Here is a 72,089-nt window from a genome sequence, read left to right on the forward strand (position 1 = left end):
AGTTCACTTATCCTGTCTCTAAAAATGGCAAAATCTCTGCTATAAAATAATTTGGATTTAATTGACATTCCCCAAGGCAAGAAAGCTGGTAGTATAATAATCCTTTTGAAAGCAAACACCCTTTGATGACTACAAAATTCAAGTATGATCAGAGAAATTTTTTTTGGTCATTTTACTAGAGTCTATGTGACCTATGACACAAAACTCCTTAGATATAAGCTCTGTCTTCCTACAGTAACAACGTATCTCTTTCCATATTACCAATAATTGTATTTTCAGATCTACTGCCAGACAGTAGGCTACCCAATAATATTAGAATAGCCTTGCAGGAAAAGATCATGTCTTACATTTTTGTTCTGCTCTATAAAACCCAGCCCAGGGTTAGTCATGTAAAAGTCAACAAACACTTCATGATTCATAATAACTATTTGCCAAGTATAGTTAGCAGGTAAGAAATTAAACTGCTAAACAAGAGAAGGTAAGAATTATTGATACTGTAAAAGTAATTGTTACTGGAAAATCAATTCATAGCAATAGTAGTCATTCTTCGTCATAAAGATTTCAACCTAAAGAAAACAGTGCCACAAACCAGTTCTTTGGTTCGAGTGAAAGTGCTATGTGGGTATGACATTTCCTAAAATTATTCACCAAATTAATTTTTCAATATTGTTTTTTTTCTGTCTCTATTTTCATTATTGAGAACATGCATATCTTCCTCCTTTTTTACTAAAACAAGTTCAATACTTTATTCAGTATATGTAAAATTTAATAATGACCATTCTCTATGACTAACCCTACTCCATAATGATCTATTACTTAAAATTGAAGTATTGAATTTTTACTTTCGATACATGGTCTATACCACATTGACTGTCATCTATCCATGTATGTTATTTAGATATATATGCATGCCCCATGTCCACAAGAATATTGTCTTTTATGCTAATGAGCATATTTCTAATAGAGCATGAAGAACTTTCCCAGACAGAGTAGGAGCTGAGAAAAGTTTCCTACATTTGGTTAAAGTTTGAGCTCACCATTCTATGTCTTGCCTTTGAAATCATTTGAAAACTTTGATGCTCATTACATGTAAATAAGATTTGTGATAGACATAAATGATTATTGCATCACATTTAAGCAAATCTATGGTAATAGATAAAATAGGTTAAGAAACTGAACTAGAGTGGATTTTTCAGGTGATATGTGTACAAGTCCCAGGTGATATATTTATATCCCAACGAAACCAAAATTATTGACAATCATCATCATTATTTACCACTACTCTACCAGTACAACCAAACATGCTAGATTACTAAGTCCTTGGGAACTGAAGCCATACATTATTCATTTTTCTATCCTTAAGTAAATGGCACATAGTAGTACTCAATAAATATTTATTGGGAGATAAACAAAAATCTACATTGATTTCCCTTCGTAAACTGACCTAGTCATATCTGAGTCAACACTAATCATGTAATTTTCCTTCTTCCACAAATTTTACCAGAAATTATGTGACAATAACAATTACCTTTCCAGAGTTGTGAGCCCTACACAGGAAATCTGTTCCCTGGTTGCAAGGCGACACAGATCACTTTGCTCATTCTTTTCAAGGGAAACTAAGCAGGAGGATATTGCTGGCTTTTCTTTTCAATCATCACTGTAAGAAAAAAAAATAATTTGTCATCTTCATTTATGAAAATATTACATTAAGCAAAAACAGGAACAAATGACATTATTTAGGAAAAAAAGGATAAATATGGCACTCTGGAAAATGAATGGATGAGGAGAAAAAAATAAAATGAAGATGCAAAATTTAAAGCTTGTGAAGAGAAGACAAAAAGTCCTCAGCAGTGCCAACAAGTGCTTAGAAAATGGCTACAGTTCAGAAAATAAGACATTGTCATAGCTTTTTAAAACTTAGATTATCTTTTGAAATGTGATTATGTATATCTTCAAGTTTAAACTACAGAAGCATGTGGAATAGAGATTACTAAGGCTTGTAATCATATTCCGATTATACTAAAATAAAGTCATTGAAAGAAAGAGATAGTTTTATCCTTATTTCCAGTTCAAAACAAGATAATCTTCCATAGCCTTGCCATCGGGTGGATTCTGGGAGATAATTATCTTGCATGTGCAGTTCAGGTTCTTGATTTCAGTGCTGGAGGTTACTACAGGCTTTAGAGTCCAAGAGAGCCAAGATACATAAACTTTATTGTTATTGTTGCCCATTTGACAAGGTAGTATCCCAAATGAATGGACATTGGCCATTCAGATGGAAAACAAAAGGCTGTTTATCAGCTGGTTAATTGCACTCAAATATGAAATAAGATTCCCAGCAGTGAAGCTCCCTCACATTTCTATTTCTCACCTAAATTATAAACCACCTTTGAACAGAACCATTTCCAGCATCTAGGTGTTTATCATAATAAAGCACATCTGCCACAGATGACAGCTGACCTTTCAACTTTGGTCAGCACTTTGGCAGCTGGCACAGCCATAGGAAAGGGGGGTGGATACAAGTTTCCTGGCCCTGTCATCTTCCCTTTATTTGTATGGTTTAACTCCGAAATGAGGACATAACTAAGTAATGCCGCAGAACACTGAAAATATTCCTTGCACAAAATGAGTCTGGTGAATGCATTTACTTTCCATCAAAGTTTCCGAATTTTGAAAAGGCTGGGATTTTTGTTGCTGTTAACTCCTTTTGTTACTTTTTTTTTTTCAAATTTAGCAGCTGGTAAGGATTATTCATTGTATAATTTTTTTAAAAAGTGGTTACTAAAACATAATTTAGTCTGTTTAAATTCTTCATCATAAAGATTTCAACCTAAAGAAAATAGCTCCAGGTCCTGGCCTAGTAGCTCAGTTGGTTAGAACATCCTCCAAATACCCCCAAGGTTGGGGGTTCAATCCCCAGTTGGGACACATACAAGAATCAACCAATGAATGCATAAACAACAAATCGATGTTTCTCTCTCTCTTTCTAAAAATAAACACATAAATATTTTTAAAAAAGAAAATAGTTCCATAAGCCAATTCTTTGGCTGTAGTGAAAACCAAACACTTAGAATAGCTAAGAATCACCAAAGACTCTTATCTTAACAATGGAAAGAGATTTAAACATAAGGCTTTATCTTTCCTCTGTGAAGTTTTTGGACAAAGCTGGATGATAAATAAAGGGCAAGTAAAAAAGGCAAATGTAAAACACCCTCTGCTCTAGTGGAGAAGCCTGAACTCTAATTGGAGCGGAGAAACCACTGCTAATTGACTAAACACCTTCAATAGATACCGCACTCAAAGCATTATCATATACATTCTCTGTTCATGTGTGGGCTTCCCAGTTTGTGCACAACCCTCAGTGCACAGGGATCACACGTTTTAGAGAATAGCCTTCTAGATGGGTCTGCATACCTGGTTTTGACTCATGTGAGCATCAGAATAATGACTGCTTTCATGGACACATCTAGCCCAGCTATACAATTTAAATAGCTATTAATATCATCTCAAAAATATTAATATATTTTTCTTTCTATTAGCACATATATGACCACCTATTGTCCAAGCATTCTTTTAACAGATGAAGTAGTATAAGGCTAATCATCTGCTTAGAGTTTAGTAAATAGATGGCTGTTCAGCATTCATGCTTCTTTCTAGTGATCCTTCAGTTTCCTTTTTGGAAATCTCCTCCCTCTTCATGCGTGTAAATTCAATACCACTGATTGCTCCCTCCCTTCTAGACTCCTCATAGAGAGTACTTGTGCCCAATCCCACCTGACCATGCCTGTTCCAGCTATTGGAAAGTTATTGTGGTTCCTACTTCCTAAATCTTATCCTTCCTGAATTCTCTTGGATCATGATCGGCAGCCTGCTGTACAAGCTTCCTGTTAATTATGTGAGCCTCCATCTCCACCAGACTATTGCTTATATGAAAGAACCTTTACTGATATGTAATGCATGTCATCATGAAAGTTTGTAATGCAAGATGTCCTGTGATATTGGAAATGGAACTGACAAAAACCCCATTGTGTTTAAAGAAAGAGGAATTGGTGGTGCCTCAGCTAACCAAAAGAGGATAATAAAAATAGTGACACTTAGGGAAGAAACGGATTTTAATAAATGTAATAGGATAGACAGCAACCAATGGGCAGGGAGAAGGGGCAGAATGTACTCAGGGGACAATGAATAGAACAACTTAGATGGAGTAGGGATTGTCCTTAGAGTGTTCTTCCTGCCACAAACATTGGTTTAGTATCTTCTACTGTTGGGCACTGCTAGGACACAGAGACCATTAAGATCAGAGACTTGCTGTTGGGGAGCACAAGGGCCAGTCATCTCAAGTAGAGAGGGATACTCTTGAAATCCTATATAATAAAAACCTAATATGCAAATTTTCCCTTCAACCAGGAGTTGGAACGCTGGCTATGACATGCGCTGACCACCAGGGGGTGGCACAGAATATGGCGGGTGTCAGCGATGCACTGCAACCTCTCTCCAGCTACCTGGGGTTGCGGGTGAGGGGGCGGAGGTGTGGTGAGAATGCGGGGTGTCCACCGAGCTTGCTTTCACGCCCCCTGGCACCCTTCCCCCAGATGCCAGGGCTCACATGCCAGGGAAGCCCCTCACACTCAGGTGCCGGACACCCACAAGAAGCCCACAAGGCATCTTCTGGGTGAGCTGGGCCACAGCTACCGGGACCACAGGGGCTGGTAGGGCTCCCCGTGAATTTGCTCAGGAACCAGTCTGCAAGGCCTGCTGGGAGAGAGTGTGCTGCCTGCCCATCTTCTGTGCAGCACCGCTGGGTGGCCCAGAGGCCCACGCTGCCCCCCAAGCCTGCAGCATCTGGCCATGCTCACAGCATTTCCATGTGGGGACTCAGGCACCGTGACTCAGGTGGAGGGGGGAGCACAGGGGCCCAGGGCCCAGAGTTTAGCTGGGACCTGCCCTTCCACACCAGATGCTTACGCTTCAATCACCTGCCAGGCCTAGGCACTGCACCTGTGCACAAATTTCATGCACCAGGCCTCTAGTGGGTTAATAAAAGATTTTTGACTACTGCTCCAAAGCTATTCTGTGACAAAACAGCATCTTCTCCAAAGCAAATGTATGATGTTACCAACGCATTATTTACATGTAGAAAAGGGAAAATAAATGCTAGATTTGAATAAGTGCATTTAAAACTGTAATGAGCAGACATTTGAAACCTTCAAAGGTAGAAAGAACTCCATAAAAAGTGTAAGAATTTCTAGCTTCGATTGCTTCTCACTTTAACACTTGGAGTTAAGTGTAAAAGCATTCATAAAAAATATATAGCCTATATGTGAAGAAATTTTAATTTTACAATTGTGGCTGCTTTATGTAATTCTCTGAGTCATCAAAGACTGCTTCTTTCTTAGCTAGTTTCTTAATCATTTTTTTTTTCTTTAGGGCACAGGTAAAGCAAAGATGATTTCTGTGGGCCATCTTATTTATATCTTCTTTTTACATCTTGCTATACTATGGTATTTAAAGTACCATTACATGTAAAGAGTAACTTTCTACTTGGTAATCAAACTGAACCTTCCCACTGGAGGCACATGGGTGGCAAACAGTCATATCAGCTTAGTGGAACAGCTTCCCTGTCTCACATAGTTGAGGAGATGAACATATTTAAGCATTTCATGAAGTATGAGGTATAGACTACCCACATAGAGTACCTGTGCCCAATCCCAAGGGGTGCTAATCAAGAATAACGCTCCACTTGACCTTAACTTAGAACAATTGTCAATAGTGATGATTTTTCATGGTTGGAATTAAGCAATAATAGCCATATGGATATAACCTAATTTACTTAATCAATCTTTTACAGTTCACATTTAGGTTGATTCCATTTTAATTACCTGGATTACCCGATTATTTATTTTGGATAGATTCCAAGCAGTAGAATCATTAGTATGTACACATTTTCTTTTCTTTTTTTTATTTTACTCTTGGGGCATTTGTTTGCTTTTTTCTGAAGAAAAATTATACCAATTTATATTAAAAACTGCACTGCATAAGTCACTGATACATTGCCTTTTTAATTCAAGTTTAAGAAGAGAAAGGACATGGATGGGTCACTCCAGTTGTTGCATGAATGTCTAATCAAAATTCCATTCTCAGTCAGAAAAGTGGTAAAATAAAGTTTACATTGCCAGGTTATCAAATCCCACCCCGTCTCTATTTCTCAGTGTTTGTTATATTAAGACTAGAAGCCCGGTGCACGAATTCGTGCACCAGTGGGGCCCCTGTGCCTGGCCTGTGGGATCAGGCCGAAACCAGCTCTCTGACATCTCCTGAGGGGTCCTGGATTGCAAGAGGGCACAGGCCAGGCCAAGGGACCCCACTGGTGCATGATCAGGGCGGGCGAGGGATGTGGGAGTTTGGCCAGCCGGAGAAGGACCGTAGGAGGGTTCCAGGGTGTGTCCAGCCCATCTCACTCAGTCCCGATTGGCTGGACCCCAGCAGCAAGCTCACCTACCAGTCGGAGCATCTTCCCCCCTGGTGGTCAGTGCACGTCATAGAGAGCACTTGAGCGGCTTTAGCATATCATTAGCATATTATGCTTTGATTGGTTGAGTGGCCGATCAGATGACTGGACACTTAGCATATTAGGCTTTTATTATATAGGATAAAATTTCTCCTTCATGAATTTTAAAAATAATATAAATAGAAAGTAATAAATTTTCCTAAAATATCATCAAAGTATTTTGCTTCTCAACATGAGGTTCTCCATTCAGCATCTGTGTATTTATTGACCTATCTATTTATCTATCTAATTATCTGTCATTAATGCATGTATGTGTGTAGATATGTATCTATGTATACAAAGGGAAAGTCAAGGCTTGGACATTTTCCATCTATATCCATCCTCACCCCTGTGTCTTTGCTCATTTTGCTCCTTTTGCAGCATGGTTCTTTCTCCTCTTCCAGAGCTATTCTAAATGCTTTCTTCAATCTAGAGTATATACCCCACTCTGCCAGCCGCTTCCCGGGCTACCTGGCTTATAGCGATCCTTTGTTCCACTCCTCAGCCCTGACACTATATCATTAAAATCTAGATCAATATTGACTAAAATACAGATACTACTATAATTTGGATGAATAGATTTCATAAGGAAAGCATTTATCACCTACTATTTATAAATGATTGTAGGCTGGGAATTTTATCTCTTCTCTTGACCACTTTGCTCTTTGTCATTAGGGGGGAAAAATAAAAGTATACATAGAAATAAATAGTTCAGAAAATAATTACCTTATTCATAAAATATATTAATATTTCTGTTATTTCAGGATGGGGATGATCAAAATAGATTCTATAGTTTTAAGATCCTGAGTTTTTTTCTTGAACTCTCACCAAGAATTGTCAAGATATGACTGACCCCATAGGTGATTATTTTTTTAAAATAATTGGAATTCCTCTATTGTAGAGTAAATATCTTGTTAAATATAAATGAAAACAAATTTAGTATCTTCATTTTTAAAAGCTTCTAGTATGAAACAGTTACTATTCAAACATAATTATTCCTACTTTCTCACTATTATTATACACACACATATATACACACATACACACTCACACAATCCACAAATAAACTTCTGGTTTAAAATAATAATTACTCTATTAGCATTAAGAAAATATTTTTATGGAACACCTAAGTAGTAATCTTTAATTTGTAGTCATTTGAGCCCTTCTTCCCCCCCAAAAAGAAGAAATTATTTTTTTAAATGTGCATACATTTCATTTTGTTTGTTAAAAGTTGAAATTTGGCCTCCTATTTTCACTCAAGTTAAATCTTTATACAATGTGACTTCCATAACTATGTATTGCTAATAACTAAAACCAATATAGACTAATCATGAATATTAAAATAATTTTATCTGTGACTTTCAAATTTAATAGCTATAAACCTGTCAATATCTATTATGACAAGACGATTTTTAAAGTTATTATTTTCCTTAGGAGTTTTTTTCATGTAGATCAACATGAGAAAAGTAGCAAAATAAAACAACTACAAATAAGGACTCTCTCTCTATGAAACATACCAAATATTGAATGTAACATATCTGTTTGGACTTCTGAAATAAGTACTCAAATGTTGCAGTTGAAGTTATAGCCACTGTGCGTGAAAAATAAAAACATAATTCAGCAATCTTGCTCACTTATTTGTGCAAATATATATTTCATATGCAATCAAGGAAAAATTTCATATCATCAGTTTGTTAAATATTCTGCAAATCAATTTCTTGAAGATTAGGTTGAGTCTACATGACTGTTTCCTGTCAGGTACTTTCAACTTCCAAATTTTAAGACAAATTATTATCCATATTTGATAATAAAATGCAGGGCATTCTTTCATGTCCACCCTTTTAAGATTTTTTTTGTTCTTTGCAGCAGCCAGAAACAAATAAACAAAAGGTATAATCAGGAAATTAACTTCCTCCTGTTTTTCTTGTTTTATTTCAGTTCTGCTCTCTCCCTTCTTTCTTCATTTCTCTCCAAAGATTTAGAATGTGTAGTTAACACCTGCTGGGGTGGTAACAGCAGTTGAGCTTTGCCTTAAAGGTGCCCTGTGAGTGCTTAGAGTGACACAGATCATGGTCTCTACACTCCTTCTGCTGTTCATTGCCTGGTTACACTTGGCATGAGAAGGCTGGCCACAATGAACTATCTTCATGCCCACCATGGCCAGACCTAGAAATGTGGGGCTCTGGGCCACTGTGTCCCTTCCCCAGCCCAGCGGAACTGAGAATAGAATCTTTGTCCTCCCACTACAGATGGTCAACAGACTGGAGTGTGCCAGTAATCTGAGAAGAGGCCAGACTAATTTTAATTACAAATTGCTCCGTCACTTCACGTTTGTTATCTCGCTGTACCTGTAGTTCATGCAACAGACAACTTAATATACATTCTTTAAATAATCATCAAAACCTTTCCTGCTTCAGCACTTTCCACCTTTCCCTGGAAAGCCTGTGCGTTTGTAGGGATTTACAACTGCAAGTGCCTGAAGTCAAGTTTCAGTGCCAGCAAGTGTGGGGTAGATGGGACTTTAAAACAAACTGATCAGGCATTGGAATAACAAAGACAGGAGGATTAAGGCTGTCTGTGAAGATGAAAGTGTAAAGAGATCTTGGGGGAAAATAGCTTGAGAGGAGCCTTTTAAAAATCAAACAGAAAAACTCCCATCACTTGTCTCTTAGTTCTTTTTAAACATTTTAGCAACATGTGCAAGGAGTTTTATTTATCAAGTCAAATCTTCCATTCTTTACATGTTTTAAAAGGAAGTCAGAAAAAAGCAAGTTCATAACCCTTCAGCAATTTACCCAGTTATGTAGCATTGTTGTCACTAGAAAAAACACTAAATAACTTGATAATGTTTTCAGCAAAAAATGCATGGGACTGGCAGGAAACCTATGTGCCCATATGGAAATGCTTAGTTGCTTCTTCTATATTGAACTCGTCTGTGCATTCATAGAGAACTTATGACATATTTCCTTGTTATGTATACATTTTTTTTTTGTTTAACAATGCCAAAAAGTGATAACTTGGAGACTGAAAATTATCCTGACAGTCACCTGTCATTCATTGTCCTTTATTCTGACAACCTCAGGCATTCAGGCATGGATTTATGGGTTTTCCCCTCTTGTGCTTTATTTTTAAAGGAGTTGGGGGATGGGGAAAAATATCAGAGGATTCAGTCCTGAATAGACTTTTGTTTTGCTCTTTCTTTTACCTCTTGACTGTGTCAAATGCAGTGTGTCTCTCATGCAGTTTCTCTCTTTAGAGAGCCTCGGCTGGGCCAGCTAGTTAGTATTCAGACACAAGGCAAAGAGGATAAAATTCTCTCTGCTTGCTGAGACTGCAAATCAGCAATTAGACTAAAAGCAATGTATTGGAGAAAGAGGGCCATCACAGACATCATTGTTGACTGGAACCTGCCAATGTAACTTTAAAATTGTAAAAACTTCATAGCAGGGAGGAATAGTCACTTAGAGGCATATAAGTTGGTTAAGACACTAAGGCAGTATTCACTACAGACATTTCTGCTGTGTAATGTACTCTGTGAACTGTAAGATTTTCCATTAATCTTGTTTACTTATTGTAATGAGAAGCAAATGGGTGAAATTAGTAATGGTGATAGAAAATTCGGCTTTTTATTGTATTGCATGTTATGAAAACATTTTCTAGATTGGCATGTTACTCCCATTTTCATTTGAGCTCACTTTAAAGGATTGTAATGGAGGGCTGAAGGTTACAAACTGTTTTATGTTTGACCAAGCAATATCATGTAGCTCTGCTGAATAGTTATATGAGATGCTTAAACAGTATATGCAGCCATTTCCTGGGTATTAATGATGGTATGTGAGGTAATTCTTAAGACTCTTCTTCCTCCTTTTAATATAGAGACTCTTATGCTGCGTTTTAGCAACTGACACATTTCTTGTGCAAATGCTCAAGAGCAGTTACTCTATTAAACTCTTATTATCTAATTCTGTTTTGTGATAGACCAATTTCCAGTGAGCCTTCAAGACTGTCTAATTGATGGGAGGTAGCAGGCAGACCTTCCTGATTTCATATATTTAATTCTTCCTTCCACCCCCATTCTTCCAAACCATGTTTCCTAAAAGTGGATAAATGCTGGTCTGATGAATTTATTTTTACATATTCTAAAGAAAAAGAAAGGAATCTAGATTATTGACATTCTTTACCGGAACTACAGTAGACTAGAGTTAGCAGAAAAAACTGCTAATCACCACAGTTTTCGTGGTGGAAGCAATTTGTCTATAATTAGTAAGTTGATAAATACCAACAAAATGGGTGCTAAAATGAACAACTCTTGTGCTGAGAGACATTTGACTCTACATTGCACTTTGCATTTTGATATATGCAGCATTACATTTTGTTACAAAGAGCGACAACTTTAATGGCAGCTAAAGACTCTAATCTGTCTTCTGAAGGAGAGCACACATACATCTTAATAGAACAGCTTCTTTTATAAAACGTATCTTTTTTTTTTTTTCAAGGAGTGAGCAATGTAAGGATAAGAAATAAAGGCTGGTCTTTTATTTATTGTATATAAAATGGTGGCAAAAGATGGAAGATTTGTTTTGCTAGATAATGAAACACCATAGCAAGTAAGATTAAACAATACCACCGATTTAGGGTAGATTCTTCATTGGAAATACCAAATTCACATTTGTTTGTAGACATTTGCTTTCTACGTTTCATATGAAGTGCTTATTATACTAAATGTTTCAACCCCATATATAATCACACTCATGACCATTTTGGTCAATTCAAACAAGGAAGCTTGTGTGGTGTACTAAAGTGTGAGACAAATATTTAATTCAAATAAATAAGATACAGCATATTATATCTTTGAAACCAAAAAATTATGTCTGAAATGTTTTAATAAAACACTAGCTTTGTAAGAGTCTAAATCCCACTAGGTACATTATACAATAAAGGGACGTGATAGTTTATAAGTGATTTGCTGAAATTCTCACTCTCATAAGAAAAAAATAAATATCAAAATAAGTTTAACCTGCATGATCTGCTAGAACAAAAGAGATTATCCTAAGAAAGCAACTGTGATGGTATAAATAAAAATTATTTATGTTAATGTGGTTGGAAAAATACATCTTTCTAAATGCTTTTTAAAATGGTTAACGTGTTTGCCTGGCTGGTGTGGCTCAGTGGTTGAGTGTCGACCCATGAACCAAGAGGTCACATGTTTGATGCTTGGTCAGGTCACATGCTCGGGTTATGGGCCCAATTCCTAGTAGGAAGCATGCAGGAGGCAGACAATTGATGTTTCTGTCTCTCTATCCCTCTCCCTCCCTCTCTCTCTAAAGTCAATGAAAATATATACTAAAAAAATAATAAAATGGTAACATGTTTATAGACATAAATTTAGGAGCCACTTATCTACAGTCACTTCATAGATAACTTGATTAGCACATGTGTTTATTACAGATCTCAGAGATAGAGATCTTGAACTGTCTTCATATTACAAACCATGTGGTAAATGGACTTATTGCTAATGATCAAGTATCTTCTAATAGAACCTTTAAAATATATTCTTGCATTTCAATACATTTGACTAACTTTGTTTCTTTCATTCCCCTTAAACCATGTGCTTTTGGTATTCTTAAATATTGAATGAGAGGTTAAAAAAATGACCACCAACGAAATAACTGCATATGTTGTTGTTGTTTTTCCTCTTCTGAATGTTGTATAGTGGGTGTTAGAATATTTAAGACATTTCAAAGGCATGTAAACTATCCCAAATATGTCAGGGGAAGAAGAAGCTGCAATTCATTATTTTTCTGCAATGAATCAACATGAAAGAGAACATTTTAAAGGCCCGAGTAGCTTTGTTTTTATTTACAGTTCGTATCAATAATTTTATACTATGAGAATTTTCCTTATTTGATATATAGTATATATTTGATCAGTAACAGATTGATGATTATGAAATAAAAAGGCAAAGATTTTGAGAAAGTTTATGTTGCAGTTATTTGTGAAGTAGGTGTTCCATCTGATTTATTATTGTTGTTGTTGTCATTGTTTTTCTTCATATTTATCCAGGTGGAAACCTGGGCTTCATTTCATTGGGCACATAAACCTTTAGAGATTACTTATTTATAGGATGGGATCAAAATTCATATTTGTACATGTAAATTTTTCATGGCATACTATTAGATAAAAACAAAGTAAATATTTTAATATTTAAATTTAATTTTGTGCCCCGGCTGGTATGACTCTGTTGGTTGGCTACACACCAAAAAGTTGGGAGTTTGGCACGTACCCACATACCCAGGGCACATGCCTAAGTTGGGGGTTTGATCTCCAGTCAGGGTGCATGAGGGAGGCAAGTGATCGATGTTTCTCACATCAATATTTCTCTCTTCCTCCCTCCCTCCTTCCCTCTCTCTAAAGACAATTAAAAGGGAAAAAAAGAAAGAACAAAGTTTAATTTTGTAACTCCTTTTGAAAGCCTTATTTTTATTTACTTTTCGAAATCAAGAACAACACATTGAAAGAGAAGAGTTAAGCAACTTGGATCTGATCAAATCTGCTGCCATTCTTTTCATCAATATGATTTAATATCGTGTTGGTCATTTTCTTTCAACGTATTACTTCATTTAAGAGGTAGCAATAGTTTGCAAGTGGGGTATAACCTATCTTCATGGAATATCTATCGCTTTCTAAAACAAAGTTACATACAGTGAGTTACAAGAGTCTTTCTTTGTGCTTGGTTTATTCCCAACCTTTTTTTTTTTTTTTTGCCATTCAAAAACAATGCTGACACATGCATACAATGACAAACAGCATTAGTGGAATAAAGGAGTTAAACCAAACCCAGTCATATATTAAATTGTTTTTAAAAGTACTGACCTAAGCACCTCTATGAGACGTTATTAGTAAAATCTGAAGAAGAGGAAAACAGACATTTGGAAGTGAGATGTGCTCTCCTTTGCAGCCCGTAGGATTGCTGACTTGCCATCATGTTTGCATGCAATGCTTTTGTCAGATATTATTTCATGTCTCTTTGTCAAAGGAGAGGTTTTGAAGCCCTTTTCTGCATCTGGGTGACAGCTATCAGGGCTCAGACCAAGCTTCCCTGGGCTATAGATACATGACCAAAATGCTTTTTGGGGGAAAAAATAAAAACACCTTTTGAGCAGCCCCTCATTTCCACTCACCAGGTCAACGCATACGTTTTTACATTTCAACATCCGCTTCAAACACCGTAACTGTAACTTAGTGACAATTTTTCATCAAGACCGAGTGTTGAACTCTTGCCCACTCCCATACAGACTAAAATCTAATGCAACCGTTATGTCATCTTTCCTGGTAAGTGGTGATTTTCTAGAATTCCATGATTTATAAAACTCTTCTAAAAATAGTTGGCATTTCTAAGTAGAGGCTTCCTGACACTTAGTCCACACAGAGTAAGATGGAGTTAAAAGAAGTTTAACTTTCATCCATTTACGTCTTCCTGAGAAGTTAAGTTAAGAAGTTATGGTAACGCTTTTCATATCAGCCACCAAAAACAGGAAGAGAAATAATTGTAAAACATACAATAATAGAACTATTTTCTGCAAAGATCCAACTATGTGGAGAACTACTCAGTTAGGCCTTATAGTTACTTTTAATGAGGGTTGTTGTGGAATAAGTGGAAACATCTGTTACCCATGAACCACCATAATGGCTACACAAGAAAAAACAGTTCTCTCTTCCACTGATTGAGACTGGTCTTCACGGAACATTCTTATTAATATGCTTAGAACAATCATGCAAATTTCTAAGCCAGATTAATTATTCTTGGCATTCCCAGGAGATAATCCTACAGTCATTTTTTACCAAAGGCAGGGAACAGGGAACCCTTTCTCTGTACATATTTTATTATGGTAGGCAATGCCTAATTGTCCTACTGTATGTCACCCTATTTTACCAGCTACAGTCTGAATTCATTCCCATCCTCAACTTAAAAGTTTGAAACCCCCTAGTGACAGGAATATTAATGTGCCAACACTGTCATATCTATTTCAGCTCATACATATGCAATGTCTTTGTTTTCAAAGATTTATGTCAGACTTTGCTGAAGTGAGGTATTCTACCATTTTAGATAATAGCATGCCAAAGTGATGTTATCAGCCACATTCAGCACTCACTCAAGCAAACGGGAGGAGCATCCTTTCCTTCATGGCTTAAACTCATAGAAACTGTTATTTATCCTTATTTGATGAGAAAAATCTTTCAGGGGGAAATGTTGTATTTTTAGGAGAAGATTATGGCCATCCTGTGGATTATCTTTTAATTAAGAATGGATGATTTGTGCCCACTCTGCTGTAGCAAACGTCTTGCTGCTAATGAAGTTTAAAAAGACTTACTTTATTTAATTACGGCTAATCACCAGGGTAAAATGTGGAATGTTCTTTGATCCTACATGTATTGTGGCAATCCCTTTGGCAGATAGCATCTCCTCAAAATATTTTGAGTTTTTTTGGTCAGTCACATCTTGGCAAAAGGTACAACCACCTTACACAAAAGAATGTCTTTCATCCCCTCTGTAGTTGCCTATCCTGGCATAAAAATTACATGGACTCTTTTGAGGTGATACTTTAGACAGAATATTGAAGTTTTCAGATATTTGAACTTTTACCTTATCCAATATTCAGAATAGAGTTCTTTGCTATTGTTCAATGATTCAAGTCAACCAGCATTATTGGGCATGGCGATGTACCAGGCTCTGCGCTGGGCACTAGGAGTAGAAATATGAAGAGAACACAGGCCCACAACAAACCAAACTTCAGAGATGAATGACCTGTGTTCACTTTCTACTACATCCAGTCCACGTGGATATAAATAGGTAAATGTGCTTTAAACCGAGGGGCTGCTTTGACTTTGGTTTAAAACCAGGAACTGCTTTGTCTTTGGTTAGGTTTGTTTCTAATCACCAAATTAGGATTACTTGGCATGCTCTAGGCTTCTAAGATAAAGCAAGGCTATCCTTTTTGTTTTACTTCCCTCTTGTCTCTTCCCTTTGGAATCAAGTGCAATATATTAAACCCCATTTTTGGGATTTATTCCTTCCTGATAATAATCCATGTAAGAATACTGATAATATACATTATATTTATTTTAAGTACTACTTTTGTGGTTGGTTTTATTCTCAAAGAGATTATTTTTAAGAATGCATACTAAGCCAGTCCTAATTCCAGGTAATATCTGTCTCTTATTTTTTTACCTTTATAAATACCAGACATAATAATATCCAGATGAATCTAATTCTTTACTTGGCAGGTGTGCTCAGTGGTTGAGCATTGACCTATGAATCAGAGGGTCGTGGTTTGCTTCCCAGTCAGGACACATGCCCAGGTTGTGGGCTCGATCCCCAGTGGGGTGTGTGCAGGAGGTGGCCCCTCAATGATTCTCTCTCAGTATTGACGTTTCTATCTCTCTCCCTCTCCCCTCCGTTCCCAAATCAATAAAAATATATATTAAAAAATAAAGATGAATTTATTCTTTAATATGCTTCATAATATTTACTATTTTGAATTTAATTACATTTTTCTGAAGCACAAGCCCATCTAATAATTAGTGGGGTTTGTGTTTTTAATTTCATAGAAGTCATCTGTTTTTTCAAAAAATTACCTTTCATTCCTTTTCCTATGATTTGTTCTGTAGTCTTCAGTACATGTGATTCAACAATGTAGGCTTATTTGATGTAAGGCCCTCCAGGGCAAGGTCCTATGGGTTCCCTGAGAAAGAAAAAAAAACTGAGTAAGTAGCAGAGGAGGGCAAGACCTGTGCCCGGCAGAAGAGGGCACCAGCCAACTGACCTATTCCACCCCAACTGCAGACACCACTTAGAGACGGGGTCAAAACAGCAACTGAACAGAGTAGATGGGCTGCTTTTATTTGGAAAACAAAACTATTTTAGAAAATGACTACATTTAAACTACTCAAAATGAAAGAAATATAGGTTTATGACTTTACAGTCAGCTAGTTTCAATAACACAAAAATAAAAGACCAGCAGTTCCTGAAAAAAATAATTCTCACCAAGGCAAATAATTCCTTTGAAACTATATAACCTATTAAATAATTACTCTATCATTTTTAACTTAAAAAAAGGTAAACAAATCATCTGAGCAGAAATACTTACTTCACATCTCCAAATGTTTTCTACTTTGTTTAACAAATCTGAGTTTCTTTTTGTTTGTCAGGACTTTGAACAGATTTAAAGATTTGTTGTCAAATCAGTGCACAGGTCTCTACCTCACACGTAGGGTTCCATTATCACACAACAATGAGAACTCTCTTTCCACCACCTTACACAAATGCTTAAACATATCTCTCCCTCCTTCGTTCACAGGGCCCCATACCCAGGTAGTATGTAATCTGCCACTTTACCTACAGCTCCCTGCATCTTAGTAGTAAGCAGTTAGACTTACAAAGTGATTAAGGTTGGAGGAAGTTCTTCAAAAATGCAATTGCCATGTCTCTACAAAAATTAAACATTATAAAGTAGGAGAAGCAAAACAGATTTTGCAGTTAGTTCCTGTAATATATTAAACATCTGCAGTTTTGTCTCTCCATCGGGATGTGGGGTTGTGCTGAAGTCACATCCTGATAACATCTGCACAGTACTGATAGCTCTTGCTTTATTCTTTATGGTCTGCTGATGAGAGATTCTTTAACATCCCTTTAGTCATCAAGACCCCAGTTGGATTTCTTTGCCTGTGACAGACTTAAAGGTGGTCTCATTTACACTTGAGAAAATTTCACAATATAGGAGGATATTTTCAGTTTGATGTTTCATCCCTTCCTTTTTTTATCCAGATGCTACATTTAGCTTTTCAAATGAATGTCGATCTCAAAATAGATTTTTCATGAAATATATTTTGTCTGATTTTTGAAACACTATGTCTACAGCAGATGATTTCCCGCCCCGCCCGCGCCCCCCCCCCCCAAAAAAAAAAATTCAGCAAGAAATGGCACCTCTGCTTCTACTTGCACTGCAAGAACAGCTATGATACCTGGTAGGGGATAGGTGATTTGATATCCAGTACACAGAAGGTATCCACTATTTTAAAGGACAGGATCTGAGCTGCTTTTGCTTTGCTAATGACCCCAGTTATATTGGAGCTGAGTCAATAAACAATGGCATTAACATATGTATAAAAAGTGTTTGTTTTACATTTCCAAGACTTGGCAAATCCCTCTCCTGTTCCAGGAAGACTGAAATCTTAGAAGTTTTTTAAAGATAGAACCATGAAAAGTAATATAGGGTATCTATGTCAACAATTTTAGGATATCTGAAAGAATTATTGCTATTGCTGAATATACCTTTATTGATGCAGCCAGTATTTAACAGCAATATATGATAACTTTAAAGAACCTGATTACACATAAATTTCAAAGGTTTATTTGGTTTTGGTATTAATTTTTTGACCAATTCAGTGGAAATTTTTCTTTTCCCACCTGAAATTCATAGAGTTGAATAAGTTGTTTTACTGACATTCTTTTAAGAGTTGAAAGCAGAAAGCATATCTTTTTTCATTTTAAAATATTTGGAGATTTTTTATATGTCATTGATTTCTCATGTATTTCTTTTGTGGTTAAAGAACATGCTCTATAAGATTTCCTTCTGTTTTTTACTGTTGATACTTTTTGGCCTATCCTGTTGTCTACCTTGGTGCACTCCCCATATATACTAGAAAAAGAATGGCTATTCTGCAGTTTTTGGTGGAGTGTTCTAAAATGCAATTTAGGCCAAGAGTGTCAATTATGCTGTTCACATTTTGTATATCTTTATTGATATTTTTGTCTATATATTCTATCAATTATTAAGCATGGAATATTAAAAATACCCAATTATGATTGTGGATTTGACTATATTTTCTCTGCTTCAAAGATTTTGACCCTCCTTTATTAAGTGAATAAACATTTAAGATATGTCTTCCTGATGAATTGACCCTTTTATCATTATGAAATGCCCTATTTATTTCTAGCAATACTCCTTGTCTTAAGGTCCACTTTGTCTGATATTAATATAACCACACAGCTAGGAAACACAGATTTCATTTTTAAATGTCTGGCTATTTTTGTGGGTCAAATGTTTAGAAAGAGTTCATCAGCTTACCTGTCACCTTGCATTCCCAACAAGCTCCACTGCAGGGGAGAGCTTACGCTTTCTCATGAGTAAGTCCCAGCCTTCTGACACAGGACCAACTGGGGACAGAGGAATTAAACTATATGAAAAAGGAGTGAGGATGTGATATAATATAAATCAGAATATAATCTTTATTACTTAGAAAATGAATTATTTTAATATTTTCTGAAATTTTGAACTCATTTATGAGCTGTTATGAAGTTGAATAGTATCTCCCTAAAACTTATGTCCACTGAGAACTTCAGAAGTATCTGAATATATACATGTTCAGATACTACTGTATGTAAAATACAATAGTATCTGATTTTCCCCACCCCTGTAGATAATACTCTTCCTGCCTTTGAACTCACATGGAAAAAGATTTTTTTAAAAAGTACTATTATGTAGAATTTATATAGTCTTATAGTAATTCCACTTTAAATTTGGTCAAATAAATATATTAAATATATTATTTTACATATCAAGTAACTTTGATAAGTGAAGAGGAGAAAGCATAAAATAATATTAGCAAAAATATTAATAAAATGCAAGTCAATCTAGAGAGCTAATTTTGTAGGGAAAATCTCTTCAGAGTAGATTAGCAAGGTAGTATTTCCAAAATACATAAAGCACAAGTTCCCAAATTTCACCTTGCCCCAGTTTCCCAGTCTCTAGAATACTGGTTCTTTATGTGTAAGAGCGAGACATAGAAAATTTCCAGGTATAACTTTGTCCTGTCATATTTTAGTTGTATCTAGAGAGAAATCAAAGGCAAGAGTTGATCCATTAATACTGCCACAGTGTTGATTTTTGCTGTTCTGCCTGAAAGATGAGAGAGCTGGCAGAGCCTACTGCCCGTTTCTTCCCCAATGCACTTTCTGTCACAGCACTTATCAAATAAAGCTTCTGCTTTAGTTACAAGTATTTGTCTGTGTTAGGTATGCAGTCCACATGCCTTTCTCCTTGTAAACACTTGGATTAACTTCTGGATTTTGTTATCATGTGAATAGAGATCAGCTAATTCCAGAAGTTGCCAACTACTATAACATTTCCTGGAATTGATTTTGCATTATTTGGCATGCAAATTCTTTCAAGGATTCTTCCATTCTCAGAATTTATGGTCTACATTTGTGATTCTTTCAAGACATTCTAAATGTAAACCTCTAAAATATGATTAGGGATTGGTAGTACTGGCCAAACCTACAATATTCTGGAAGGTAAAATAAACACCTGATTCTTTTTTGAGAACAATTACATCATATGCTCTATCTTTTACTGTGATCTGTCATGACCTATGCCACTCTAAATACTATGTAGATGGCAGGTTTCAAACAAAATACTCAAAGATTGCAACTTCTCCATCTCTATTGATAAGACCCTATTTGACATTTTCTCTTTACCAGGTTTCTTGGACCCCTATAGTTTCCCAACTCTCTTCCTACTTCTCTAATTCCATCACTACATGCTCCTTTTTCCCTTACCCTAAGGTTAGGTTTCCTCTCAAAGATCTTTCTAGGATGTTTTTTCTCTTTTATACTTTTTAAAAGACTTTGAAAATATTCCCTTATATATCATAGACATGCAATAAAAATGTATTGCATACAAGGTAGAAAATGAGGGCTGTAAATGAGGCACACATGACGTGTTAAATGAGAGGGAACAAAGGGAAAAGTTATTTCCAGCCAGATAAAAAGAGAAAAACATTTCAGACAGAATTTAAATTTTTAAATGATCTTGTAGTATGCAGTATATAGAATTTGGGAATGCAGGAATGGAGAGAAAGAAATCCAAGACAAAAAATTCAGCATAAGAATATAAAAAGTGCCCTCGCTGGTTTGGCTCAGTGGATAGAGCATCAGCCTGCGGACTGAAGGCTCCGGGTTCGATTCTGGTCAAGGGCACATGCCCGGATTGCAGGCTTGATCCCCAGGTTGGGGGCATGCAGGAGGCAGCCGATCAATGATTCTCTCTCATCATTGATGTTTCTATCTCTTCCTCTTCCTTCCTCTCTGAAATTAATAAAAAATATATTTTTAAAAAAAGAATATAAAAAGTATGTTGTAAACAGTAAGAATTTAAGTGAGATTAGGGTCAATTATAACATGAAGTTGAGTGGTGAGAAATATTTGGAAGGTCCAGATCTGGATTCCTTAAGGACAATCACTATAAAGTTCAGACTTTATTCTCTTAATAATGGGAAATATTCTGAGTGTGTGAATAGGAGTCCTGCATCCACATGTAGTCTGAAACTATATCTGAGATGGCTTCATAGAATGGGAAAACAAGGGTCAACTTAGGAAATCATCACACAGGCTAGGTGAATGACAAGCCATGCTGGCCTGGAGTCAGTCTGCACTGGCTCCTGAGAGCCAAATGCTAAATTTTCAGGATTTTTGTGAGTCAGTTTTTACATACAATCATTATTAAAAATTAAATTATTTATGTTTATAATTAAAGGATTTATACTTTAAATAGAGGTAATAAATACTCAAAACTACTCACTGAATACTTATTTTACTATTATCTATGCCTTTGAGGTTATATGTATCTGTAAGATGCAAATAATAAGAAATGGTGTACTGTTGTACACCTCTTCCCAACTCAGTGTTTAGTGACTTTATGGTAGTAGCTTGAAATCAGTCAGGATTGGAATATTTACACTACAGCAATTGACAAATGCTAAAATCACAATCATGATTATTTGTTTTGTTGATTTTCTAGATTTAAGAAAATAATGGAGAAAATTATGATAAGGTAAATTCAACTTAAAAGTATGTCATACCTTTAGTTATTCCACTGTGAATAGCACAAAACTTTATACACTATAATTCTAATAAAAATCATCCAGAAGTTGTTCATGTCATTATTGAATAAGTAAAGTTCCAACTTATGTCTTTACTTTTTCAGAAGGTTTATGTCAGAATCACAGTTGTCATTAGTTGCAACCATAAGTTGGTTGGCTATGGGTACAAAAGTTTAGCAAATATCAACAAAGCATTCTGTGAGGATCAATTAGATCTATGGAATTTACAGTAAAGAGCATAATGCATTTTATTATAATTTTAAATTGGTGCTACATATGCTTTATATAGATAAAATTTATAATAAACATGTATATTTTTGTGTGCGCATAAATATATACACATTTTGGGAGGAGGGGATGTCATTACACACTGCTGGCAGTATTACCTTAGCAGTAGAAATGGGGAGGAAGGCATACTTTCAAAAAATATTTGAAGGTGATAATACAATGAAAACTAATTAAATGTAAGGGGATGAGTAGTGATTCAGAGATGTGTGAAGTTCTGAGGGTACTGACATGTAGTTTGGGTAAATATGAAGCAGAGGTAGAAAAGATTTGTGAGGAATACTAGTTCAGCTTTTGACTGCTGTATAGATTTGGGAGTCATCGGCATTGAAAATAGTGCCGATGACTCCCAAAGGAAACCCTCCCGTTCTAATAAAACACAGTTAAGAGAGGAAGACAGCAAATCCATGATTATAGTGCAGTATGTAAAGTGCTACGGTAAAGGAATGCACCTTATGCTAAGAGAGCCAAGCCAAAAAAAGAGGTGAAAAGAATTATAAGAGGCTGAGCAAATTCCATGTCCTGCCTCATGTCCTGAAGGAAGATAGTGTATTTGATGCATAGATATAGCCAAAGAGTATCTGGAGGAAAGAGTACACAGACGAAAGAAAAAAGGTATGGAGGAGAGGCAAAAATCCATCTATGCCAAAAAGCTTTAACTTTATTTTGTAGAAAATTGATAACTTTCAAAGGATTTTATGCAACTATCACTTTGACAGCACTGTGGACGATGGATTAAAAGGATAAAAGTTTGGGAATAAGACCAGACAGAAGTCTTTCAAAGCAATTTTGGAGAGAAATGCTAAAGCTTTGAACTCAGGTAGTGATAGAGAAGTGGAAACTTAGTTAAAATCATAATTACTTAGTAACTGGATGTTTAAGTAAAAAGGGTCAAATGACCTCCAGGTATATGTTTTGGTTCAATGGATGGGTAGTAATGCCTTTTAAATAGGTAGCATAATTATATAATTGATCATATAAACCAGGACAGATTTGGGAGCTAAAATTAATGGACATTATAGAATTTTAAAATTATCTTGCATTGACTAAAAATCATTTTTATATTATAGGTGGAACTATATACTAGCTCTACTCAATAATGAATTTCAAAAATAAAATTATTTCTAAAAAACTGTCACTTTTATTTTTATGACAAGAATATATCAGTTTGTTTACACATAGCTATGACTTATCTGTGTACCATGATCAATTCTATTCCATATATGTCTACTCCATATGTCTGCTCCATAATTTTTATAATTTGTTAAGAACAGTGTTTTTACTATGATGCTGAATTCTCCACAATTTGTTTGAAAACTAAATGATGCAATCCAAGTAGCTTTTCATAGCACATTACTTTGTTCAAAAAATGTTACCTATTATTATTTTTATTACTATGAAATTTGTTTGCCCTAAGATTTGGAGTAAAGATAAAAGCAGATAATGATGTGTGAAGGTATCTATTCTAAGAGCAGCTGCAAGATCCTCAGATACCATGGTCACCACAGATACCCTCAGACACCACACAACATAGAACTCTGCTTCACATCTGTTCAAATATAAACTGAAGGTATCTATTTTCTCTTTTCTACAGAATTTGTGAGTGATATTTTGTTTTTCAAACATAATCACATTATTGGTTAATCATCTGTAGATTATGCCCTTTGAATCCCGTGTCCTAAGAGTAGAATCAAATTGGAACTGAATTTCACATGCAACCTGGTGAAGAGAAGGTGAATGAACCCGTGAAGTTTTTTCATTGTCTTCTAGATCCCCAACCTTCCATTTATATTCCTCCTTACCCCCTCTCAATGGTAATTCCACCCACATATGCAGAAACATTGAATTTCTAAGTTACTTTCTACCATCTCCTCCACCCCCATCCCCCCACACACACTCTCATCAAAAAAGGAAGAGATTTAATATCTGCCATTTATAGATGTTAACTGATTGATTGACTAATGGCACTTGAGTGTGAATGAGTTTCTGTAAATGCCTAACCATAGTCAGGCCTATGTATTTTGATCCTTTTGTCTCTAATTAGAAATGAAAAAACTGTATCCCTGTTAAAGCAATTTCAAGCATCTGAGAGAAGAAAGGCAAGAATGGTTCCGAGAGGTAAGGCCCACACTAAAGGTAAATCTGCTTGACTCCTTTTAGGATAATTGCGTGTGTGTTTTGAAGGGACAAAAGGCTTCTCCTTGAAATGGCCTCTTAATCACTGAAGGAGACAGGTGAGGCTGTTAGAGACCTGTTCCTCAGTGTGTGGCTGCTGCTGTTTCCTGACCTCTGCACTGGCCTGGTGCCCTGCTACCCAGGACAACTATGTTTCTTGTGGTTTCTTTTACAGAAGCTTCACTTGATTCCAGATCAGATCATACAATGGGGCTGGAAGGCAATCCCACTAATGTAGGGTAGATTGTCAGATGAAGGAGCTGCAGGTAGACTATGGTGTGAGTTAAGACCAGCAGTCAGATTCATGGTTGTGCTCAAAGATGCTAAGTAGAGAATCCAGCTCTCTGGATTAATAAGATGCTCAAGGAGCCTGGACCAGACATCAGGAAGAAATCCAGGTCACCAGTAGGAGAAAGTGAAGGCATAATCTTCAAGATCAGGGTCCCAGGCAAACCTGTGGTATTTGAGAAGAACACAGAATAAAAGTACTGATTTGGAAACCAAGACTAGATGAATCATTGAGACTGTAGTCCCTGGAAACAGCTGCCACCTTGGGGTGAGGCAAGAAGGTTCCATATTCTGTGCAAGAATTCTTTTGGGGTCCTCCTCTAGTCATGCTACTTCATGAACAAGGAATATACTATGCTAAGGAGCTTGTGCCCAGAATCTAGACTCTTGCTCGAATGACCCTGAGCCTGCTTCTGGAGCCTGAACATGACCTTTCCTTGTCCATTCTTTAAGTAACTGACAGCCCCACCTGTGTGGGCACCATTAGTGCTGAACTGAGGCTATGAGGTGACTTTTAGGGAAAGAGTAAAGATAGACAGAGCTAGCATTTGGACAGGTAGTTCTAATTTCTACTCACTTGCACAGAAGACCCATCAAGGTGCAAAATGAAGCCGGAACTGGGAAGAGAAGGATGTATGGCCAAGGGGCTCTCATTTGTGTTCTTGGGCCTGGTGCTCCGTAAACTTCCCTGACCAAAGGAAAAAACTGACTCCAAAGCTTGAGATCTTCTTGAACTTCCAGGTAAGAATTAAGATGTTAGAGGACAGCCCGGCCTGTGTGACTCAGTAGTTGAGTGAGCATTGACTCATGAACCAGAAAATCAGGGTTGGTTTTGATTCCCTGTCAGGGCACATGACCAAGTTGTGGGCTTGATCCCCAGTAAGGGATAAGCGGGAAGCAACGATTCTCTCTCATCGTTGACATTTCTATCTTTCTCCTCTTCCTCTCTGAAATCAATAAAAATACTTTTTAATAAATGATGTTATAGGACACAAGGTTTCTAAATCACAGCCCTTTCTCAAAAGAATTACCAGAATTTTCAAGTGTACAGGGTTTTACTTGCTTAATTAGTGCTTAATATTTTTTAAAAACTCCAGTTTGGGGATTGTGAAACAAATACCTGGGGCTCAGGAGTGGGAAGAGTCTGTGGTAGCTTCAGGATACAAGAATCTCCCAATGGCATTTACATTGAAGAAAAAAAAGTTAAGTGAATTGGAAGAATTTAGATCCACTAGTCTGCCATCTTTAAATAAAACTTCCTTTCCTTATTGACTTCCTAGAATATATCCCTATGCTTTCTTTGGTATTTCTGGAAATGAAGTTTCTGTTAAAAAAAAAAAGTGTGTTATTAGAATATACATGTTTATTAATTTGCATAATGTGTTATTTGTGTTCGTAGTTTACTTTGCTTGTCATTACTAAATGTACTAGAAGAAAAAATATATGTTTAATACTAATGTTGTTCATAATCCTATGTCTATCTGTGAGATACTATGATATATATGTCCAGAATTTGTCTGGTTAAAACACACACAAATCCTTGCTTTGATGTAAGTGGTTTTTCCCACAAGTGCATAAACATTTTGAAATCATACAAGAGATGTTTAATGTATAAGATTGGTCACTTAGCAAGTTGATTCTTAGAGAAAATATGAAGGATACAATTATTAAATAATATAACCAAAATTTAATCAACCAAACAAGAATAAATACCATAAAATTAGTGTTGTCAATTTCAAATTAGTCACTTCAGGAGGACAGACATTTAATCCACTACTCAGAATATTTTTGGAAGTTCTCTTTTGGGAATTTTGGGTACCTTTGGTACAAATCCTTTGAAATATCCTAAGTGATGTGAATCTTCATCAATTGAGGTCAGATTTTATTTTTAGAGAGAGCAAGAAGCCAATCAAAGCCAAGGCTGCTAGATTAGACACATGATCAAGCTGAGTTGTTCCACTTCTGATCAAAATGAAAGCATACTTACAAATCCTAGAATGGTGTGTTTATGTGGCTTTATACATTTCTACTGCATTGAAGACAATTTTAGATAAAAGTTAAAAAAAATATGTTCTGAGTATCATTAGAATATGTGATTAGCTTCCTAAGGTTATGATTTTAAAGAAAAATTACATTTGGGTATATAGCTTTTAATATACATTTTTTAAGTAGAAAGCTTTTATTCCCACCAAAATGAATTCTAGGTGAATTAAAAATATTTTTTAAAGTAAGCTATAAGATTTTAGAAGAAATTACAGGTGATTAGCTGACATCATAACAAAGTGAGAACCTTTAAAGAACAATTGAGCCCTGGCAGCTGTGCCTCAGTGGTTAGAGTGTCAACCTGTGCACTGAAGGGTCACAGGTTCGATTCCTAGGCAAGGACAGGTACCTGGGTTGCAGTTTCTATCCCTGGTCCTGGTCAGAGTGTGTGTAGGAGGTATCCAATTGATGTGTCTCTCTCATCTCTCTCTCTCTCTCTCTCTCTCTCTCTCTCTCTCTCTCTCTCTCTCCTCCCTCTCTCTCTCTCCCCCCTCAGTTCTACTCTCTTCTACTCTCTCTAAATATTAATGGGAAAAATATCCTCAGGTAAGGATTAATAAAACAAAAGAACATATTGATATAATCAATGGTTAAAAAAATAAAACATCAGAAAAGATGCATTTAGAAAATGAAAACAAATGGATAAAGAGGTTTAATAAAGCCACATTTCTTTTAAGTAAAAAACCCTTAGACCTAACCAGTTTGGCTCAGTGGATAGAGCGTGGGCTTGTGGACTGAAGGATCTCAGGTTCCAGCCAAGGGCACATGCCCAGGTTGTGGGCTTGATCCCCAGTAGGGGGCGTGCAGGAGGCAGCCGATCAATAATTCTCTCATCATTGATGTTTCTATCTCTCTCTCCCTCTCTCTTCCTCTCTGAAATCAATAAAACTATATTTTAAAATAAACAACCTTAAATTCTTATACTCAGTGAAAGTAAAGAAACACTCTCCTAGGCTATGGGAGTATAAATTGTCATGACTTTCCTCTTGAGCAAATTGGTGGTGATATGTAAGAAATGACTGGAAAACATGTTATATTCTTTGACCTAGTAAGTTAAGTCATAAGAATGCATTTTAAGAAAGTTATTATAAATGCATGCAAAGATTGATATTCAAGTAACGTTTTTGTCCTAGTGAAAGAAAAGAAAATAATCTGATGTCCAACTATAGGGGATTAAATTAGTAAACTTCGGTATTTCCATATATAACAGAATAATTAATGACAGGAAAAAGTTGATAATATACAGGTTTTCTAACAATAACACAACTACAACCATTTTACTTCTATAGACAGACTAATCTATTTTCAAATACTCCTAATTCAGTCATTTAACGAGGAACAGACCTGTGTGGGTGTGTATTATATATCCGTACTTTGGAAACACTCCCATGAGGCTATGCTGCACACTCCCTTCCTTTCTGGATACAGTGTGATTTCTAGTCATGGACGTTTTCTCACTGGCAATGCCATAGACTTTAACCCAGCCTGAATGAGGGCAGGAACCTCGCTGCCACCCGCACAGAGCTGCCTTCTTTGGTGGGCACATTGTACTGCTTTACATTTTCATCCTGAGCAAAGAGGTTTCTACTTCCTGAGACATTCAGAGTAGGTGATTTAAAGCTTATGATTATCACTTCAAGACTGTGTCTGTTTTTAATGACAATTTAAATCATAGAGAACAACATTGCCCAATCTACCGATACCTTTTCTACACCAGATGACCACTTAAACCCTATCTTTCTGCAGATCTTTGCACCCTCTCACATGTGTTTTCTTTTAGTTAATACTAAGAATACGATTTTGATTATGCATTTATTTTAGTGTGCTAAAGCTTGAGCTCCTTCATCATATTTCAGTTTTGTTTAATAGTTTATAGGGGTTAAAATATCTCCAATGAAATAACCAAGCTGCATTCAACTACATAACAGAGGGTATTTTCTTAGTACTTGAGAAGAAAATATCCAAAAGGGGACCTTTTAGGAATGATGGAAATGTCTCAAATGGAAAAAAAGGGATTTTTTAAGCTAAAAAGTAGTTCTTGAGAAAAGGATAATACTGAAATATTGGAGATTTTTAAAGTTTGATTAAAAATCACATCTTTATGTGGCATTTCAAAAATATCGATGAAATAATTTTAATCATCGGGTTTATATTGTAAACTAAAGAGGTAAAATAAGTTGTACATTTGATATAGCATAAAGCTCTAGAAAATTAAAAATGTTTTTAAAACTTTTATTAATATAAATAATCTTCTGTCTAAACTATAGGTCTGATGCAGTTATGTTTCTCACCTGGGCATAAGGAGCAGTGTAGAACAGGAGTTAAGATCATGGACTTCAGAGTCAATCATAACCCATCTGAGCTGTGGTTCTACCACCCACTCCCTGTGTTACCTCAGGAAAACTTCTATTTCCTTCCAGGTACAAAAGGCATAATAATCCGTACCTTGAAAGTTCGTTAAAAGATAAATGAAATAATACATAAAGACCTTTGTAGAGTTCTTGGCTCATAATAAGCACTAAATAAGTGGTGGTTGCCATTATTACTACTAATTATACTCATTTTAACACTCATTAAATATCATATTGTTCTCTTCTAAATTGTCCTTTCACTCAGTTATGCTGCCTCTCTAAATCCATTTTAATTTTGATATTCTCCTGAGACATCCTTTACTTTTCTGGTTTGTGTTGATCTCTAGTTGCTCCTTGAAATATTCTTACTTCTTAGCCCAAATAAACTATAAACTACTAGAAATTAGGATGCCTTCTATTATTTCTGAATTCCTTAAATTTATTACTAGAGGCCCAGTGCATGAATTCGTGCATGGGTGGGGTTCCCTCGCGTGGCCTGCGGAGATTGGGCCGAAACCAGCAGTCCAACGCCGCCTGCCACTCCTGCCTGCCACACCCGCTCATCCCTGCCCAGCTGCGCCTGCCATGGGCTCACACCCAGTCAGTTCTGATTGGGAGAGGCTCGTGCTCTCACCAACCGTGAGCCCTGTGTCTGGTGCCCATCCCAAGGTGGGGTGGACGGGGGACGGGGAAGGATGCAATTTGCCCTCCGGGTAGGCGGTGGGAAGCCCTTGCCACCCAGGATCCGGGTCTGTCTCACTGACATTTGTGCTGGTTGCTGGGAGCCACCTGGAGGTCGCTTTTATATTGTTTCTTCTTTGTGGAGCATCTAGGAAGGGGAAGCAGGAGTACCCGAGGCCAACTTCCAGGAGGTCAGCAGGGCTGTCAGGATTGTGCTGGTGGTGCCAGACCATCGGTGCCTGGACCATTATGTCGAGCAGTGATGGCGAACCTATGACACGCGTGTCAGAGTTGACACGCGAACTCATTTTTTTGGTTGATTTTTCTTCGTTAAATGGCATTTAAATATATAAAATAAATATCAAAAATATAAGTCTTTGTTTTACTATAGTTGCAAATATCAAAAAATTTCTATATGTGACACAGAACCAGAGTTAAGTTAGGGTTTTTCAAAATGCTGACACGCCGAGCGCAAAAGGTTCGCCATCACTGATCTAGAGATTGGACCTGCAGGACTACTGAGGGAGTAAGTGGCTGCCACCGGGCTGCTGGGCCGCTGGGATGGGTCTGTCAGCTGAGCAGCACTCCTGCTGTGGGAGCGCACTGACCACCAGGGGGGCAGCTCCTGTGTTGAGTGGCTGCCCCCTGGTGATCAGTGTGCGTCATAGCGACTGGTCAACCAGTCATTTAATCGTTTGGTTGTTCAGTTGCTTAGGCTTTTATATAGAGAGATATCCCTGTTTTTGCTACTTATTTTACATAATAAACCACAAAATTCTGTAGCTTAAAACAACGACCCATCTTGTTATGTCTCATAATTTTTGTGGGTCAGGAATTTGGACAGGGTTTGGACAGGTGGTTCTTCTATCTTATGGGGTATTGACAGAGTCAGTTAGTGGTAGATGGCCTGGTGTGAGAAAGATTACTTTGCTCATATTCTGGTACCTTGGTAGGGGTAGTGGGAAGACGAGGTTTAGCTGGGACTGTGAACATACTAATGCCTGCATGTGGAGTGCATGCTGTCTCTAGCATGGAGGCCTCATGATCATTGTTGAGCTTCTTATATGTCAGCTCAGGTCAGCATGGCCTTATACAACTAAGAAGTCTTGCAGCACCATCACTATTTGTTGAAGCAGTCACAAGCCCACCCATATTCATGGGGAAGGGGACACAGATCCCACCTTTTGGTGGAAGGAGTGTTAAAGAATTTACAGCCATGGTTTAAAGTTGCCACAATCCCCTATGACACAGAGTCCTTTGAGAGTAGAGACTATTTCTTGGTCATATTAATTTCACTAACAATGCCTTGCAGATAGAGCGATATTTTAAAAATAAATTTTTAAAAGAAACATAAGGCATAAACTTTAAAAAATGATTATAAACTTAGCCTTTGTTCATATTCTCCATAGTTAAGAAAAACAAAACTAATTATTGAAAGGTTTTTTTAATACCAAAATCTAACCATCACTGAATTTTACTACCATGAAACCAGTGGCCATAGTAAACATTCCCTTACTGACTCCTAAACCTTGTTAGTTCCTATCTTAATTTCTTTTCTTTTTTTAATTTTCACGCACAAGTGTGTGTGTGTGATTTAAAGTCAGAAGATATGGTGTTTTCTTCCAATAATTCTGTGTAAGCCACTTCTTTACTTCAGAGCCAATTTTTATTCCTTTTCAATAATAACAATAATGTCGCATTAGATAATATTTAAGGTTTAATAAGGCTCTAAATAAAACTCTGCAATTATGGTTTGACTATTCTTACAATAATAATGGGAGAGGGGCATAGAGGCATGGAGTGGTAGAAAGAATGCTGGTATCAAACAAAAATGGATTTGGGGTCCAGACCTCCCACCTTCTAGTGGTGTAACTTTGGGGATAATAATAATTTCTCTTCTAATAAATCTCAAAGTTGTGGTAAATCCAATGAGGTCATATATATGAAAATATTCATACAATATTTGGGAACTTTTCTCTCTTTATAAAGGTACAGAGTGGAAAGTCATATAGGGTTTTAGATAGAATCTGTCCTTATACTAAGCACAAGTTTGGAGCATTTCTGTGAACAGGCATCTCCAGGTCCAGAACCTGCAACTAAATATCACCCCCTTCCCTTGGAGGCTGCATTTCTAATCATTGAAAACATGATAATTCAGCCGCTGAGCCAGTAGAGAGAAATTATTCATTACTGGGTTCAAGCCAAGGTCAAAAACATCAAACCCCAACCATTAAGCAAAATGGTGACAGCCATGGTAGTGATGACCCAGAGTGAATATATTGCTCATGGGAAGCAAGGTCAGGACTACAGCAGGCCTGAAAAAGGTTGCCGAGTCCACGTCAGGAACAACCAGCCTGCAGTCCAGAGATGTGTGTGAAACAGCACGTTCCAGGTGGCGTAGAAGAAAGAGTTCAGCAAAGGAGAGGCCAGCCACCAGCAGACAGGCACTGCAATGGATATCCCCGCTCTGACGGCATTTACAAGTTTTGTTTCTGTGCTTCAAAACTTCTTCTTCCTCCAGCCTACCTCTCTTCACCTTGGCAAATTTGGGAAAGACATGGACAAAAGATATAGTTTCACTTTCCTGCTGAAAAAAGGCAGTTTGCTTTTTGCCTCCCCAACTCAGAGTAGAGACTGTGCTCACTTCTTGAAATCCACCTGCTCAGTCAGCCCCTGTCCCACGATTGCTTTAGGCATTTATACTTTCACAGTCCAAGTAGAAGGATGCTGAACCCAGTGGGTGTAAGGACTACAGACGTTTTTAGAAGTCAGTACCTGTGTTCTCAGCAATGAGAATTGCTTCCTAACATTTCTTTAATTTGTCTAGGCTTAACGAAAAATAGCACTTGTATCAGGGCAACATATGAAACGCAGAGTTCTGTGTCTAGTGCCTAGGTAAAAATGGAATTGTAATGATTTACTTGGGGGACTACAATGCGTGATAATGTGTAAAAATATAGAAATGGCTGACTATAGAGCTGACTATAGGAATATGCACCCAGATATGAAAGTCAAGAAAGGGTCATGCTCCGCCTTGCCTTTGTTTAAGACACCTTCTTGAAGCACAGTTTTGGCCAGCCTGGGCCGAAGATTCACATACAGCTTTGGGTGTCTGGGAAATGCCTGTTTCATTAAGGCCCCTGAACCCTATCATGTTACACTTCAGAAGTAGTGACCAGCTTACTTAAAACAAAGAAGCTTTGACCTTTCTCCCCTTCTGAAACCAAAAACAGATGAACTTAAAGTGACTCATTTCCGGCTTTAAATATGCTCTAAGAAAAAGTTTTCAAGTAGTGTAGGGCCACGGGATTTTGTTATGTTTTGTTCTGGGTTGTTCTTTTGCCTTATTTTTATTCTGTGTTTTTACATAAATATCTCATTCCCTTCTTGTCAAGGTCAACATATTTATTACTTATATTCTTAGTACAGCTTTACTTCCTCTCTCTCTCTCCCTCTCTCTCTCTCTCTCTGTCATCTTTCTTGTTTATAATCATGACTCTTGATATTCCAAGTTTTAAAACAGCTTGGCTTTCAGCAGCTAAATCTGACAAGGTCAGCATTTTTCTGTTTATTCTGAGAATACTATTTACCCTCTGGCGTTTTTAAAAACAATTCTGTAAAACATCACTTGGCAAAAGTTTGTAGCATTCATAAAGTCTTCCGTAAAGTCACATCACAATAAATGACAACTTCTTGCTCTGATTTTTGAACTCTGGGACAATCATCTCTACCTAAGTATTTGGTGCCTAAGCAGCTACAGTAATCCAATTTTTTAAAATAAAATTATACATTTAAAATAATCTAAATGATTTAATAATAATTACTTTCACTTCCATATGATATTCTGCTAACTTCAATAAAAACTAATCAAATGATTCTTATGTTTTACCAACCTTCAGGAAATATTTCCATTAGAAATTACACAATGCACCATATTATTTATTTTAATTTATAAATGAGGAGAAAGAAATACTTTCAGTAGTCAAGGCATAGGGGGGGAAAAATCTACTTTTGATCAGAACATATACTAGTATTGTGAGGCAGTTGGGGATTATAAGTTATGCTTAAGGGGACAAAAGCTGTTTCAGAACTGTGGAAATTGGGAATGTTATTTGAAAAGAGCCTAACATATTTGTCAAAGATTCAAAGACAATCCACCAGGCCTGGGTACAGTTTTATGTTCACTAGAGCTACTGCAAATGCTTCTGCTTTAGCATGAACACATAAGATCCCAACAGCCCTTGGGACCAGGCTAAAAGCATAACTTCTAGCTGTGAAGTTTGAGTACAGAACATGTCTCGTGACACTCAGAATTCCTCTCCTCTGAGCTTGACGGCGAAGCCAAAGCATGGAATACCTTCAAATTTTGTTAAGAAGAATTGTATTCCCGGGACTGTGAGAAGAAAACATTTAACTCTAGCAAACACGCTGCTCGTTCAGAATACACTGCATTAACACATAGATGTCTTTTTGGTGGAGGTGAGGGTTGGAGTGGGGAGAGAGCACACATGTCATTGGGAATGTTTTGTGGTTTCTTCAAGAAGAGTAGGGAGGCTTGAATCTCTGGCTCAGGAGAATTAAGGAGCAGGTGATGCCTGGGAGGATAAACATTGCTAAGTCTGCATTTATTTCTTTAGCTCTAACTGCACATTAATTCAATAAGATGATCTAATAAAATAATGCATTTTTCAAAATGCTTAGCTAGCATTTTGGGAGGGTGGGCATTTTTATTATTTACCAAGGAATGCATCTTGGAACTGGTGAAGGAAGGAAGCTCTCGCTGTAGGCTGCTCTGGCCTCCAGGGGTCACCCTTCCCTTTAATGACTCTACAACAATAGTCTGAGACCCCACCCTACGGGACTTTGGTCTTTTAGCAATTTCTTGTGCCCTAGTAACTCTGAGAATCCCGGAGATTGCTTTTATGTTCAAGAACGTGTGCTGCTTGTCACTTTCTTCCTCAGACAGCCATCCGTCTCTGTCTGCTGCCACACCCTCTGCCGGCAACCTCTTGCTGCCCGAATCTGACTTCCCTAAAGTCATTTCTGCTCTCCTCTTGCCAGTTTGTACTAAATGTAGACATGGGCTTATCTGGTTATTCCCTACAGCACAATCAATAGCAGGATGAGATAGTTAGCAAAACTTGGCTGAAGGCATAAGGAAAACAGAAGGAAAGAAATTACAAGGAAAAAATTTTAAAAATAGAAAAGTAGAACAGGATACTTGATTTTTCTGACTCTCCCCCAGAGTGTGTACACTTCCACAGGCATTCCCTACTAAATGTCTCTCTTTTACACACACACACACACACACCACCCTTCTTAGTTCATGTTCCACAGGCCAGCTTGCTTCTCTCTCATCTGGAATCAAGACCCTCAAATCCTTTGTGACTGCCACAGACGGGAAAATTTGTTTTCCTAAAAGGAAACTTGATATGAGACACAAAGAATATAACCCTTTATGTTATCCTATGTATGCCAGCTTCTCTCTCTAATGCCTCAAACTCTCTCAGAATAAAATATTTGCATTATCTTATTTTAGTCAAGTTGGGGGAGGGTGTAAGCTGTGTGATTTAAAAGGCAGGATGTTTCTATATTCTGTCATTCATTTCTAAACAAATATTGGCATCCACAGGGGTACCCTGTTCCACTTGAAAGTTAATGACTAAAGTGAAGCACCCAGGGTGTCTTGAGATCATGTAGAATGAAAAGAAATAAGTGATAGGCAGAGACACACATTTAAAAGGATAAGGCAAGAACTAGATTGTGGAGGCTGACAGGTTAATCAGTTCAGACCCTAGGCATTGTAGTCTGAGGAACTGTTAGGACTTAGAAAGATGGTGAGACTTCTGGGGGAAAAGCAAAGACTAGAGGGATTGTGTATGGTGAAGTAGGAGATGGAAAAGAAACTGCGAAGCTGATCTCAAACTAGGGTTTTTAATATACTGCATCTCTGCAGCGAAATGGATTTCCTTGTTAAAGACTAGAGATTGATTAGAAAAAAAATCAGGATGACTAACTCTGAGTTAGCCAGGATCCAAGACCAGAGACACGAAATACAAAGTTCTCTGAGGCTGACATTGTGCTTTCATGTGTCCTGTTACCCAGGAACATCAATCAGGCCTTTAGGAAGGGCAACACTTTGGTGTCCCTGCGAACCAGTATAGTTAAAGTATTTGTTCACATGTATTCGAAGCAGGGCCTCATGAGGGAAAAATTAAGAAGGAAGTTTCCTATTGGCAGCAGCTTTTATCTCTGACCCAAACTTGAATACTCCCTTCAGTAAATCAAAAACATTTCGGGAAGACATTCTGGTGATCAGCTATTGTTATCTGACCGGCTCATCCCACTCCAAATAGTCTTTCTAAGTATTTTTCCCAACAGGATATTGCACTTTCCTTGGAAATTTTGTAATAAATTTAATTTCCATCCTGTTAATTTTTCAATGATGCCTCAATGTCCCCTAGAGTCAAAGGCCCTGGCATCATCTAGCTGCTCCACCTTTCAACACGACTTTGCCAGTCTCATGCCACTACCACCTGGAGCTACTGGTGGCGGCACCATTAAACATGCCTTGCTCTCCACTTACCTACATGATAGAAAACAAACAGTGCGTGTCAGAGCACAAGATCCTTTCTCATGAGGACCCCACTAAAAGCTCTTGAATTGAAATGGATAAAAGTGTTGGGTCTAGGGCACAAAGAACAGTGGAAATGGAGGTCAAAATACAGAAGATCTATATCCAAAATGATCCTCAACCTCAGTCATCTGGGTGTGATGAGTCAAATGAGGTTTGGGGCCACCTCTTTTTGCTGCTATGTCCTCAGAAGTATTTAGAAATTTTCCTGAGAAATGTGCTACTTTCTAACTCACTTAGGAAATAAAACTTTGAACATCTCAATCCTGTCATTTCATTAACATGTTTTGTGTGTAAACTTCTAATTGGTTTCTTTATTCTCATTTTTAAAATGAATATATTCTTCTACATTAACATTTTATATAAAATCATGGTCTAGACATGTACATGTACTGCTAAAATTAAATCATCAATAATCACTATCTAAAATGAATTACATTCCAAAAGCTCTGGCTAATGATTTATCTCTTCTTCATGGAACCGATCTCTATCAGATTGATTTATGTAGCAGCCAATCATGTTTCAGTAAACTGCAGCATGCACATGCATCTTTAAGTGATGATAAGCTGTGGCTGTCCATTTGTTTGTACAACACTAGCAAGAAAAAAAAAGAAATAAAAGAAGGAAAAAGAAAATCTGAACCTCTTTCAAAAGCCTCATATGATGACCAAATTCTCTAAGAAATAATAATGGTCAATTCAATAGCAAAGTTCAGAATAACTGATATAGTGTCAAGCTTATGCAAAAATATTCAAAAATGATGAACATTAAAATGGTGACATTTGATGCAGAGAATTATTTGCCTTTGCATGTTTACAGTGTTTGCTTTGATAGCAAGGTACCTTTTTGCACATTTACATTATTTGCTTTGATAGTAGATGCTTTTGTTAGTTGTTAAAGTGATTGACAACCTCATGCTGTTCTATTTAATTGCCTTTTCTGCAATGCAAGGTTCTGTGTTTAGAAGACTCTGTTTCATAAATAAATCCAAAGTGTGTGTGTGTGTGTACGTGTGTGTACTACAGAGGTTTCATTTCTCAAGCCAGTTCTATAACTGTTCAGCTACAGCTGTCGTCATATTTATCTGTATTTACATTAGAGTTCACTCTCATCCTTCATGTTTTTTGCCTTTTCTATGTTTAAGGAGATTAATGGATCTCCTTGTGAGAATGAAAGCCTTTTTATACAGCTCATCATGTTTGACGGAAGAGTGGTGGTATTGGACCTATATGGTTTTAGTGAAACATTCAAACTTTCAAGGCCTAAACAATTATTCCCCACAAGACTATGTCTAGGATTTGAAACCTGTAAGGATTTTACATTCTACCTGAATTTATAGTCTAGCTTTTATATTTGTTCTCTCAATTATTAAAGGTTAGGTAGCAATTTTTTTAAGTTATCAAAATAAAATATAGAAATACTGCTTTTAAAGAGATTGTCATGATAATTTCAAAAATAATCTCTCATTGAGCATCTGGTCAATATTGTGGAAGATAACATATGTAGCTCAATAACGTTAACAATATTTTTTAATCAACCTAAAAATTCAGTTCAAGCAATCTTAGAAGTTATTACTATTATGATGTCTTATTCTACTTTTCCTCAGGATATATTTCAAGATGGTTATTAATCTAATTTTTTTTAAATTTACTCACTCTTGGTTATTTGTTGAAGGTCTAGATGATTTTTAACACATTTGATAACAAATTCTGAAATGGTTCTACAGGTCAACACACATGGTATAAACACTATGGTAACTGTTCCTCACCATGTGTTTTGAGCTTAAGTCAAAGAGACAGTGATTTTAGAAACAAAGAGATGGAGAAATGAAGTTCAGACTAGTGCTTTCAACTAGTCTGAGAAATAAAAGTTGAGTCAAGTCTGGTTGTTTCCATTGTTAAATGAGGCAGGATGATGTGGAAAAAATGCTTACATTTAAGCCCCGACACTGCTATTTTTACCTATGTGTGAATCTCTTAACCAATCTGGGTTGTTTCATCATCTATAAAATAGAAATACACAATATCCTAACATATAAAAAGCCAGGGGCCGTCATGACCGAAACAACTGGATGGACGACCAAACAGCAGGCTGCGTGGGATGACCAAGCCGGCAGGGGGGTTAGTGAAGAATGACCAAACGATGGAACATCAGGCTGCATGGGGCGACCAGGCTGGCAGGGGGGTTAGTGAGGGACGACCAAAAGACTGAACAGCAGGCTGCGTGGGAAAACCAAGCCAGCAGGGGGAAGGGTGGGGGGGCAGTTGGGGGAGACCAGGCCAGCGGGGTGGGGGAGCAGTTGGGGGCGACCAGGCCAGCAGGGGGGCAGTTGGGGGCGAACAGGCAGGCGGGGGGGGGGGGCAGTAAGGGGCGATCAGGCTGGCAGGCAGAGGCAGTTAGAGGTGATCAGGCTGGCAGGAGGGGAAGTTAGGGACAATCAGGCAGGCAGGCAGGTGAGCAGTTAGGAGCCAGCAGTCCTGGATTGTGAGAGGGATGTCCGAGGGGTCCTGGATTGGAGCGGGTGCAGGCTGGGCTCAGGGGACGCCCCCCCCCCCCCATTCACGAATTTCATGCACCAGGCCTCTAGTCTACTTTATAAAAAAACAGCCAACCCTGAGTGACATGGAAGGACGAGAGTCACAAGAATAATATATAGCCTTCACTCCTCACTTTCTGACTCTCCCTCTCATTGGGTAAATCCAACCTGAATCTAGAGGTCAGGTAGCTCACTAATGTACTTCATAGGGCAAGTCTCCAGGACAGAGGAAGGGTGAAGAATAGATTATGAGAGATAAATGGAAAATACCAATATAGATATGAAAGAAAAGTAAGGCCCTAAAATAGATAATCCAGAGTTAATCATATTTTGATAATATAGTCAGAGCAAGACTATGGAGGAGGTACATATAGATGGAGCCCTAAAGAATAAGAAGGAGCAACCACACAAAGAGATAGGCTGAGTGAATTCTAAGCAGAAAGAATATTATTGGCAATATCTTTAGGAAAGGAAAGAGCTCTTTATGTTATGAGATTTGAAAGAAAAACCACGTGGCTTCATAAGTTAAGTTAAGGAATTTAGACCTAGTTAATTGTGCAATGGGTTTTAAACAGGAGAATGACATCTCGAAGGACCCTTCTGGATACTGTGTAAAGAATGAATTGAACAAGAAGAATAGGGAGAAATTTTTTAAAAGACAAAGAAAAAAATTGTTTAAACTAAGCATACAATAGATGAGATGTCACTAGGCAAAACCAAATGATTAAGTACTAAATAAGTCATACAGACCACAAAGCTTATAAGTGTTCAGAGAAAGGATAATGCCTTTCAACTTCAGTTAGTAATGATGGTTTGTGGAAGACAGGATTTAAGCTAGACCTTAAAGGCTAATATAGAATTAGAACAAATGGAGAGAAATGGGGTGCCAGTTCCAGAATACAAAGTAATGGAAGTCGGGTAGTATTTGGAAAAGGATCAATGAAGCATTTTTATTTTTTTGAGACAGGAGCAAAGAAAGATGGGGTTGGATCCAGAAAATAGGAGGATATACATGATTCTGGGCCTTAGTAAATTAATTTTCTGCTTTTCCCAGATAAAGTTTAACTCTTAAATAGGTCTTTCAATAAGTTTGGAGAAATTTTTCAGGTACTTTGAACCCTAAAGAGGTAGGTACTTTTGAATTTGCCCTCTCAAATCATATCACATAACCAAGTTATCAGCTACAGATCCAGTTTAAAGCTGGCCCTGACTAATAATTCCCCAAGTCTTGCCAAGCCAATGGTAGAAGTATTGATTACATTATCTGCTAGAGTATCCACATCATAGCTTGCTTGGTACAGAAAACTAGAATGAACTAATATTTTTTTTGTTCTTACTATTTTTTTAAACTTGAAATCTGATATAATTGATGATGGAAAATGAGTTGTCTTTTTATTGGCATACAAAATACTGGGAAAAGTAGAGACAGCATTTATACAAAATTTCTAAGAATATAATTTTAGTTTTTAAAAGAGGACTATAGAAAGCTATTTTTGAGACATTAAAGCTTTAACCTCATTTGTGTACTGTGCATGTATATTTCATTTTGAATTGTTTGGTTATTTTTTTCCCTAGAAAATGGGATAAAATTTTCAATTGGTTGGTGTTTTTAAATTTCAGAATGCATTTGTTTATTTTCATGTAAGAGGTGTGATAGTCAATATACTTAATTCTATAAGTAATTTTTAATCTACCATATTTAATATATCAAGCAATCAATGATATAAATATTATACATTCACATGGAGAATGGAAGAGTCAGAGCATTTAAAACATTTGTCACATAATAAAGACAATTAAAATTTGAGTTGAGAAATGATTGAGGAAAATAATTTTCTTACATAGCTTATTTACAATACTTTGAACCTCCTTCTGAGGGCATCAGAGTCATTAATAAAACTCACAATAATCTCAATTCTCCTGTGAGGAAAGTGAAAAGTTATACATATGTTAGTATTTCACAATAAGGCTAGTAATGACCAAGTGAAATTAAGGTAGAGAAAGCAAACTAGGAAGCTCAACCAAGACTCATGTTACAAAGTGGCTTCACTTATGGGACCCAAACACACCTTCATTTGTAATTCTATTGTATCTGTGATTGATTAATTCATGGCTATCTCAATAGATTGTTAAGAAAATGAACAACTGAATATTAGTAATTCAAATTGGATCATTCTTGAAATGCTTTTGGCTTCCTTTCTATGCCCATCTGAATCCCTCACTTGGTTGAAAGCTGTGCTAAATTTCCACCTACTCCATGTAGGCTTCGTGACTAAAGAGACCATTCATTATCTTTTGCTTAGACTACCATGTCCCATTCTTTTGGGCAGTACTTTTTCCCCAATGAGTGCAGTCCTAGGGGGATAAATCCAGGTGCCTATTTTTACCTCTAAGAGATAGAAAAAGTTTGGCTCCTTCTGCCAAAACTTTCCTCTTACCACCACATTACAGCTTCATTTAAATTTGGACAACTAGATCCTCTCTACTAGGACTTTGAATCTTGAGCAGAGTAATACAAGAGCAGAATAGAAAACAACAACAAAAAAGACTAGTTAGACAGAGTTGTTTTGAAGGACTACCTCAGAAGCATACACAGGAATTTAATCAATATTTGCTGAATTAATTTTCCATGAGAAGAGTGAATAAGAAAGTAATCATCAAGTAGGAAACTACTCATTGATTACACTTGCCCAATAAGATCTGAAAACATCAAAATGCAGACTATTCCCTAATCACAACATCTATAAAATGAAGCCTTATTCATGTTGAAATTCTACAATTTTTTGCTAAACACTATACTGAAGACTTTTAGCTCATTATTAAAATCCATTAATACAACCAACAGAAGAGAGAGGAATGTGGAATTAATAGTCAAAGAAAAGTAAAATAATAAAATGGAGTTTGTCATGCCCCATGGCCTTTTCTGCAATATTTTAGTGCATTCCTTTGATAAGCAAATACCAAGATCACATTGCATTCATAACACACTAGGAACTTGCACAAATAGGGATTGATTTCATTTTTTATTATTCAAAAATTCTAAATGATTCTTTTAGAGTGCTTGTGAACAGCTTAGTTTGTGGTATTTGGAAAGTTCATTGTGTTGTCAATGATTTTCACAAATAAAAGAATGCATAAAATGCAGAAAGCAGTGTACAGAGGTATAAATAAAGCACAGAAGTAATAACAATACTGCCTAATGGTATAGAACTTTACTGTTTAAAAGCACTTTAATGATTATGGTTCAAATGATTTATATTATATGAAAGGAATTAGAATGACTATGGAGGAATTAAATAGTCTTTAAATACCACTCATACATATATTTAGAGACACTACATTTTCAGAAAAAAAATACTTTATTCTCTATACATGGTATATTATATATAATATAGTATAGATTAAATTTACTATTATATATAGAAACTTTTAAAAATAACTTTGGCATAAGAATGTATTTCATTTTACTCTGAGTAAGTAAATGTTGGCATTTTACATACAAAGGATGATAGGAATAATATTAAAATATTACTTTTCATAGCAATGCTTAAAGCATTTGGCTTTCCTCCATAATTCATGTAATTTTTTCCTCTTTTAATAGCCATTTATATAACTATGTATGATGAAAGTTAAGAAGTGCCCCATCAGGAGGGGATGAAAGGCTGGCAAAACTTGAAAAATTATAAACTAAACAGAAGTGATGGTTATAGTCCCCTTTTCACATAAAAATATCATAAAGTATTTCCTGTTTTGTCCCATTTCTCAGTTGGAACATATTCTCATAGAGGGAACATGAATAGATTAAAATCTAACTTTTTCTTCTTTAAAAAAACATAAGCATAATCACTTTTGATTTCTTTTAAGTAGTTCAATAAACAATGAGTACTATTTTAAAACTACAGGCATTCCATGGGAATCTCTCTGGAAAGAACTAACTTATATTGGATGTCATTTTATGAATTAAGTTTATGAACAACTATAATCTTTTTTGCAATATACAGTGCAGTAAAAACTAATTCTTACATGTCCCTTTTCATCCAGGGTACACAAAAGACTCAAATTATATCTGTCAAAAACATCTAAGGTGATTTTTTTTCTGCGTGAAAGGAGGGGATATTAAAATTGCTGATACTTGTCAGGAGTTTCCTAAATTTACAAATGATCTTCTTGAGGCCGAGTACACTGGGATGTCTTAGTTTGTCCTTAATAGGCTTTTCAGATCATCTTCCCATATAAAGAGGGTTTCTGCACCATAGATGAAATGTGTGTGGGCATAGGGAGAGGACAGCAAGCAGGTTTCTCAAACCAAGCTCTTGCTTGAAGAACTAGAGAACATTTACTGAGAGCTTAGGAGATTCCACTCAGAGACAAAGCAATAAAATACTAAAATTATAATAACATGCCCTAGACATTATAAACTTGGGAAGAAGAAAGTGGGAAATCATGAAGGGCTAGCCACACATACACTTCCATGTAGTCTAGAGGCAAATGTGCTGAAATATATTGACGTATATTAAGAAACAAATGGGCCCTGCACATTTGTTTCAAGGTCATGTAGGAAGAGGACCAGGGGGCATGTATCACATTCTGGAGATGGGTGGGGAGGAATTCCAGAAGATCTGACTGTGTTGGCGAAGTGGGAGAAAATAAAAATGAGTGATTTTTTTGTCTTGCGAAAGAAATAATAAAGTGGACGAGAGTAAAAGGTCACAAATAAAATACTATCCCTTTGTCAATAATATTTATTAACACGTATTTTATTCTATTTCTACCTTTCTCAGAGTCTAGGTTTCATAATACATATGTAAACGGACAATAAGCCATTAATAATTTCATGCTGAAATAATATTTGCTTCTGTCCTGTACACATTTATACATCAGCTTAGTTGATATTCATATCCATCAACAACATTTTATGTCAGAAAAATGAGGCTTAGAAATACTAGGTTTTAGACCTATTAGTTGGAGAAATAAACTAGAACCTGAGTTCCTAATTATCTATTTTGTTTTAAATTAAATAAATGAGTTTGGATATAAGTGTTTTTTTTCCTTTGAGTAAAGGAGAACTAGAATGATTCCAAAAGCAATAATACTAAATCTAAAATATTGTGGCTAGAAGGGGTAAATGGGGAAATAAAGGGGACATATGTAATATTTTCAATAATATTAGTAAAATATAAAAATATATTGTAGTCAATATGTATTACATTATGGATATTTCAGCATGAGTAATTACTGGCTGCCTTGTTGAGACCTGCTTTTGCTCATCTAACCCAACAACTAAATCCTTAAAAATTATTATCAATTTCATTTTAGTTTTCTTGAAGTAGAGAGGCAGGTAAAACTCCTCTAGCTCTTCCCTCTCCCCAAATGTCTCAAACACAAGACCTCTCTCTCTCTCTCTCTCTCTCTCTCTCTCTCTCTCTCTCTCTCTCTCTCTCTCTCCCCTTGCTGCTCACACCCTACTGCTCCAAAAGCCCCACTTTTCATATATTTGACCCTCTCTGCTTCTCATATCTTCAGAAATTATACCTTGACCCTCCACTCTAACCTCTTAGCTCTGGGAGCAGCTCCCCAGAATGCTGGTGGATAAAATTCCCCATACTTTTTATATATTGATCACCAAACTTCATTCCACTTTTTCTAAATCTCAAATATTTCTTCTTGGGGGCAGTCACCTAATTCACAATGGTTCTTCTTTTCCAAAGATGGCTTCTTGATTCATGACTATAAAAGGAGGCTCTTCCTCTGGAATACAGATTATTGATTCAGGATAGGTGATTGTATTAAGGGCAGCTGATCCAAGCTAGTAGAATCAGCTTCTCTTTCCCAGAAACTTGAAACTTAAAAACTAGAGTCACAGACTGAGAGATGCCAGGGCTCATGCAACCAGAGATGAAATGAGAAGAGTTACAAACTGAACTGCTTCAGAGCCCTCCAGAGCTTTTCTGCTTCCTTCCCTCCCAGGGTCTTATTTTACTTCATCCTGGGATGTCAATGAAATACCCCATGTTATTAAAGTAAATCCCTAACAAGAGTTAGTTTTTGTTATGGATAAATCCATTTTTCAAAATGATCTAGACCAGGAGATGGCTGGTTAATTGAAATGTCTCTTCAAGTGGGAAATCGTAAAGGTGTTAAATACATCAAACCCTTTATTTTAACTTAAAATATAAAAACATATACATATTTACCAATTATTTTTATATCTTCTAATTGAAGTTTTCACTGTTATTCTTATACAAACCACAGCCAAAATACAACTACCATGTTTTCTAGTTTAACTTTCTTCAAAGTGAAATGGGAGCTTTAAAGCTAATTGTAAAGCAATCTGGGTACATGATCCTTCCAAATTTTAAAGATATTTTCCTGATTCATTGTTGTTTTACCCACACACGATTCTTGACCAATATTGTTTTAATCATTTGTCTTTACTAAGTTTCTCAAGTATTTCATTTTGTGTTTGTTCGTTTGTTTTTAGTTTGAAGTCTCATCCTTTATTTTTATTATTCTTTTATTAAATGTATTGTGGTGAATTGATTAATAAGATTATATAGGTTTCAAGTGTACATCTCTATGATACATGATCTGTATACTGCACTGTGAGCCCACTACCCAAAATCAAATTATCTTCCATCACCATATATTTGGTCCCCTTTACCATTTACTACACCTTCACCCGCCTCCCTCTGGTAAACCATAGTGTTGTCTGTGTCTATGAACTTCAGTTTTATAACCCACACATGAGTGAAATCATATGTTTCTCAGCTTTTCTAATTGACTTATTTTGCTTGGCATGATATTCTTTTTTTATATATATATATATATTTTTGATTTTTTACAGAGAGGAAGGGAGAGGGATAGAGAGTTAGAAACATCGATGAGAGAGAAGCATCGATCAGCTGCCTCCTGCACACCCCCTACTGGGGATGTGCCTGCAACCAAGGTACATGCCCTTTTACCGGAATCAAACCTGGGACCCTTGAGTCCGCAGGCTGACGCTCTATCCAGTGAGCCAAACCGGCCAGGGCTTGGCATGATATTCTTAAGGTTCATCCATGTTATCACAAATGGCAGCATTTATTCTTTTCTTATGGCTGAGTAGTATTCCACTGTATAGATGTAGCCACATCTTCTTTATCCAATCCCCTATCAATGGACACTTTGGTTGTCTCTATGTCTTGGCTACCATGAATAATGCTGCAATGAACATAGAGGTACATATATCATTATGGTTAAATTTTTCCCAGTTTCTCAGATAGATAACCAGAAGAGGGATTGTTGGGTCATATGGTAGTTCTATTCTTAATTTTTTGAGGAATCACCATACTGTTTTCCATATTGACTATACCAGTTTACATTCACAATAGCAGTGATTGAGGGTTCCTTTCTCACAACTTCTCCAACACTTGTTATTATGTGTCTTGTTTACAATAGCCATTCTAACAAGTATGAGGTGGTATCTCGTTGTAGTTTTGATTTGCATTTCCCTAATAGCTAGTGAAGTTAAACATCTTTTCACATATCTATTGTCCATTTGTATGTCTTCTTGGGAAAGGTGTCTGGTCAGTTCCTCTCTGCACTTTTTTTAATTGAATTGTTTGTTTGGTGTTGAGTTGTATGTGTTCTTTATATGTTTTGGATATTAACCCCTTGTCAGAGCTGTTGTTTGCAAATATGTTCTCCCATTATATTGGTTGCCTTTTCGTTTTGTTGGTGGTTTCTTTTGCTGTACAGAAGCTTTCATTTAGTTTTAATACACACAACTCTCTTTATATTACATTAATTCATCAGGAAATAGGCATTAAGTTAGATAATTATAATACCACAACAGGCATAAATAAGTTTGGAGAGAAACATAGTTTACTCTTATTAAGCATTCAGCTCACTGGTAGGAGAAAATGTGCACAAATGTGATAAAGAATAACCATCTAACACTAGCATTTAGTATGCTGTGGGCATTAGTGCATTTTACAGGGGAAATAGAGGGCACCTATCAATCTAGAGAACTAGTTAAGTGACGGTAGGTTAGATGAGTATCCATTGGACTTAAAATCCAGAAAAGGCCTGGCCAACATGAGTAGGATATTCAGTACAAGTCAAAGGAAAAATGTTAAGTAAATGAAAATCCAGCAATTTACCCTTTTTCACAATTTTGCATATGTTAATAGTTTGATACTAAAGAGATAGCATGGTTCATTGAAATAAATCATAAGCTGCATTTGGGTTTAACAGTTACATTTACCCAAGCTGAACACATCTTAACAGACAAAACAGCTACATTTTTCAATAACCAAACAACTACATACTTCATCTACTTCATTAAATTCAGGCAGAAGGAGTTTTAAGAAATTTTTTAGTTTCTCTGGGAAAAAAAAAAATGTAGTGATATTATTTATAATGAAGACTGCACTTTTCAACAATAATTATTCTCTATTTCTTATTATGGCTAAAAATAGCTTCAATCAATAAGGGGTCATTAAGAATTACAAAATGAGCCCAACCAGTGGTGTGGCTCAGCAGTTGAGCATTGACCTATGAAACAGGAAGTCGCGGTTTGATTCCCAGACATGGCCCTGTTGTGGGCTCGATCCCCAGTAGGGGGTGTGCAGGAGGCAGCTGATCAATGATTTTCTCTCATTATTGATGTTTTTATCTCTCCCTCTCCCTCCTCTCTAAAATCAAAAATATATTTTTTAGAAAAATAATTATAAAATGTAATTTTTAATTAAAAATATCTATCTGTATATATCGCTTCAGACAATATTACTGAACACTCTTGCTATTAGTTTTATTGTATCTCTGACTTAGATTTTGTGTGGCCCTAAGTTTGTTATCAAAATGATACTAGAATGTGAAGTATGATTTTAGTTGACTGTGCTAGAGGATATAATAAAGAACATGGAACTGCCTCTTGAAAATTCATCAGATGGCCCTAACCGGTTTGGCTCAGTGGATAGAGTGTCGGCCTGCGGATGCAAGGGTCCCAGGTTCAATTCTGGTCAAGGGCATGTACCTTGGTTGCAGGAACATACCCAGTGCGGTGTGTGCAGGAGGCAGCTGATTGATGTTTCTCTCTCATCGATGTTTCTAACTCTCAATCCCTCTCCTTTCCACTCTGTAAAAAATCAATAAAATATATTTTTTTAAAAAAAGAAAAAAAAAGGAAATTCATCAGATGATCTTTCATATCATTAGGTTGTAAATTTCTAAAATTCTATGGTCATCAATATGTATTGATTAGTCTCTGAAGGAGTCAGTAATTATGGATTATTTGTGAAGTCTACACAATATTGTTAATCATAAATCCAAAGGAAATATGTGTAATCTATCTGTATTAGAGAAGCAGCATATATTCAGAATACCTATAGGCAATTCAGAGCTAATGAGATTGTTTTAAAGGATTAATTGATACACAGGGTACCAAATTCCTAACTCTTAGCAAATGGAATCACCCCAAATTTCTTGATTGAACCATTCTCTAATGGAACTTCCAAGTTACACCCCAGTTCAGAATCTCTTGTGCTCATTTTCCCAGTAACAACTGTGTGTAACTTCAATGAAAGAAGGAGTCATCAGTACTGAGTTCCTACTCTACAAGCCAACTGTCATCAAAGCCAAATCCATTGCCACCAAGGACTGTGGAGGTAGGAGTGTGAGGAAGACCAACAGAGACAGATGCTAAAGAAACAGTGGAAAGGGAAGCTAAAGCTGATGATCATAGTGATGAGAATGCTGTGAGACACCACCAGAGGCAATGTGGAAAAGCTGTCATTTTCTGGGTCACAACAGGAGTACATGCTGGCATGTAGCAATCAGAATAGGGTGGCTCACACTAGAGAAATAATGTCACACTGTCCAAGAGTGAACACACAAGTGGGACTGCTAACAGCAAAAGGATTCCCCACCAGCAGCTCCTAGGCTAGGAAAAGGACTAAGTCATTCATACTGTCTGTGGAACTCTCTGCAGGGCTCCATTGATCCTGTGGTCTGCACTCATGCATGTGGCTTGAAATACCTTCATCTCAGTCATCTGTAAATATAAGCAAAGATTGCTCCCTCTCCCTGATTTTAGAAAGGACGATGACAATGACTGCACAGGCTCTGCAGGTAGGTAAGTATTAGGGAAGTAATTTAGCACTGTCTTTTACATATCCCTCTTTCACCCCATAAGAATTTTTTGGGACTGAAATGCGATACCTTCATTTGATAATATACTAGAGTCCCGGTGCATGAATTCGTGCATGGGTGGAATCCCTCGACCTGGGGGGGGGGGGGGGGGGGAGGACCATAGGAGGTTGGTCAGCCATGGGAGGTTGGCTGTGGAAGTGCACTGACCACCAGGGGCAGCTCCTGCATTGAGCATCTGCATCCTGGTGGTCAGTGCGCGTCATAGCTACCTGCTGATTGGCTGGTCGTCCAGTCGTCTGGTTGTAACAGTTGCTTAGGCTTTTGTATATACATATTGGGATGTAGGTGGGGGAAGTATCTTAATCTGATCAAATCCCTATACATGTAACAAACATTCAGTGGATATTTCAAATGATACATTCATTAATTCCCACCCTAATACACAAGATGCCTATCTCTGAATCTCAGTGCTTTGTGGGTACTTCTCTCATAATACTTACATTTGAAATATAGTAATTTGATCATCTACTAATCCATCCACTCAGCAAACATTTTTAAACACCTGTGCTAGGTATTGTCTTGTCAATGAACAAGACAGAAAAGGTTACTACCTTCATGAAGTCACAGCTCAGGATGATAGACATTTTAAAAATTAAACAAATTATTATAAAAATTACAATTTAAATAAGTCATAGATATGAAGAAAGGCCAGTTGCCTAGACTATAGTCCCTTTGTCTAGACTGACTTACCACATCTATGTCCAGTAGCAAATGATATCCGGCACAGAGTAGATGCTTAATAAAAAATATTTTATTAAATTGAGCTAATGAGTGTAAGAAAAATTTATTATAAGATGGTAAGAACAATTTAATGTGTGAAATTTTATAAGTAATGTCTTTTCCCTCCCATCATTATTTTGCTTTTCATTCCTTAAATAGTATTTGAATGTTTTTTTTTAAAAAAACTATTTCTAAGAGATACAGACTATTTTTAATGTGCTAGATTTTCAGATATGAGCTATATTTTTGGAAATCTAGGACAAACGTTTGCTGTAATCCACTGTAACATTTGACCCTGACTCAGAGGTCCCACTCTTTTTGATGCATAGGCTAAAATTCTATCCTGCTTCTCTTATTTTAGGTGAGGTGCTTATCAAACCTGCATCAGTTATTTAAAACTCTCAGATATACTTTTGAACAGAGCATAGGAGGGCAAAGAGAAAAAATGAAACTGCCTTTTGAAAAGCCCTGACATCTATACATTCAACTGTTCTGAAAGAGTGAGTGATGCATATAAGATTCTGTTACCCTTGAGTCTGACTGGTGAGGCTCAGTGGTTGAGCATTAATCCACGAACCAAGAGTTCATGGTTGGATTCCTGGTCAGGGCACATGCCTGGGTTGCAAGCTTGATTCCCAGGAGGGGGCATGCAGGAGGCAGCCCATCGATGTTTCTATCTTCCTATCCCTCTCCCTTCCTCTTTCACTGAAGTCAATAAAAACATATTTTTAAAAAAGGCTCTGTTACTTTTGGGAAATAGTTGGACTACAGAATGTAAGCTGAGTACTACATCTCTTGCCTTCCTAAGGTTTGCATCTGTTCTTTGGTATTTCCAGGGCTGATCATGAGTTCCTACAGTCAAAGAGTTAGTGCCTAGCACAGCAGGGGACCTAAACTCTGCCCCAACCCTCAAGACAGTATGGCTCAGTCCCTATGCAATAATGATTGCAAATTATTTGGAATATTACTCATGGACAAATCTAAAAGTATCTATAAACCCAATCCTAAAAACTGTGAAAAATAATATACATACTTATTATAGGTTCCATTAGTAAGGGACACAGGTTTACACATGCATCATTACCTAAAAATTCTCTTCCAATTCCGTGCTGTGTATTTCCTTATTACTTAGGACCATCAGAGATAGATGATCTCTGGCAATACTAAGGGTCAGGAAAAGGTGGTGAATGGCTTACTACTAAACATTTACATCTGTAATTGCCACCATCAGGAATATGAGTCAGTCCACTGAGGTATACTCTTTTCTGGGATACTAGAAAACAAAAATATATTGCTCTTAAACCCCCAGGCAATTTGCATTTTAGTGAGAAGGAACAAATATTACCCAAGTAATGCTGATGCAAGGCAGAAGCTAAATACAAAAGCAAAAGTATCAATGCATGGTCATGAGGGCACAAAGGAGAAAAAGGGAGAAGGGAGGAGTTTGGAAGCAGAGAGATAAGTCCAGCATCAGTGGACATTGGTGCCTAGTATCTGTCCTCTGCAGGCCATGATAACAGAATGAAGCGATGAGGACTAAAAGCATGGAAGGAGGCAGAATCAAGAAGATGAAGTGCTCTGTTGAACAGAGGTGGGGGCAGCGATGAGATGGAGCCAACGATGGCATGGACTTCAGCAGCCACCAAGTTCACCCACTAGATGTCTCTAACCTTTGTAAAGCAGTATCTGCAGGGATTATTTATTTAGTTTAGGTTTGGGACATTATCCTATGAGAATACAGATGCTTCAGTACATTTTTGTCTTCAGAATTTAACAGAAAACTCTATCCTTGCCTAGGGTGGCATTTGCTGCTATAAATCACGACATGCTGGGTTTTAGTTGCAGCTGTAAGCTGAAATATGTCTCCTTTTAACTTCTACTCAGTGGTCCCAGTTCTGCCCTCAGGAACTAACATAGATTAAGTTGCATCCCTCTTCCACATGGCAGCCCTTGAGCTGTCACTGTGAGACATCGCAAGTCCCTCAGGCCCTCAGCTCCTTGAGCTATCCATGTGGACATGGACTCTGCTCCCTATGTCGTCCTGGTCACCTTCCTCTGCACATACTCTAGTTGGTCACCTCTCTCCTAAGATAGGAAACCTGCCCAGGACACCAGTTTCCAGGGGACTGTGACTGGGCAGAGTGGCCAGGAACTGCTGCTGCTTCCTCCTGCCCTCTGAGAAGGCACCTGGAATTGCTAGCAGTCTTTTTAAGCAGCCCTTCTCACTAGCGGTGCTTCCTGGGCTTACAATGTACCCACACTTGCAGACAGTTATCACATAGACTCTGTAAATCCATCTGTTCCTGTGCAACTCCTTCTTATTTAACTTGAGTCAAACTATAGTACTTATTAGAACAGCAGCAGAGATGTCTATCACATTTCATGCGGAAAAGGAGCATTTATTATTGGCATTATACAAATTGCAGGAGCTACTGAGCTCTTGTAGGTGCCAGATAATGTTCATCTTTTTCATGAATTGCATCCTTTTAAAAATTGCACTATGAATTTTATCATAAAAATAATGTGAATAACAAGTCATCAAATAGTATAAAAGGACATAATATGAAAAAGTAAATCTTGTCCATATCTCACCTTATCACACCAAGTTTTATCTGTGCATATTTGTCATATATCATGTTTTTACATAATATATATAATATTCTGATCTTAGATATTTTCAATCTAACTAGTTCTAGGAAATCATTTTGTAACATCACACACAGAGCCATCTGAATCTTTCTAAGAGCTACATGTATTTTATTGTGTGAATGTGCCATAATTTGCATCTGATTTAATTCTAAGGACAATCCTATGCATTGGGTCTCATTATCTTTATTAAACATACAAAAAACCAAGGTTTAAAGAAATCATTACCTTGCCAGAGCCATACATTTAAACCATAACTCAGGAGAGGTTCAAGGGAATATTTGCCTAACTCCAGTATTTATCTATGCCAGCTATTCCTAAGCTCCCTAGAAAAATAATTTTCAGGGGTGGATTTCATAATACTTCACAGATTTTTTAAGTGCATAATGAGTCTTCCTTTATATTTTACAGTTGGTACAATAAGATTTTAAAAGTGGCTTTAGCATTTTATTATTACCATAACTGTTAAAATAGCTCAGATTCCTGTGACCTAGTTCAGCCTCTGGAATCTATGGATATCAACAGTAATTTCCCAAATTCTAATTGCGGAATGAAATAATATAGTCCATATTCATGAGCATGGTTAACTTCTATACATTTTCAAATTTTTGTTGTGTAGGCAGCTTTTTTTTTGTTTATTTTTAATAGAAAGTGTCACAGCAATCAGAAATGTCTCAAATCAGGTATTAAAAATCCTTGTTTTTAAAAAATTTGTGTTTTATTTACAAAGTTTTAATATTTTTATTTACCCTATTTCAGAAAACCGTAGTTGATTCTATCTCCTGGACTCAAGTGCCATCATTGTCTCTTGAATAAAACTGCTAATTGCATGCAGAAAATATTGAAACATGATTATGATGCTGCTAAAAGAATAAACATGTCAAGTGTCAACAAAATATTGTATGTCTGCTGTGTTTCAAACTGAGTCAAAATAGATTGTCTTTTCCGTGCCTGTTTGAGAAAGTAAAAAAGATACACCTGTTTTATTAACACATTCACTGTGCATCAAAGCTGCTCATCTTTACACAAATAAATTAAGATTTTTGGGTCCTCTTGCAATTCTCAGTTCAATCTGACTGACTCTGACACCTCTCTAATCAAATATATCCACATGATATTGTAAGCCCCATTATAGTACATTAATAGCTTGTAAAGTGAAATTGATGCAGCATGATGGACTGTATTCCTGAAGCACTGACAAACATCAATGATAGATGCACTAATGGATATGTTGAATTGCAATAAATATAAATGCAGAATAGCAATTGCAGAGCATTAAAAATGTCATCTTGTGAGTTTAGGTATTTATGAGGCTGAGCCAGCTGGAAACAAGAGTGGTGTGTTCCTATGAACCACTGCAACTCTGAGGTTCCAAAGAAAGCAGAAGGCCTTTCATCAGCTAGGTCAGACCGCCAGCAAATTGTTGTCACAGCTGTGCCATTGTCAATTAGGCCTCCAATGACTCAGCCCTTTGTTTTTTCCTGCTTGCACATCTCACCCCACCTTTTCCCTGGGCTTGGGTGCTTCACTCCTGCAACCTTTCCAACATGTTTCCCCTTGGTGACTCTCCTCACATGTTTTGATTCATCTCCCAGGCATTGATCTAAAACTCAAAGAAGTGACATTAGGAAAGCATCTCAGTGATTTCAAAAGACACTGCTATCCCTTCTGGGTTATTTTGGCATGTCCAACCCAACAGGCCAAGCAGAAATGCTCCACACTGCTACACATGTGCCTCTGATGTGTCCAGTGCACCTGCCCAGGCTTCCTGAAGTGTAAAGTCTTTGTTTAATGTCAGCAAAATCTGGCACAACAGCAGGGTCCAGGACGCAGTGAAGGACAGGAACAACTCGCGCGGATTTTTGTCATGCTCAGGCAAGAACTGTAGCATCAGGACCACATCACAGATAGCTATCGCAGAAACGGAGTGGACCTACAAGTATATTTTTCTTGTAGCCAGTGGTTAGTTATGGCGTTTTTTTCAAACATGCTGATGTGTGGTTGATTCAGATTTAGCAACACTGTTTAATATATGCCAATCTCAACCTCAGGTTTGATGACGGTGTTTTAGTTACCCGAATATGCTCCTTTCATTTCTTGGACTTTCATCTGCATCCAAAGTTTTCATAAATTGCCATCACATATTAAAGTGAATTACTCAATACTTTTTGGAATCCAGTTGTTACAACGTGTTCTTGATGATGACAGAAGATTGTCAAACTGAAATTATGTTAGAAAATTACTAGATTTGCCAAAATATAAATAAATATGTGGCCATTATAATTCAGTTTATAATTACAAATTCAGTTTATAATTTACTTTATCAGGAAAATGAGTTAAATTGATTGTGCTTATCATCATAAAACCATGATAACTAAACTCTATTAAACTTTGGTGACATTCCTCTGTCATTGTTATTCAGTAGAGGTAAACAACAGAACTCACAAAACTAAAGAGAAATATGCAGCACAACACAATTCAGTAGACAGCATGACATTTTTAGTCTAAACATAATATTTCTCATCTAAAAGCCTAGACAAATCATATAAAAAGTAGAGGAATCCCATAAACTTCACCCTCCAAAATATTTCTTGTTGGTTGCTTAATCAATTGTGAAATATGTAGAAACCATGTCCACCTTAAAAGGAAATTTTAATATAGTGCTAAAATCCACCAACACTTGTATGACTCATTTTGATTTTTAAATAGCTAAGATTTTAAAAATCAAGGCCTTTTTAGACCAAATTAGTAAATAGAAGGAAAATGTTCAAGAAAATTGAGAGTTAAAAAGGGATAACTTTATTGGAATTCCCCCATTATCATTTGTCCTCAAATTTAGTTAAACAACTTTTTATTAAACATCAATTATAATCCAAACACTTTTTAAACTTTAGTGATTAAAATTTATCTCTCTACTGAGTAAATATTATTTGGATGTCTTTTATTGTCAACCAAAGGCCATAAAGGGGACAAGCAAGATCCTGTACTCACATGGTCTTCTATTGTCTTATATTATTTATGCCAGGGTAAGATACAAGGTAAAACACTCTTTTTTTAAAAAAAGGTAAACCTTAAGAAATATGAGATAGTGATGAGTATAATGCAATACAAATAGAGTGATGTCAAATGAGGAATAAGTGCTTTTTTCAGAATGGTGAGAAAAAGCCTCTCTGAAGAGATTGATATTTGTATTTAAAATTAGAAATGATGAAAAGGCAGTTACATGGAAACAAAGGAAAAGCATGTCAAGTATCAGAGTCATTGGTGCAAAGATCTTGAGGCAAAGACAAGTTTGGAAGTTTAAGGAACAAAACGAAGGGCACTTTGACAGAACCATAGGGGAAACAAAGAGTGAGATGTGGTTATCAAGATAGGCGGGGCTAGATTAACTAAAATTTTTTCAAATATATTTTTATCGATTTCAGAGAAGAAGGGAGAGGAAGAGATATAAAAATATCATTGATAAGAGGGAATCATTGATCAGCTGCCCCCTGCACACCGCACACTGGGGATCGATCCTGCAACCTGGGCATGTGCTCTTGACCAGAATCAAACCCAGGACCTTTCACGGAGGTCAATGCTCTGTCCCCTGAGCCAAACTGGCTAGGGCCAGAAACTTAAACTCAGAAAAGAGTTTGGATCTGATGATGAAAAGTCCCTGGAGAGTTTCAGCAGGGTTATGCCATAACCTGAATTATTTTTTTTAAATATTCTGGAACAGATGGAAGGGAAGCAGGAGAGAAACCATTTAGAAGACTATTGCCCAAATCCAGGTGGTTTGGGCTATGGTCAAAGTAGCAGAGATACAGAGAAGTGGGAAGATTCAGGATAGGTTTAGAAATGTTTTGAAAGCAGGGTTTTTAGCACTTGTTCATAAAACTGATGTATAGGGTAAGGAGAAGAAATGAACTATTCTTAGATTTGCTTATTTCCTTGAGCCACTGGGTTGATAGTAATACCATTTACCTAAATGGGGAAGACTCAAGTAAGAGTAGATTTTGGGGAAAATAAAGTGTTCTGATTTACCATGTTAAATTTGAGTTGCTGTGGAGTAAAGAATTACCTCAAAAACTTGAAGAATTAAAATTCGGCATAACCCTTAGAAAAGACTGGCCCTTCACCAGCTCCTGGGACATAACCTGTACTCTCTTGGAATAACCTATCTGTTAAGAGTGTCTTTGTATACCTGTAGCCTTGGGCAATGCTAGTTTATGCTAACAAGGTGATTTATGGTGAACACCTATTTTTGCTCACTGGGGCCCTGGGTTTGACTTCTGGTGAGCTGTGGACTGAGAAGCTGAATTTAGTCACATAGGCATTCCATATTTATGTGACTAACCCCCAGCCAAAATCCTGGACACCAAGGCTCAGATGAGCTTCCCTGATTGGCAGTACCTCATATATTTTATCACACATTGTTGCCAGGAGAATTAAATGTGGTCCTAGAACTCCACTAGCAGAGAGCAAATGGAGGCTAGTGCCTGATTTCTCCTAGTCTTCTGCATTTGTAACTTGCTGAATTTAACCTGTGTATTTTCATTGTATTAAAGTGTCACCATGAGTGTAAGAGCTTTCTGAGTCCTGACAGTTCTAGCAGATCACTGAAGCTGAGAGTCATCTTGGGGACTCTAACTCAGATGTGTATTGACTGAGAATCAAAGAGGAGATGTCGTATAGGCTGTTGGCTAAGTAAGTTGAAAATTAGAGGAGGAATCAAAACCGGCAATAATGATTTGAGTCATTGGTACATGGATGACAGTCCAAAATGTGGGAGTGTCACCTAAGAAGTGAACCCAGGAATATCACCTAGAGAAAGTTAACTGATTTTAAAGAAAAACAAGCTAAATTGGATTGAGTCCTTGCTTTTAGGAACTCACATTATTGGCAGGAGTCCAAGAGGACACAGATGGAGGTGGACACAGAAGCTACTACCTATAAATAGAGAGAAAGTAGTAATCAGATGCCTCAGAGGAAGGCCCAGAACCCTGAAGACAAGGAGTAGTTTCCTGATCATTTGGAAAGGAACTCACATGCAAAGAGGAAAAATTACTCATGATTTATTTAGTTTGATGAAACTAATATATTTACTGATTTGGCATTTGAGGAAGGGACTGAAAATACTCTGATAGGCAGAATAATGAATCCCCAATTGTTCACATCCTAATCCCAAGAATCTGTAAATATGTAAAGGAAACTTTAAGAATATGGACCTTGGGGTGAGATTATCCTGGGTTATACATGTAGACCCAGTGTAATTCCATGAGTTTTTAAAATTGGAGATGCTTTCCTAGTTGTGGTCAGAGAGAGATATGGAATGATGGAAGCAAGGTCAAAGAGATGCTAAATTGCTGGCTTTGAACATGGAGGAAGGCATACACACATTAAGTAGCACAGGTGACCTCTAAAAGCTGGAGAAAAAAAGGAAATGAATTATTTTCCAGGGCCTCCAGAAAGGAAAGCAGCCTTGAAAAACCTTAAAATTAGTCCAGTGAGATCCATGTCAGATTTCTGATCTATAGAACTATATGATAATAAATTCATGTTGTTTTAAATTGCAATAGCAATAGAAAACCAACACAAATTCAGGAAAATATTGGTGATATTCAGATTTTGCTCTTTTTGTCATACACTTTAAATAGTCTTTATTTTTTTAAGAAATCTAAGGAAATAATATTTGAAAAACTCATTTTAGTTGTGATCTTCAAAAATTCAAGAAACTTAACAAGAATAACCATTTTATAATCTTTGAATTCTTGTTATAACATAAGATGCTTATTTTTTAAAAAATCAAAGGTTTTATGAAGATAAATCCTTTTTTTCTGGTGCTTTATTGAACAAAATAAACAATATCCAGAATACTGCAGCACCAGGAGTTCATGCTTTAGGGTGACTTTATATAAGTTTCTTCAGGAGGCCAAAGAGAAAAGACTTTATAACCCTACCCCAAATCAACCAAATCAGCCTGCTTTGTATCTATTTTACATATTGTATGTCTATGGAAGAATACACTTTAAAAAAAAAGCTCTGTTGCATCTTTCAATAGTTGGAAAACTAGCAACCTGGATCATCTCAGATATGAAAAACTCATTAGACCTCTGATAGTCTATTGTGAATAAAAATCATGGCCAATGGTACCATCGTACTACTTAGCCAATAATAAAATTTATCCAATCAGGACTCCCTTTCATGGAATGCCACACAAGATGAAAAAAATATGTCTTGGTTGCCCACAATGCCCAATGCAGTGTTAAATAATGAAAGTCACTACTTCCTATGTACATCAAACAGAATACCGATACCATGAGAAACTCCAAACCAAAAATTGTCAGTATTCATATAAATTTTATGAAAACTGCATCTTAATACATTCCTTAGGAATTTGCAATGCTTTTGAAAACTCTGTGATAAAGATGGCTATTTAACTTTGTTCAATCCAATATTCCCCAAAGTTATATGATCAACAAATTATTTAGAATGGGGTTTGGGGAACATGGTGGGAGGACATTCCATGGAGCTGGTGTTCCTACAGAACACAATATTCAGAAATGCTTTCTTAAACTGTTTTCAGAAAAAGAAAATATTTTCAAACACTTCTTTACTTCAAGATAGTTTTACTCTAATTATGCTATTTTTCTTTAAAGAACTTAATTCTTTTTTATAGATAAAGAAGTCCTGACATGATATATCTCTGTGTCTCCATAAATGATAAGTGTGTGTGTGTGTGTGTGTGTGTGTGTGTCGTTTTTTTTTTTCTTCAGTGGCTGTCTGTCAATGTCTTTGTCACTGTCTCGTACTTGTTTCTGCTTTTTCTCTGGGATTGCCTTGGGTCTCAAGCCACTGTGGGAGATGACTCTACTCTAAAGGCCAGTTCTCAGCCTCAAGGACACCTAGAAGGATAAACAGCCTTAAGGACACCTAGATAGGCTAACTTGGGAATATGGAAACATGATTCAGAATAGACATGCCAAGATGCTCTGAGCATATTGGCTCTTTAAAGAAGAGGAAATCCTTAACTCCGTCTTTCCCTTGGTTGACTTCCGTACCCTGAGCTAGCTGAGACAGAAAGCAGCCCTCTTTCAGCCCATACTAGAACACATTGTCAGAATTTTCATCAAGGGCATGATGGGAGATATGGCCCTCAAGTTCTTTGACTATAGGGCAGTTCTGTTCCTTGAAAAGAATTTGTAGCCTGATGAGTTCCTTGTTTGAAATTCTGATAAGTGAATCTCTGTTAACTGAGTGATAGTACTGCTGCCTTCTATATATCCCTAGATTTTAATGAAGCCATTAAATTCTTTTTTAAAAGAAGATACAGCCAGATATCAACCCTGACCTTGAGTGTCTTGTTGACAACCACTTTTCATATAATAGAAAACATAACTTTGAATGACAATGTTGGTTAAATTTTCCCCTTGAAAAAAAAAGTTAACCTCTATACTACTCAGTTCTCTCATCTGTGAAATGAGGGAATTTGTTTGGAGTGCTGCTAAGGCCCCTTACATTGCTAACATTTGTGACTAATATAACATAAAATGGTATATAAATGTAAACTTCTATTGTTCTCATTGTTAGTAATAATAAAGTAATTCCATGCATACATGCACCAAAAATTATGTTGTATCTAATTTGTGTAAGGTGTTTATCTTAGCAATTTTGTGAAAAGGGACAGCAAGGAAAACTGCTACTGAAACAAACAAAAAAAATAGAGATTTAATTATATACATAGATAAAATTTGTCAAATGACTCCGTTTCCCACTTTAATGAATTGATATTCTCATCATCTTCTCAATTTCATAAAACAGTCTTAAAATTGGTGCTTTATTTTATTAAATATTGAGATATTTTTCGTAGGTATTATTGACTTGCGTTCCATGTACCTAAATGGAATTTTGTGTTCCTCTCTTACAGTTGTGTTCCCGAATAACCTCAGAAGTAGACTTTAAAAGTGACAGTTTGGGAGGTCCCAGAGAGGGACTTAAAGGCTTTTTCCTGTGCCTTCCTGTGAAAACATCTCAGAGAACCCCAACTATTCTAAAGCTAGTCTCTCAGTTATTTTCTGATGCTAGTTCATCTTTCTTTCTAAAAATGAAGTTCGATCTACAGAGTTTCTCCCAGTAGCCTCCATATACCAGGTAGTCCACCTCTGATTAGTACATTCAAGTATTCATGACAATTAAGTATTTATTCTATGCCAAGGATTATGCCAGATCCTAGAACCACAAAGAAGCAATCAGGGAGTTCAACATGTAGTTTCATTTAGCCAATGAATATAATTTGAATTTACAAATATTGGTACAGAGTAGAACATCAGTCAATATTGTTGAAAGAAAAAATAAAAAGCAGTCCTTTGGCACCTGAGTAGATCCTTTAAAAAAAAAGATAGAAGGAAAACTAAATACTCATATATTAGAAGGTAGTATTGCTTTATTCTAACTGATTATTATTCTGGTATAACTCATTGGCGTAGCATGAGGTAGTGATATTTTCATCCCAAACCATCTTGTGTCACAATTGTTTTTCATGTTAAGTAAAGGACCAACAACAACAAATCCCTGGAGATAGTACAGCTGCCTGACAAGTTTAGTGCAAGAACTAGCCCTATGCAACTAACTACTGCTCACTCTTCTTCACTGCACTGTGCTGAGGATAAAGAACAAAAGTGAGGCCTCAAGCAGGGTCATGTGCACATGGCTGGCAAGAGAAAGCAGGGGCCAATGAGCTGAAGCTAGCAGCAGAGAGCAATGCAGCTGTGAGTACATGTCTGTACTGAGATGTTTTCCCTCTTCTGCTGTCCTAGTTATACCAGCAAGAGCAGAACCCACTAAGTGCTAAGGCAATAGGCAGGAAAGAACATAGAGATATAGTCTCTTGCTATAATTTGAAAACAGTGGTTTTCAAAGTGCAGAATAGTAAAGATTGAAGCTCCAAGAAGCATCCCACTATTGGTGGGAAAGAGGGATCATACAGTCTTATACATTTGCTTATTCAAAATATGCATTTCATTATTTTAAAAAGATATGATGATAGTATGCTATTATAAATGCACTTAATTTGAGGTGACAGTTTCCAGACTCTCTCATCCAAGCAAGAACTTCATTATTTCTGGCAAGGATCCCAGAAAGGATCTCCATAACTCAAAAACTTACATATTATTTTGGTTCAGAACCAACCCTTGTACTACTGCCAAAAATGCTAGAAATGCACATACCCCCAAATCAATCTTAGCAACAACAATGGTTATAGCAGGTAAGTATCTAATTTCCAATTTCAAATAGACTTCATATTCAGAGATGTATCCATATATTCAGAAATCAGACTTTGATCACAAACAAAATGCAGTATTGGTAAATCTTTAGTAGAATTTGTCTACTTTTTATTGCACAAGACTTCTTTTGTCCTTGTCTACATATAAAACTCATCTGTTCCATGTTTTTTTTTTAAAGTACCACAAACCATATTTAATGAAAAACCAAGAGCAGAACAAATAATGCTCATTTCAGTCCTTGCTAATTTAAACAAAATTTTAAAATACTGAAGAACCAATAAAATCAATATACGGAACACCTTAAATTATATTATTAATGTGCATACTTCCCATTGCTATCACTTAAATTCCTTTAGCTTTAAATTCATATTGCTAAAATAATATTCAAGTTTAACTTTTCAAATTATTTTGAAACTCAAGGGAGAACTCCCGTGCCATGTAATGAACTGTAAGCTCTTTGAGAGCAGGGACCATATCCATTCATTATCTCATGTCCAGGCCAATAATACCCTCCACCTGAACATTGCTCACTAACTATTATTTAAATGAACAAGTGAATGGAAGAATGAATTAAAAACACACACAAGAATTTAAACAATATCCTGATAATTCGGGCACAACTGTCCCTTTGTAGGAAAGAAAGGAAGATTTAAAAGACTGGGTTATTAAAATTAATTGTCCATTATAATTGAATTCATAAGATAACTTGACTTAAATTCACTAGATAATTTCTCTCCAATTACAGACACAATAATCTGATATGGGCACAGTGCCAGCATGAACACTGGATCACTGTGATCACTCAGAATTAGCCCTGTTTTATTGGACTTTGTATTCTTTCCCAGAAGATAAGATTATTTCTTACCACTGTTTAGAATTATATTTATGTCTGCTCATCTCTACTTCTCTAAGTAACCAATATATTAAACAAATGTTTCTATTTTGATCAGGACAAAATAAAATTGGATTAAACTATGTTTAGGCCTGATTTCTGATTAACAACTTCTTGTCTGTTTTTTAAAATTTGCTAAATTGCATATTTATTTTCTTGACTTTAAAGAGATAACTCTCTTTCTCCCTTAAAAAATCTGAAAATAATGCATAATGTTTATCTATGATATTTTTATTCTAAGTTTATAATCAGCATTTTTTTATATCTAAAGAAAGAAAGATAAAATCAGTCACAAAGGAAATAGGGAATAAATGCTGTTTAAAAACACAAAATAGTACTATATAGGAACATAGGGGAAGAAGTGAACTAAGATCTATTTAAAGTCTTAACAACTCAAGTATCATTTCCTGACATAATTCTAGAAACCTCATGAAATATTTGTCCTTATTATAAACCCTTGTAACTTTCATGGTTGTATGGTTTTTAATTATTTCACAGCATGGCATAAACTTAATTCTCTAGAGGCAAATACTCATGAGTCCATCTTGATTACTTTTTACCCAGCATTTACTCAGAATAAATCAGTGAAAATAGCATATTAATATAACATTTCATATACATAGATGTCTTGGGTATTTTCAAAAACTCCAAAGATTTAAGTTTTCAAAAAAGATGACATTCCCACTTTTGCTCAAGTATTTTTGAGCTCCTTCTATAATTTCACTCAGAAACTTTTCATTTTTGTATTACTACCCTTAGTATGCAAAGTTTAATAAATTATTGTCTTTGAATTATGGAACATTTTGAGAATTCAATGCAATAAAGCTTAACTTACCTTAAAAGAGACTTATTTTCATAAATTCTTCTTATTACAACCTTGGTTCTCTAGTCAAAAGCAATATAGAGACTTCCCTCTCTTCTCTTTCTCTTCTGTGAGACCCAGTGGGTTGACGGTTCCCTCTCTGTCTGTGATGAACACAGCAGAAGACCCAGAGTTTGTCCTCACTCCTGATGCCACACACCTTTTCTTGGCACTTCATTTGGTCCCAAGGGAAAATGCTTACAGAAATCTCCTTCTCCACAATCTCTTGACAGATGGCTCTGCTGGCAAGAGCCTTAACTCTTCGAAGTGCTTTAATGGGCCTTTATTCTCCCACTTTGCTTCTTCACAGGTTTTATTTTTTAATTGCACATTGGTTAATGCTTCAGTGTCCTAGCTGGCCAGACCATCATTGCCCCTTGTAGCACTCCCAGCTAATCTGCTTTTCTGTTTTTGATTTCAATAAATTTGCAAAGCTAGTTTTCTTTTAATATTTTATTATTTTTCTGCTCCTATACTCAGAAACAGTTGTAAAAAAAAAAAAAAGGCTCAATCATTTACTTTAAAGCACAAACTAAACAAATATTGGACTGTTCAAATACAAATAAAGTAAATCTATATGGTCATTGATAAAGTTGTAAACCAGAAAAAACAACAACAACAAAAATACCAGTTTTATCAACATCGCGTGTTTTCCTCTGATAAGTGCCTTTGTTATGTGGTTTCTCTCCTCACCTCTCCTCCCCTCTCCCTTCCTCTCCTCCTTTCTCTCCCTCTTTGACATCTTTTTGAAGAAATAAGAAAACATACCCTGAAATTACAGGCTCAATTGTCATCTAGATGATGTTAGTTAAGAGAGTAAAGAGATAACCCAAGTCTTTCAGCCTTATCCTTAAATACGATTAAAAGACTAATAAGCGAATGACTATAAACTTAGGCAACAATTTTGAACCAAGAATAAAATAAAGAAGGGAGTGACAGGACCATGGCAAACTAGAACACATATGCCCATTTATAAACGACACTGGCTGCTCATCTCCAAATAGTCACTTTCTGCCGAAACTCAAACTCTGCACTGTGAGAATGTTTTTCAATGGAATCCCCATATATAGATTTTTATGTGAAAAGAGATATTATGCTTTTTAAATGTTAGAGGATACTATAGGAGCTAATCCCAACACCTGAGGCCCAGCCTCAGCCTGCGTACTGCCATCTACTGACTTCTGATCTAGAACATACTGAAATGAAGCTAATGCCGATGCCAAAGCATTGCCTTTATTAATCATGAACTCCTTTCTTGTATGTAAAAATTATCATAGTGTAGACTAGTTAAGTTAAAAAAAAATAACAGTCCTTATTAAAAATCTTAGGAAAGGCATTCACCAAAAAAATAGGTAAATAGTGTGTGTAACATATAGCTCAAATCTGGATGAGAAGGACCAGGTTTACTAAAAGTAATAATACAAGCAATTTCATGAAGTGAGAGTGAGAAATGTTATTTTATTTTATCTAGATTTATTTCTCTTTCCCTAGTACTGATCTATCAATAATTATTTTACTTTTAATTACATAATTCATGTTAAATACAAAAAGAAGAATTTTCAAAAATTCCTATAATTCCATTACTAGAAATTATTAGTTTATAATCTTCTAGAATGTATCTCTCTATATATATACACATATTTATACATAAGTACAATTTTACATACATGTATTTTATATTATATTCATATATAACTTAACATTCTTTATAACAATCACATACTGAATATATTATTTGATATATACTACTAGAAATATAATAATATATTATTAGTCTGTTTTTTTCACTCAACATTAACTATAGTAGCAACTTTTCCCTAGTTCAATAATTAATCTTCCACACGTGATATTTAAATGGCTATGCCATATCCAATTGTTTGGGTATAATTGACTTGGCCCATCCTCTATTACCAGGTAAATTTTTTTCAAGTTTTTCTTTACAATATAGTACCTATAATTAAGAACTGTTATCTTTGTGCACATTCTTATTATGTCAAAATATATGCATATTTCTCTTCCAAAGGTTGTGCTAATTTACAATCCTACAACTGTGATAAGTGAATTCATTTCCCCGTATTCTCAACAAAATTAGGAATAATCTATTTTAGGTGGAAAAGAGATGAGGTAATATTTAAACTTTATAAAATAAAACTTATTTTCACATATATCAGCTGAATTGCTATTTTGATTAATATTTTTCCTCTTGACTGACTGCAAACTGTAAAATGGAGAAATGGAACCATCCAAAGAGATGTCTGTGGCTAAAGTACCTGACATCTGCTGGCAGCAGACACTTGGTGCTAATCAGATGCTTCATGTGTCAACTGGACTGGGTCACAGGGTGCTCAGATATTTGATTAAGCATTAGTTCTGGGTGTGTCTGTGAACGTGTTTCCAGAAAAGACTAGCTTTTCAATCAATAGACTAAGCAAAGCAGATTGCCCTCCCATATCTGGGTGGGTATCTGCCAATGCCTTAAGGGTCTAAATACAATAAAAAAAGCAGAAAAAAAAGGAATGTGTTCTCTTTGCACCAGTCTTCTCCTGCCCTGGGACTGGGACTTACACCATCACTGTTCCAGTTCTCAGTTCTCCAGGCTAGAACTGAAACTATAACACTGGTTTTCCTCAGTCTCCAGCTTGCAGAGAGCAGACTGTGGGACTTCTCAGCCTCCTTTATCATATAAGTCAATTCCTCATAACAAGTAAATCTATTTCTTTCTCTCTGTGTCTCTCTTTTCCTCTCTCTGTCTCTTGAATGACAGGTGATGATAGGTAGATAGGTAAGTAGATAGATAGATGCTAGATAGATGCTTGCTAGATAAATGATAGAGAGATAGATAGATAGATAGATAGATAGATAGATAGTTGATAGATGATAGATAGATAGATAGATAGATAGATAGATAGATAGATAGATATCCTAGATATGTGACTAATGCAGTATGATTAGGATGGGAAAGTGGGGGAATTTGTCACCTGGCAAAAAGTTGGTAAACTCTTTAATAAACATATCCTAAAAATCAATGACTGATTGTAACATACTTGTAACTGGGAAGAGAAATATAATACTAAGATTAGTACCCACTGCAGCCTGTTCAGAAGTGCAAGTAATATATATTCTAGGCAATATTCTCGATATTCTGGATATAAACATCCTTTTACAAGGCATGATTTTGGAAAGACCTACTTGGCTCAGTGGTTCCCATACACAGGGCCCTTTGTAACTGTTTTCATGTGCTAATGAATCTCTGACACAATTCAATCTCCCACCTGTGAGAAGTGATTCCTCTCAATGGACCCAGCATTACTGAGTGACATTAAACAAGTAACTTCCTATATTTCAGTTTTCATCTGTAGGATGGGAATAATAATTGTAGTGCTTATACTTGTTATCATTAAGATTAAATATAAATTGCTTAGATGATTGACTGGTATAGATAAGACCTATATAATTTTTGTTATTGTTATCACCACTGTATTTTGCAATATTCTCCTCTAGTTTTACAAACCAAAGTACATTATAATATTTTATATCTTTGATGTATACCCTAAAGATGAATTCCTTGGGATCTAGGTCTGCTTTCCTTCATTTTTATATTACAAAACTTAACAATTGCCTAGAGAATATTAGGCCCTGAATAAATGTTTCCTTAATGGTGGACAGGTAAGTAGACAGAATAAAACAATGAATGTATTTTTGGCCAAATCATATCAGGTTGAATCTTTCCTGTTGTAGTTACTTTTTCTGGTTTCTAATTCTAGTTCCAATTTTTACTTTTTAATTATTTATACAGTCTTTAACAAACATATACATTCCAGTTAAATTGAAATCAACAAAGTTAATAGCTAAATTTAATAAAAATATATTGTACCCAAACATAAACAAGGCACTCATTGTCATAGGGCTGTTTCCCTTAATAATGGCATGTTTGTCACAGAAGACCTATATATAACATGACAACTGATACTATAATAAGAACATGTAAAATACTGGCCTTCACCTTAAGGGGAATATATTTAGTTTCATGTGAAGGACCATGATTTAGCTTGTAAATAAGAGCGTTATCAAAATGTGATCACTTGGGCCCTGGTTGACATGACTCAGTAGCTAAGCATCGACCTATGATCCAGGAGGTTACAGTTGGATTTCCAGTCAAGGCACATGCCCGGGTTGCAGGCTCCATCCTCAGTGTGGGGCATACAGCATCATCATTGATGTTTCTAACTCTCTTTCTCTCTTCCTCCCTCTTTGAAATCAATATATATATTTAAATGTAATAATTGGGGTCTAAAGCCGCTGTCTGTAAAACAGGTTATCAGCGTGAAGGTAGAGAACCACATGACCTAAACAAGTCAGCTGTTGAGCTTCAGAGACTTGTGAAAATGCCAAAGACAGAATTCCAGTGTGTGATCCAGATGAAATGCACAACAGTTTTTAAGGTTAAAAAGAGTTTCTAGTTTCCTCCTTTTAATCAAGGTAAAAACTGTTTATTCCACATATTAATAGTTCCGACTTACAGCCTGACCGGCGTGGCTCAGTGGTTGAGCATCGACCTATGAACCAGGAGGTTATGGTCTGATTCCAGTCAGGGCACGTGCCCGGGTTGCGGGCTCCATTTCCAGTTTGGGGCGTGCAGGAGGCAGCCGATCAATGATTCTCTCTCATCACTGATGTTTCTCTCTCTCTCCCTCTGCCTTCCTCTCTCTCTAAAATCAATAAAAATATATATTTTTTAAAAATAATTCTGACTTACTACATAGGTGTCATTAATGTGAAAAACAGCTCATTCTGCATGGTCTTGAAACTGACAAATGCTAACTCAACAATGAACTTTTACATAGTTCAACCCGTTTACAATTGAAATAAATACTGAAAGTTTTGTCTTCCATGTAAGGCAGAAAGCAGTGTGACTGCACCCTCACTGAAGAAAGGCTATAGTGAATTTGAATGCTGAATATATAGCAAAAAGGAAAGTTATTTTATAAAGTTATTGTTTGCCTTTTGTATTCAAACCAAAGGAAATAATATTTTAGTCAGATAATCTTTAAGGGGAGTGTTGAAACCCTATGGAAAGAAATGTATAAGTAATTATCAGGGTGGTTCATATGCCCAAAAACTGGTCATATTGTCTTTTCCTACATGTCCTAAAAGATGAATTGATTTTATTAAATGGCAGGCAGAAGAAGTTTTCATGTTGGTATTTAAATAGAATTAGAGAATATTAGATCTGAAAGGGAACTTAGAGCTCATCTGATTCAATTTCTTCCTTTTTACTGATAAGGAAGGATTGTGAAAATTAAAGTTGTTGAGCGATTTTCCCAATATTAAAGTTAATAATTGGTACAAACAAAACTCAATCCAAAATTCAATTCCTTTTGAAATATTAAAAAAAAAAAATACTTCCTTCTTTAGATAAAAGTAGTTTTGACTTCCAAAAACTTGAGAAGCTCAATTTAAAAATATCTAAACTGCCAAAACCGGTTTGGCTCAGTGGATAGAGCGTCGGCCTGCGGACTGAAGGGTCCTGGGTTTGATTCCGGTCAAGGGCATGTACCTGGGTTGTGGGCACATCCCCAGTGGCAGATGTGCAGGAGGCAGCTGATCGATGTTTCTAACTCTCTATCTCTCTCCTTTCCTCTCTGTAAAAAATCAATAAAATATATTAAAAAATATATATATCTAAACTTGTCCTGGACACTTTTCACTAGGAGCCATTATAGGAAATCATATGTCCTTCCAGTATTCTCAGTGGGTCACATTGTATAAACTGGAAAAGGATGACTGCATCTGAATAAAATAAATTAAAATATTAACTGTGAGCACACTCTCACCTAAGACTAACATGTATCCACTTATTATAGTATCAAAATAAGTTCATACTAACTAAAGTTCCCCAGGTGCACACCCTGGTGTCCCCACCTTCCCCAGTACCCCAGTCTTCCAATAATTCAGCAACAAAGGTGTTAAGTATTACTATGACAGGAGTCCCCAAGACCCAAGTCAAAGGCTGGCTTCCATTGTGAGCATTGGTATTCATGGTTGTTAAATATCTTTATATTATCCCTGGATCTATCTCCTTAGTTTCTCTTCTATAAATGCTAAATAGCAACATTCACTTCAGGTACCCTAATATGTCTCTATTTGTCTAAAGATAAACTAAGCATCATGAATAAGACCTATTCAATGAATTAACAAGAACCAAATGTCTAAATATATAATGGTTCTATTAAAAAGTCAGCTGAAATGCTACTCTGAAAAAGTCTAGGATAACTGTTGAAAGATGAAAAGACACTTCCATGTAGCACCACACTCAAACCAGATAGTCTAAGGTTTCCACTACCAATTTGGGTACAACTTTGTGCCCCTGCTTTAATCCAAAAGCATGGTAGACAACTAAGAAACTTCAAAGGCTGAGCAAGAATCCAACTCCTGCCTCCAAAATTTCCCCTTAATCCTGTGAAAATCTGGCCCATCAAATAGATGAAATATTTAGTTTAAAAAGCAGTCAAACTTGTAGTGGGAAGTAGTCAATGAACCCTTTCCCCTGGGGGTGGGGGGGGGGTGGAGGGGTAGATAACAGTGAAACCAAGTCAGTGGTTGAGATTAGATAGAAAGAGGAAATTACAACTATAACAAAATATTACATAAAAGCCAAATCAGCACAGAACAAATAAAATAATGCATAACAGGAAGGGATCCAAACCAATACAAACAACTGCAAAGGGTCTTTCTGGCAGGCTTTCAGACACCGAATTTGAGGAGGACAGAAACATTTAATTGTTGAGTAATACTTCTTAAATGATGTTTTACCTCAAGAAAATCACATCAGTGAAGAATGTGAAAATGGTTGGGCAGCTGCATCCATCCCTTCTAACCAAAGCCCAGCTGCAGGAAGAAAAGCCAGAAACAGAGAGAAGACAAAGAATAATAAATGAGAGGATGAGATCTATAAAGAAAGAAAGAAATTAAAATAAGACAGTGAAAAATTAAGCTGCAACTCAGAAATATAGGCCAGAAAAAAAGCTTTCAACAAACTGTAGTAAATGTAATGTTTTTAAACTCAACTATTGAAAACAAGTCTTTCTGAAACTAATTAGTAAGACCGGCAGACACTTGGTATTCTTGTCTCAGTGGTGGAATGACTGCAAAATAGTACTATGCACTCACCATGTGGGCTCCATGTTTGCTAAGAGATGTTTATAAAGTGGGCATAACTGATAAAATAAGTGAATAATTGGATACTTTCCTCTGATATCTGACTGAGACAAAGTACAAAACCTCCATGGTTCTCTGATACAGCAAAAAGGAAAATATGGTTTGTATCTTAGCAAAGTATATAATAAACTTTATATTAAAATTATGATAGTGGTCTAGAGCTTTAAAATTTTACAGTAAACAAATGTAGACTGTGAGAGGCAATTTAGCTCAGGGGATGGGCAGAGCTAGCAGATTACCTGTATTTGAAACCCATTCTGCCACTTCCTAGTTATGTCCTTAGAGAAGTTCCTTAACCTCTTTGAACCTCAGGTTACCGATAACTGAAATGAGAATAATGGTACCTAACTCACAGGATTATTGTGAAGAGTAAATAAGCTAAAATATACAAAACCCTTAGTAGAGTGCTTGTCCAGTGCTCAAAAAATATCTCTCATTATTCCGTGTATCATGCATGCCCTCTACGGTATACTCCAAAAGGTCTGCTTTGATTTCTTTCATATTTAGTGCCAGTTGTTAACATATATAATATGTTTAGTAAATAAGTAATTATTAGATGACCTGTATTAGGCACTTTTCCTGGACTCAACATTGCAGGGGGGAAATGTGGACCCTGCCCAAAAGGTGCTTATTCAGTGTAACAATCTGTGACCAATTCCAGAGAGTACATCTTTGTCTTAAAGTGGGTAGTAGAAAGATCTAAGTTCATCTGATGTTAAAATGCAGGGTAAATCAGTGAGAACTGGGGTAATTGTAGAAGGCTTTGGAGGAAGTAGAAAATAAAGTAAGCCGTGGAAGATGTGTGTAATTGAGACAGACATAGAGAAAAAAAAATGTGCTTCCTGCTAAAGGAAATGATGTTAGCAGGATTATGGATGAATATGGAGTGTATTTGAGACTAGCTTGCCTAAGTGAATGGAGATTTTTGGAGACAAAATGGGAAATGGGACTATTTTGTAGAATTGGAGTAAACTGTGGAAGGCCTTAAGAGCCTGAGGAGTTTTTACTTGAAATATTAGGAGATAAGGATTATGTCTTATAAAGTGAGGCGGTAGAAACAGTGTTTCATAAAAATTGGCCCTGTTAAGGTATGCGGGCAGATCAAAATCAAGAGAGTGTAGTATAAGAAGGTTTGGAGGATATTGCAGTCATGTAGGTGTGACATGATGATGTACTAACTTAGGTTGAAGAAAGAGAAATGCAAGTTTTATTGTGAGTGAAATGACAGTCACTGGAGGGTTTTGAGCAAAGAGTGATATTATCTGATTTGTTTTTTTAATAGGTCTCTCTGCACAGTTGAGAATACATTGAGAGGGTCAGGAGGGAGAACAGGGTAGACCTGATAGGACCCCATTTAAATAGTTCTCAAAAAAATGATGGTAGCTTGAATCTCATGTGACTGAAGAAGAGGTGGGAAGTAGCTAGAATTAATATATTGTGAACAGGCTTCTTAGGCAAGTGTTTTAGGCTATCACACAGGACTCTGCCCTTGGTTTAATGTTCTGCTGCTATAGTCTTGAAATTCTTAATATTTTTAAATAAATGGCCCTACATTTTCATTTTGCACTAGGCCTCACAAATCATGTAAGCAGTCCTGATTGTGAATATAAAAATAACAGAATTAATTGATATGTTGGAGTTTGGGGGTCTAAGGGTGGGGGGGAAGAGCCAATAATTACCTTGAAGTCTGGGCCTCAATATTTGAAAGAATGAATTTAGTGAAATGGAAAAGACTGTGGAAGCATAAAATTATGAGAAGGGATCAGAAGCTCAGTTTTAGACACATGAAATTTGAGATTTTTATTAAGTATCCA

General features: G+C 36.4%; 1 long non-coding RNA gene across 1 annotated transcript; it reads right to left on the reverse strand.

Annotated features, from left to right (window-relative positions):
- Nucleotides 1-1,537: 1,537 nt before the first annotated feature.
- Nucleotides 1,538-18,755, reverse strand: LOC139008119 (uncharacterized). The gene is made up of 3 exons (XR_011471101.1): nt 18,676-18,755; nt 16,184-16,290; nt 1,538-1,657 (listed from the first exon to the last, which is right to left on the reverse strand). It is a non-coding gene; the product is annotated as an uncharacterized lncRNA (long non-coding RNA).
- Between the last annotated feature and the right edge of the window lie 53,334 nt (nt 18,756-72,089).

This window comes from Myotis yumanensis, unplaced genomic scaffold, assembly GCF_028538775.1.
Source record: "Myotis yumanensis isolate MYYU_CA2020_CCGP unplaced genomic scaffold, mMyoYum1.0.hap1 SCAF_4, whole genome shotgun sequence".
Classification (NCBI taxonomy): Eukaryota; Metazoa; Chordata; class Mammalia; order Chiroptera; family Vespertilionidae; genus Myotis; species Myotis yumanensis.